This window comes from Notolabrus celidotus, chromosome 2 (assembly GCF_009762535.1).
Source record: "Notolabrus celidotus isolate fNotCel1 chromosome 2, fNotCel1.pri, whole genome shotgun sequence".
Taxonomy (NCBI): domain Eukaryota; kingdom Metazoa; phylum Chordata; class Actinopteri; order Labriformes; family Labridae; genus Notolabrus; species Notolabrus celidotus.
This window is the reverse complement of record NC_048273.1, coordinates 5,612,817-5,674,934: the sequence shown is the minus strand read 5'-3', so window position 1 is coordinate 5,674,934 and position 62,118 is coordinate 5,612,817. Positions and strand designations below refer to the sequence as shown.

General features: G+C 39.4%; 2 protein-coding genes across 2 annotated transcripts; both read right to left on the bottom strand.

Moving 5' to 3' along the window:
* Positions 1-11,084: 11,084 nt before the first annotated feature.
* Positions 11,085-19,363, bottom strand: acer1 (alkaline ceramidase 1). Its single transcript, XM_034711892.1, has 7 exons — positions 19,269-19,363; positions 17,421-17,533; positions 17,180-17,294; positions 15,666-15,804; positions 13,770-13,907; positions 13,542-13,679; positions 11,085-12,012 (listed from the first exon to the last, which is right to left on the bottom strand). The coding sequence occupies exons 1-7, from the start codon at positions 19,273-19,275 to the stop codon at positions 11,835-11,837; spliced, it is 828 nt and encodes a 275-aa protein (XP_034567783.1). The 5' UTR covers positions 19,276-19,363; the 3' UTR covers positions 11,085-11,834.
* Positions 19,364-22,104: 2,741 nt separating this feature from the next.
* Positions 22,105-56,117, bottom strand: myo1f (myosin IF). The gene is made up of 28 exons (XM_034677683.1): positions 55,729-56,117; positions 47,211-47,339; positions 45,118-45,207; positions 44,919-45,013; positions 44,665-44,752; positions 44,479-44,568; positions 40,724-40,855; positions 40,432-40,566; positions 39,461-39,593; positions 38,796-38,992; positions 38,524-38,604; positions 38,309-38,395; positions 37,985-38,071; positions 36,496-36,663; positions 36,125-36,210; positions 35,951-36,032; positions 33,516-33,622; positions 33,330-33,428; positions 33,101-33,245; positions 30,639-30,753; positions 30,382-30,551; positions 30,076-30,221; positions 28,487-28,633; positions 28,254-28,402; positions 28,104-28,166; positions 25,867-26,074; positions 24,549-24,709; positions 22,105-23,389 (listed from the first exon to the last, which is right to left on the bottom strand). The coding sequence occupies exons 1-28, from the start codon at positions 55,729-55,731 to the stop codon at positions 23,313-23,315; spliced, it is 3,270 nt and encodes a 1,089-aa protein (XP_034533574.1). The 5' UTR covers positions 55,732-56,117; the 3' UTR covers positions 22,105-23,312.
* Between the last annotated feature and the right edge of the window lie 6,001 nt (positions 56,118-62,118).

The following is a 62,118-nucleotide window of genomic DNA, read 5'->3' as shown; positions in this document are numbered from 1 at the left end:
ATGTTTATATGCAGAGCCGTGGGAAGTGGCTTTAAGTTGGGGGTGCTGTAGTAAGAGGTGCAATTTTTTTTTCTTTTTGCATTTAGGTTACTTATGCAACTGATAGGCTATAGCGCACATACATTTTATTTGTATTTATCTGGTTTGAATACAAGCTTTCAAGAGAACTTTTCATTATAAATTCACAAATTGCAACTTCCATACCCTGTTGTACAGCAAAGAGCATATAAGCCAAACCTGGCAAAACAGGCCCAAAGGGCAGTAAAGCGCATTGAACAGAACTTATCCATATACGTTTAGTCTTTAAGCAGGCACACACACACACACACACACACACACACACACACACACACACACACACACACACACACACACACACACACAGGGCCCATGCATCTGGTTATTTTAAAATGAATAATTATTTAAAATTGCTATAATTATTACTCAAATCTTCCTCAGGCATTACATTTTCAGAAAATAATACAATGAAAAAAAAACTGATTTATTGTGTTAATTAATGTATTTGTTTCGACTTATTTATGCATCCAGAAAAAAATGCGTGTTGCCTTTTCCAACAGTGGATGCTGCAGCACCCTCAGCACCCCTACTTCCCACGGCCATGTTTATATGTATGCATAATCAAAGATTAAGACTTTTTTATTTGCCACTGCCTTCCTATCTTATCTTATTTTAACTCACTTTAAATGCAAATTTTTAATTTATTTTTAATATATTTCTAATTTTCCTTTTCTTTTCTATGTTTTATTATATTTGTCATTTTAATTGTGCTCTTTTATGCTTCTCTGAATGTTTCCAATGCTTTTAACGTTTTAATGTAAAGTACAATGAGTTGCACTCATGTATGAAATGCACTATACAAATAAAGTTGCCTTGCCTTGCCTGGCATGAATGTACTTGTGTATGTATGCATGTGTATGTGTACGTATGCATGTACATATTGATATGAGTGTGTGTGTATATGTCTTTATATATTTTCTTGATGAATCCCTCAGTGATTGTTTTGTTTTTGCTTTTATTTGTGATTTTTACATGGCTCCTATGTTGTGGAGGGAAGTATTGGTTGTTGATGCAGACCAAAATAAACCTAATCTAAAAATCTCAAGTATCTTTGTGTTGAGCATGCATGCTAGATATACACTCAGGCCTAATTTATCATTTTGGTTACATTTTCTTTAATTTAAAGGTACAGTGTGTAGAATTTAGCAGTGTTTGATCACCTTATTTAAAAATGATTTCATATTTGTTCACATAGAATGAGCCTTTTATATCTACATAAGGAGAGGGACCCCTTCCATGGGGGGCGCCATCTTGCTCTGAAACATTTCTACAGTAGCACAGAATGAACAAACCATACACTTTTTTGTAAAGATTACTTGATAAAGGAAGGATCATACCTCTCATGCATCACAGGAGCTTCTTTTTCCGGGGGTTGAGCAATACCGTTATATATCCCCCTTTATTCTTTCTACACACTGTACCTTTAACAAGTGTAATCATACATCAAAACCAACAAGAATTATTAAGTATACCAGTATGGATGTTATATTGTATTATATCATAGAACAATAACAAGACAAATAAGAGCTAAAATAAATATATTAATGAATAAAATACAAATAGATGAGTAAATCAGTTAAAATGAAAATTAGATTAGATCAAAACAAAAAAAATATATAATGCTTCATGTAACAGGTGGCTAAAATTACTTTGCAGATTAGATTGTAAAAACAGTTGTTTATAAAAGAAAGTTGTTTCTTTATTCTAAGACAAAACTGCAACCCCAAAAGCCGAAAAGGCACTTGGTTGTACACGTCATGCATCATTCACATGTTAAAATAACATTATGATATGAAATAATATAGATTTTTATGACACATTCATGCAATACAATAAATTAGAATTTTTTTTAGATTAGCTGGACTGTTCTCTACCTTTACTCACGGAGGTTATCTAGTTGTGTCTTATTACTGGAAAAGGTAAAATACTATTTCAATAACAGTAAAACGAATAAAAGAGGCAAAACTTAATTCTTGCTCTTAATCAGCAACAAATGGCAGCTTGCATGGAGATCTTTTTTATCCATCAGAATAATCTGAACTCATTCAAAATTAATTTTCTGCATAATGAAGATTTTTTTTTTTTAATTCAACACTTGAACAAGTTTATTGTAATCTCTTCCACCACAGGTTGTTACACTGATCTTTCCCACTGTTCATCTCAAATATCCATCTCAAATGGAAAGTGAGCAGTGAGTCTTTGACTGAAGACATTTCTTTTATACAGAGTCAGTGAGTGAGGGCCCTTTGCAGTCAAGTCCTCACAGTGCCCAGACTTTGATGTGAGATTATCGGGCCTCAACTACGGGACAGAAGGTCACCACTCTCTCTCTCTCTTGGTTTGGTGCCTCTTCTCCCCCTGCTGCTCAGAAACTGATCCCGTCTGCCTCTTAAGTCAAGTCTGAGTGAAAGAAATCCAACCTGGCTGTCAGATGGGAGGTAGGTCCTTCTTTTATGAAGACATCAACCTTTAAATCCCACCATTCAACATGAATGGTGGTAGAATGAGAGTTGAAATGAAAATGTCCCACAGGTTTCAAACACAAGTTAGTAGTCTACTTTAAATCAACAGGAAATATGTTTTAAAAGATGTCATCAAATTCAACTTAGATGATGACACTACAAATAATAATAATCTTTTGGGGTTTCCTAGCTTCCTCTTTTGACTATTTTTGTTTCCACATGCATGACACAAACATTCAAAAGCATGCTGTACAATCCGGGGAGGTGCTTTGATTTTTGTCGTGCTCTGAGCAGTTTTCAATGATTGAAGACGAGGGCTATCATTATAATCTATTTATACACAAAGAATTTACCTTACTATAATAAACATAGTCAAAAAACATTCAAAGCAAACACTAAAAGCTAGTCAGGAAATTGCTCATTTATAAAAATGAATGTTCAAAGTTCAGCATGTCAAGTCAAACACGTGAAATTTAAATTCCTATAGGCGTGGAAAAGTGGGAGACAGTTAAAATAGTAAGCTATGCAAGATTCAGAGAAGATAGTAAAAAAGTGAATAATTGAATATGAGATTGTATGAAATAAAGTCTGTGTGCATATTGAAGCTTAAAGTGTAGTAATAAGCCACGAGAGGCCTCAAATGCAACAATATTGATAAAAATATAGTAGAAAAATTAAAGTTTTGAGCGATATTAAAAAAAAAAAAGGACGAGATGTAAACCATCCTCTTAAGAGCTGGTACCTACCAAGAGAGTAAGGATGAACTGGCTTGGGACACATCATCAGTAGTATACCTCAGGGTCATTGGGTGTTTACAACTCTACACCCTCGCCTGAGGAAGGCCCTACGGGGGTGATCAAGCCCTGCAGTGTGTCCCTGCATAATCAACACGTCACCCAGCAGGAGTCTTGCCTCTTTATCCACAACCACTGGTTGCTTCTCTCCACTACCTCTGACATAGTTCTGATGGTTTGGTGGATGCTCTGACCTCTGAATCCCAGGTTCTTTGGCAGTTTGGTGGTAGGTACTGCCACAAACCCTCTGCACCCCACTTCTACTGGGCAGACTTTGATGTTCCAGCCAGGATGTTGTGCCTCAGCAGCTATAGGTCAGCATAGTGTAGATGTTTTGCTCATATGCATCGTCCACTGAATCCTCCCAGGGTACAGTGAGTTCAATGATGAAGACCTTCTTCAGTGAAGGGGACCAGAGCACTATATCGGACCTGAGCGTAGTGACTGCGATCTCAGGTGAAACACAAGTTGTCGGCCAACATCCTCTAACATCTTCCAGTCGAAGGCTACTCAAAGTTGGTCATGCTCCAGTGGTGTAGGGCTGCTCCTGGATGCTTTCCCCCCCTCATGGACAAAGGTGGTTTGCAGGGTGTTGAGTACTGCTGGTGATAAGGAATTGTTAGTGGTTCGCTTTTTTTCCAGGATGGAGGTAAGGCTCTTGAGGACTCAGTTATGACGCCAGGTGTAACATCCCTGGGTAAGGCTGACCTTACACCCTGTCAGTATGTGTTTGAGAGAAGCTGGCCTGGAGCAGAGAGCACATCCTGGATCTTCACCCCACCACTGATGAAGGTCAAAGTCAAAGTCAGGGGGCACTAGCTTTCTTCAGCTTCCAGAGGAAATAGAGGCGCTGATGTGCTCTCTTGGTCAGTGATGGTGGTCCAGGTGAGATCTTCAATGATGTGCACACCCAGGAACTTAGTGCTGCCCACCCTCTCCACAGCAGCACTGTTGATGGTCAGAGGAGCATGCTAGGTGCGTGTTGGCCTGAACTCTACAAAAATCTCCTTTGTCTTTTCCACGTTCAGAGAGTGTGTCGCTGTGTCCGCACCACAAGGCCAGGCGGCTCACCTCTGTCCTATAGTTAGGCTCATCCCCGTTGCTGATGAGACCCACCACAGTCGTGTCGTCAGCAAACTTGGTGAAGAGGTTTGAGCTGTGCAGCGATGTGCAGTCGTGGATCAGCAAGGTGAAGAGTAGGGGGCTCAGCACACATCCTTGGGGGAGGGGCCCTGTGTTCAATGTGATGGTGCTGGAAGATTGCTAGGAGTTGGAAGGACATCATGCATTGTTTCCATGCTCCACAAGTCCTTCCAGCTGATCTTCCTCCTCTCCACACTGTCTCATCTTGTCCATTGTCCTTGTTGACCAAAGGAGACCACATTGGCCCACCTTGCTGCATCTTCCTGGCGGCGTGTTCCTCCACCACCCTCACCAGAAAGTGCAAAAAGTTCACAGTATGAGGTATAAATAATGTATGCACATCTCAGAAATGATAGTCCAATACTTGTGTGGAGGAGAGGTAAGAAATCTTAGAAACCCAAATACATTTAGAAGTCTTCTTCTGCCTCACAGCTTCAACTAAACACCATCATCAATAAAGTAAAGGAGCAGAGCGGGGTAATCACAGGTGTTATCAGATTTTAAGTATATCTCTCCCTGAAAACAATTCTCAGTAATGTGACAAACATGGAGAGAAAAGACAACAACATAGTCAGACTACTTTTATGTGCACACATGCTTGTCCAATAAAGCTTCTTCTGATTCCCATCTGCACACACGGCTGGTTTATGTCAGTCAGGGAAAGTCAGCCCCTCAGAGCAGTCAGCATCTGACGGTGCTGTTTCTCCACCCCGCTAAACAACAGTCAAACATGTTATTTGTAACAGCTCACGGATATTGAGTGTGCAACAGATCGCAGCTGAAGACAAGAGACACAGCTTTCTTTATGCACATGGAGAGAAGAGAGCAGAAGCCTGAAGGCACACATCATTTTTCAGAGATTTCAGTCTGACTGGCTGTCACTAGTTATTTTATTCTTCCCCACAAACAGTTCTGAATAATCTCTTCAGCAGACAGAAGGTAACTGCTCAGCATGGCTTGGCTTAAATGTGCACTTTCTAGAGAAAATCACATCAACTCTAACTGCTTCCACTGTCATTGAGTGTTTTTAAGGCTGTTTAAGGTCTTGATCAGTTCTTGCTGCCACCGCGTCCCTCTTTGCTGAGTTAACAGAAGAACATTTTAATGCTTCGGAGAACTGCCATTGTCGATTACAGGAACACAAAGAGACACTATCATCCCGCCCACACTTCCAAAACTTGCCTCTAGTACACTTGAATACTCGACACTATCATCTCTCTCTCTTCATCTCCCTCTATCCCTCTCTCCAACTCGGTCTCAGCAGATGTGTGTCTAACACTCACCCACTCCTGCTCCAGAGCCCACATAACACCCATCCTTTAGCACCTCCACTGGCTCTCCATACACCACCAAATCAACTTCAAGATCCTGCTCATCACCTACAAAGCCCTCAATAACCTCATCCCCTTATACCTGACCGACCTCTAACGTCACTCCCCATCTCGCCGCCTCAGATTATCAGATGCCAATCTCCTGTCCCCTATCACCAAGTCCAAGCACCGCACCTTGGGGGACAGAGTCTTTGCCATTGCTGCCCCAACTCTCTTTGAATACCATGAAAAGCGCTGTACAAATCCAATCAATTATTATTATCATTATTATTATTATTATTATTATTAACATGAGTCTGGTTCTGCTCAAGGTTTCTGCCTGTTTATCTGTTCAGACATGCCCTCCATCTTTGACTCCTTCAGGGTGAGTTGCGGCTCCTTGAAGGCGGCCTTGGGTAGGACCTGGACTTCATCTTTCACTTTGATCTCTGACGGATTTTTTGATGATGAGGATGAGGAAGAGGAAGGGTCGCGGCCGCTCTTGCTGCTTCTGCCTCTGTCGTTGTCTCCTTTCGATGTGGCTTTGCTCTGAGAGTCTTTTCGGGGACGCTCTCGGTGCTCCTTGGTCAGCTTGTGCGGTTTGGGTCCTTTGCTGCTGCCACCATTTCCTTCTTTACTAGGTTCCTGAAGAGAGAAATAAAAGCTCCATCATCATCATTAACAGCATACGAACACACATCAATCCTACAGATATAACATTCATTATGCTCACTGCTTATCACTGGCTAATTATCACTCAGTTTAAAGCAAAACAGACGAGGATAATCTAATCAGCTTTACAGGATACCATCTCCTCTCCTTCTGCTCCACTATTAGTCCACAAAATCACCTCTTCATTTCCCTTTATCCCTCTCTCCAACCCAAACACGGTCTCAGCAGATGCGTGTCTAACATGAGTCTGGTCCTGCTGGAGGTTTCTGCCTGTTAAAGGAAGCTGTAACTTGCTAAATGCTGCAAAGTGCTCTGCTCATGGTGGATTAAGATGAGATCAGACTGAGTCCTGTCTGTAAGATGGGACTGGATCCGATCCTGTCTTAATGTTGGGTCTTTGTTAATAATATAACAGAGTACGGTCTAGACCTGCTCTGTTTGGAAAGAGTCTTCAGTTAACATTTGTTGTGATTTGCGATTTATAAATAAAGATTCATTGATTGAATGTGCAGCTGTTCAATTGTTTGCTGTTGTCTTGGGCTAACGTGACCAAAAATTAACTGATTTCAGAGCCAAACTTATCAGTCCAGAAATATCTAGTGCAACAGATACAATCTTAAATTTAACATCTCTCCGTCCAGTTATAAAAGGAGAACAGTTTACCAAACAGGCCTTCGTAATGGATTGGGATGATAAAAATATGACAGTGTTTGGGTTTGAAGAAGCTAAAACTTGGACAGGTTAAATGTGCTGCTAGGGTTTAAACTATTGCATAATTTCTTCATGCACAGATCATGAGAGTTTGTGTCAGCATGCTGAGCGACCTCTGTCACATGAGAGGCCTTGATTTTCTTTGTTGTTGGCATTGGAGAGTGTACATACAATGTAAATTACAAGTTCACTGCTTCTGTTGATTACAACCAGGCCCATATGCCAGGAGGTCTCAGCCCTCCAGCTTGAATCTGCTCTCTTGAATTCTTTGGCAGACTTACCAAAGGTGAGCATCTCCCAGCGTAGGCGGCTGCCTCTGTGTCGAGGGATAGTTTGTAACTGGAACACACATTTTTTGGCATCACCTGAAAAACAACAACATGAACGACACAGTAATCTTTAATTTTTTCAAACCTAAAGGTTTGCATGACAACAAAATTAGAGCTTGTCTTCTGACAAACTTACAGTGGGCTCTCACAGCTCTCACATTTCACAACATATCTGAAGAGGAGAATGTATGAACTCTTATCCTTTAAGTCAATAAAACAAACAGAAACACTTGTGTTATCTCTTTTTGATAGCTGGAGCCAGCATTCCTGATGGGAGTTCGGTTGTTCAGTTCAAAGGGAGATAATAACAGTGAGGGATGAGGTATTTGGATGATAGAATGAAATTCAGCAGAAACGTCTTCTCTGTTTGCTTTATGGCTTTTCTTTTTTTATCTCCTTAGAAAATTTCACCTTGTTTCAGAAGTAAATCTCAATGTAGACATCAAAGCTGATTGAAGAGCAAGTTTTGTCGGCAGAGGAGATATAAGTCAAGTTCCTTTGGGAACCTTATTGTAAGTGGTTGTCCTACCTCTCTTTGGTTTGGTCTTCTATCATGCAGACTGAAGACACTGGGGAGTCTATCCCAGTTGTCACTGGGCAAAAGGTTCGGTAACACTCTAAACAGGTTGCCAGCCCATCACAGGCTTAACATGCTGAGATAAACCATTCACATTCACACCTACGACAATTCAGAGTGACAAATCCGCCTGAAGAGCATGTTTTTTGGACTGTGGGAGGAAGCTGGAGTACCCACACATGCAAGAGAGAACATGCAAACTCCACACGCCGTGCCTAATTAAGAGTTTGGCCATTTAGCAAAACAAACACCATCTCAAGAAGAATTTAAAGTGTTTCAAAAAAATAGTATCTGACACGTTTCTGTGGATGATGGTACATTTTTTGTTGCATATGTTACATCTGAACTCTTACAGACCTCAAATGTCCTCTTCATCTCAGAGAAAAAGCAGTGTGTTCAAATTCATCTGATTAAACACATCTCTGTTATACAGAGCGAGTGAGTGAGTGAGTGAGGGTCCGTTGCAGTCATGTCTCTGCAGTGCCCAGACTTTGATGTGAGATTATCGGGCCTCAGCTTCAGGACAGCAGGTCACCCCTCTCATTGGTGTGGTGCCTCCTCTTCTCCCCCTGCTGCTCAGACACTGACTCAAACTGCCTCTCTGTCAAATTGTAATGAAAGGTATCCCACATGGTTGTCAGACAGGAGGTAGGTCCTTCTTTTATGAAGACATCAAGTATTAAACCCTGACATAAGGAGAGAAAGACAATATGGCCTCTTCCTGAGAGATTACACACTTTAAGCAGATCTTTCTGTGTATTTCTGTGAATATTCTCAAAGACTTGTTAGTATTTTTAATTTAAAAGATGTTTCCCTCTTAACTTCACCTGTCTATTTAAGGTAAAAAATGCCCCCAAAAATGTAACTTTTAAAAATAAATGATTAAATAAAACATGAGTCCAGGAACACAAGGGTAAATAAAATATGACACAAGAAATAATCACTGGTAAACAACACCAGGAAGACAAAGCAAAGACAACTCATGACTTAAAAAGGATATAAAACACAAGGTAAGAAATCTAAAATAAAACATAAGGAGGTTACAGAAAAACAAAACAAGCTTTATATAAAAACTGAACCATGACAGGCTGCTTTTAAAGATCTCATCCCTGCCACAGGGGGGCACTGTAGAGATCACAAGTCCTGAAAACACCTGTCAGATTTAAAAAGAATTTTTTGCTGAAGATCTATTGTTGCTTTTCTTAAATTGTTCTAACTTCTTTTAATTTATCATTTTAATGTCACTTATTATTTATTTTTAACTCTTCATTTTTTTTGCTTTTATTTACCTTTGTATTGTCTTAACTATTTATATTTTATTTTTTATTTAATTATTTCTTAAATATTTATCTTTTTTTATTTCTTTAATTTTAATTGCAATTGATGTGCATTAGTCTCTACTTCTAAATCCACTTCTGTTTTATATAAAGTCATTATATATTTGATTTTTATGTTTTTCAATCTCTGTAAAACACTTTGAATTGCATTTCTTTTTAAGAAATGTGCTCTAAAATATAGCTTGACTAATTGATTGATTGATTAATTGATTCAAGAAAGATCATACATGAATGTTCTTTAACATCACAAACAGGAGCTTTTGGAACAAATAGACCATAACAACTCAATGATGCGTCAGTTTTTGGCACTTTCTTTTAAAATAAATACACAAGACTCAAAAATAAACATGTGCTGAGTCATGATTGTTGATGCTCAACATGTCAACCATTAGTGCTGTGAGATAATGTTCACTGTATTTGATGTGGTGGCTGACAGTCTGTAGACAGTGAACAAATACTACCACACATATAAAGATATAAGGAACATTTTAATCATATGTATCCTATAAGTTTTTTCAGTAATGAAAAAAGCTAGCACTCTCCAGTGTTAGCTTCTCTACACTGGCTCCCAATAAATGTAGAATAGAATTTAAAATCCTTCTTTTAACCTACAAAGCCCTTAAAAATCAGGCACCCTCGTATCTTAAAGAGCTCATAGTGCCCTATTACCCCTCTAGAACTCTATGCTCCCAACATGCAGGCTTGCTAGTTGTACCTAAAATCTCTAAAAGTAGTATGGGAGGTAGAACCTTCAGTTATCAGGCCCCTCTCCTTTAGAATCATCTACCAGTCAGGGTCCGGGAGGCAGACACCCTCTCCACTTTTAAGAGTAGGCTTAAAACTTTCCTTTTTGACAAAGCTTATAGTTAGAGCTGGATCAGGCTTGGACCAGCTGCTATAGGCCTAGACTGCCGGGGGAACTGGCACACTGACACACTGGGATCCTTGCTCACCCCCTTCCCCCCAACCCCCTCATCACTTACTTTAACTCTGCCTGTCCCATTAAAGTTACTAACCATAGACCTTTCTGGAGTCCCTGAGCTCCCTTGTCTCGTAGATTCCTCTGAGCTGCCGTAGACGTCCTCCTGCTGCGGACGATCTGGACTCCAGCTGATACGGGCGTGCTGGACTCCAGTGGCAACAGCTTCTACGACTCGTCTCATCACTATCACTTCTCTCTCTTACTCCCCTCTATCTGTCTTTCCAGACCCAACTCGGTCGAGGCATGATGTGTGTCTAACATGAGTCTGGTCCTGCTCGAGGTTTCTGCCTGTTAAAAGGAAGTTTTTCCTCACCACTGTAACTACCTAAATACTGTGATGTGCAATGCTCATGATGGATTAAGGTGGGGTCAGACTGAGTCTTACCCTGTCTTGAAGTTGGGTCTCTGTTCATAATTTGACATAGAGTGGTCTAGACCTCCTATGTTTGTAAAAGCATCTTGAGATAACGTTTGTTGTGATTTGGCGCTATACAAATAAAGATTGATTGATTGATTGATTGAGTAATGTGCATCTTCTTATAATGTCTATGACTGGTATTAGTTCAAAAGTTGCCAAAACTCAAAATATAAAGCTCTAAGTAGCATAGACTGCTAAACTATAATATGCTGAGGTGTTTTAGAACTAAAACTATTAAAATTAAGTGCTTTAATAAAAGTAAACAAAGGAAGGCTGTTTTTATTGTTTATTAAAAAACAGGCTCATCGTAAGAAACAGTTTATCAACATAAACTTAATAAAACATGCATCCATCCTTATGTACAAAAACATAACTCTTAAAAACACACACTCTGCTTTTCTCAGTCATTGATTATTATTGTGTTGATGGTGAAATTTGGTGAAAAGGCTGGGACAGAAACCTAAAGGACTTATCACGTTTATGATAAGGGGTGTGATATTTTACAGTCAGTTTGATTCCCTCACTGTAAAGGTGTTTTCTTGAGGACACCTTTTTGTCTTAAAATGAGCACCATAACCTGATATTTAACAACTTCCTGTCTCTTTTTGCTTTGCCTTTCAAAATAAAGATTCAAAACAAGAAATAAACACATTGATGTTCTGATGTGCAATGACAACAGGTCTTATGAGCAACTTGTGTGAAAGCATGAGCTGACCTTTAGGCTCAGAGGACCATTTAGTAACACACTCATACCTTTGAACAAGATCAGAATACAACAGGAAGTTAACTTTAGTAGTTTAGTGTTGAATGTATAAAAAGACTTGAAACTAATTTGAGAGTTGAAGCACATCATTTTGCGGTGAGGCCACTCTTTCAGGTCATGATCGTGTCTCTGAGGTAAGAAGATGGAGGTGAGTAAAACGTCACCAGATGAACTCCTCTTGGTGATTTGCTCTCTCTGAACTACAGTACTAATGAAGTGTAATGAAATAAATGTTCTGTCACGGTTAGTAATGACTTGTTAACACCGTTTCTGTGTTTTGGGCGTGCCCCTCAGGACGATGTGAGGTAGTCCAACAGCCCATGTATCACAGGGCCAGTACTGGAGTCCAGGCAGAGAGTACGGGATCTCATAGTTGGCATCCAGGTATGCTATCAAGGTGCTGCCGTAGGCCACAGCCATCACAATCAGGATGTGCCTGGAGGATACAGACAGAGATCAATACACATGAAGAAGAAAGAAACCTCAATCTAAGACATTACACAAAATTATCACCCGGCTTTCTTACTGATCTTCCGGCTGTGTAAGATGCTTGATTCTGATTGGTCAGAACCTCTTGACAATGGTTATTAACTTTCACTAACATGAGCAACACCGGAGGCAAACTGATCACACATCATGTTAAATCAATCTAAGGGAAGGTGCTCTGGCACATTTAGCTTCTGCTTGTTGACACCAAGCGTCAACCTCCGGTCTAAAAATATGAGTCCAATGCGGAAGTGCTAAAAACTGCAGTTCATGGAGGATCCGCTTGAGGCTGGCTCCGGAAGTACCGGAAACCACATACACACCAATTCAAAAAAGCCAATCTTTACAGCAGAAATAAACATGTTCACATCCTGGTACAAAAGACGAGTGTAGTCTGGATAGCTCATTTCTCGATCAGCTCACACTGTAGGGGGGGGGAATTATTTTCTAAGGCGGCAATTTTGAAGATATTTAGAATATGAGTCTTCCAATGAGAGGAACAGCTGACTTGATTGGCTAGGAGGCTCAAAGCCCGCCTCTTTACGTCACAATCACTCGACAGCAGCAATATGGCTGCCACCGACGATTGGCCTCAAAACAGTGCTTCAGAGAAACTTTAGGTTAGCGATCACTACAAAGAAACTTAAACCCTGAGCGGTGGTGATGATAGCAGCAGGGTTCAAAGTTGTGACATTTGTTTATTTTTAAAGGTGTGTGAACCTCAGAGCTCAGAGAAGAAGGAGAGCTGAACGAGGACAGTTTCATGTTAAATCCACCGCAACAGGCAGATAAGAATCCATCGCCATGGAATGAAAACTGACGTGGAATAACTGGGACTATTTTCTTTAAAAACTGTATACATAAATAATTTTAAATCAATAAAATCATCTTTTAATCAAGTTTTTTGCCAACATGTTTGTACTTTAAATTAGTAGCCGGGCTAAAGCGTCTTGTCTCACCCTGTCAGGATTCTATTTCCCATAACAACCTGCTCACCATACATTATCCCTACATAAACACTTTGTTTATCATGAAACCGTTTGCTGAGTGGATTATTTGCATACAGATTTTTTCCAGTAAATGAATAACTGGGTACTCCAACCTCTCCCTGATTTCAAACTGATAACATGGCTGACCAAAGAGTTTCTGACTGATCTGTATTGGTTATACAAATACAATAGGCACACCCAATTCTCTGTTTTACTTCAGCCATGCGATTGTTTTAAGGTAACAAAAAAATATGATAAACTTTGTTATCACTGAATAGAAAATTCATATTTTTCAATCAGTTGGAAAATAGAAAGAAAAGAAATGTAAGGGAAAAGAAAGTAAAGGTAACAGGAAGGAATAAAGGTAAAGACAGGAATGGAAATCAGAAAAAGGCCTTTGGTGAGGAGAAAAGACAGAAAGAAAAGAAAAGAAAAGGTAAGCATAGGATAGAAATGCTGAGGAAAAGAAGAGAGGAAAACCAGGACTTACCAGAACCCGTGCAGGTAGCAGAAGTTCAGCCTCTGCCAGAAGCTGCAGCCAAAGCGGTCACTAATCCAGCAGGTGATGGCGAGCACCCACAGAGCCACCGACAGCTTTGCCAATCGCAGAACCTTCTGGTCATTGCAGCTGTGATTTAATAAAACAACGTTAATCATAACTAATTAAACCTCCGACAAGAACAGTGAGCTGAAACACTAAATATACACGTTTTCATACCTTTTCATCTCGATAGCCAGGACGTACAGCAGGTGGAGGCCGAAGCAGTTCAGAGCGTAGGCGTTGGCTGTAGGTTTGACAAACGATGAGAGTGTAGTGATCACCGTAATCACCACCACAAGGCTCGCAAATGTGGACCTGTGGAAGAAAACAGCAGCTGTAAGGAAAATATTCAGGCTGATTCAAAGATTCTGTGAGGTTTGTCATCAACCAGAGATCTTTGGGATTACTTATTCAAAAACTGGAGCATTAATGAAGTCGTCTGAATCCTGCACAAAGCTCTCTATCACAGCAGATTCATCATGAAGCTTATCTGGACTGGTATTAGTGGCAGAAACCATTTTAAAAACCCTGATGTATAGGTTTTGTTTTACTTTACCACGTTTTTAGACCACTAGGGGGCAGCAGAAACAACTTGTGAGCACAACACTGACATATTACTTCATATTTAGTTGCTATATTTAACTTGTCAGGCAATTTACTGCAGATGTTTCACCGTCCAGCAGTGAATGGACTTCCTTACAGTTCATATTAATCAACTGTTTATCCAGTTTTCACTCTGAGATCAAAAACTGACCCACTCGCCCTTTTTACAATGCCTGTTCAAGGCGGCACATCTATGTGGACGTACTCTCAGTGATGTCATACGGTTGTTTCTGAAAAGGAGTTTTAAAGCCAAACAATGGCGGACACCATATTGGAAATACTGGAAATCTATCTAATGGTCAGTCAACCTAGAAACAGGCGAAGAGGTGGAGCCGAGGTGGACCTTGAGCGTCCTGGCAAACAGATACAACACACTCACTTCTCAATTGAGCCCAGTCATAACTTGCAAACCTATGCATGGTCTTTATATCTTTGAAATAGATGAGTTATAAAATAAAAGTTCAGGCCAAAGCGGTTTTTATACCACACTGTAAACACATTTATGTCTGTTGTTAGCATGGGTGCAAAAGAGGATCCTTGCCTTTTGGAGTGGACAATCAAGGAACCACCATTTTTTGCACTTCCACATTGATTTAATTTTTAACACCAGAGGTTGCCGCTTGGTTAAGCCTCGTCTGCAGCATAAATATCATGGAGGGGCAACATTGAGGAAAAGTTGTTGAGCATTGGTCACTATCTCAATGTAAAAAGGACATAGGGAACGGCAAGAGAGCTGTAAGGACATATAACTCGCTATAAGCTCTGACATTGGTTTGAAGTTTCACCACTCCAATTTAAAGCAAGTTGCAGCCCCCCTTTAAATAACCACTGTGGATTTTGGATGCATTAAAGTGGCAACATACAGATCTTGTTTTTTCTGTTCTAACTAACTCATTTTTTGTGCATTTTTCTGAATGCATTTGTTGCCAAAGTCAGCTGTTCAGATGTGATGTAACAGAAAAGCCAAAACGATTACTCAAAGAAATAAACCATGCCAAACTGAGACTGTGATCTGAACCCCCTGACTGCTTTGCTTTGACGGCTCCTGTGCAGTTGAAATTCCTTCCATTATTAAAGAGGACCAACCCAGGTGGGAAAATCCACCTGAGGGTACAGAGTCAGGACTGTGGGATTCCTTACAGGTGCTCATCAAAATTTAACCAATCATCTTCCCACCTTGTGGTTAAATATTTACACGCGTGAGGTGAAGCTCCAATTTTTCACAATAGTAGGAGCCCCTCTCTGACACATTCAGATAAAGACAGCAGCACCGCAACGTGTCTCTGTGACAAAGACTCCGGTCGGAGCTGTCAGACTGGCTCCACGGCCAGTACAGGTTAGGTTTCACAGCTACAGCCTTGAAAACTTTCTGTCATTGTTTTGTTTTTCGCTTATTAAAGGATTGTTGAGTTATGTCCATAGTGACACACTGACAGCTGAGTTGACATTGAGTAGGAATGAACACTTTACCTGTCTTTTATGAAAGAAGGGAAGAGCCTGCGGGGGAACCAGACAGAATATCCCATTGCCAACACCCACAGGATGGACAGCTCGTCCAGCATCTGACCGACAAAACTCAGAGTCATGTGGAAGTATGCAGAGAAGAGTCCTGCAAGAAGAAAAACACATTTTAAACATTTTCAACAGACAAAATAAAAAGGATGTTAGGATGTGTGCAGTCTGTAACAACACAAGGGTTATTCTTCCACCTCCCCTCTGATACTGTGCACCTAAAGTTCCTTACCTGGGAGTCAGAGCCCTTTGAGGGGTATGAGGGTAAATCTGCAGTAGCTGAAAATTGATTTAAATGTAAAACTATTCTGATGACATAAACAATTATACGCTCATTCTTACAAACTGTCATCTAAACTCTTCTTTTCATCTTAGAGTGTTGTTTTTAATGAGTATTTATGAAGTACCTCATTAAACCCCCAAAATAAAAAAGACATATCCTTAGCGGAAATATCCTTTCACTCCCCCCTTTCTTCTATTTCATTTATTTGTCAATTTTTATTTTATCTATTGGTTTATTTAATTTTTATTTCATTCATTTTTTTATTTAATTTTTTTATTTATTTCAAATATATGCATGAATGTGTGACTTTGTATCAGCTCTCTTTAATTTACTTATTCGTTCTGTCATTATATTTAACTCATATTATTTTATAACACTGCCATGATGATATGTAAACAGTTTGTGTTTGATGGCGATGACATCTACCTTGGTAAAAATGCAATAAAAAATTTTGATCACAAAAAAAGGACTATCCCTTTAAAAGAAACTGGACTAGTCAGTTATCATTATTAAGCTTTCTGGAAGAATAATTAATCTGCTATCAAAATAGCTACTATTGTTTTAAGTGGCTCTAAAGGGGTTGCAAGTATAAAGCTGCAGCTAACAATGTTTGGTCCATATAACTAAAAATGTTCAGCGACAAATGCCCGAATCCGAAGAGACATCTCCTGTTTTTATGCAAAAACACAATCCAGAATCAGTTTAATAAAATTGCACAGAGCAGCATTTGCATCCCTGAATGTAACCACAGTGATTTGTTTATTTTCACTAAATGAGAAATTGTTTGGGGAAAGGTCAAAACACCCTCCTACTGCTGTGAACTATGCATAAAAGAGGTTGATAAGTTTGTATCATGGCTTGTATCTTTTACAAATTACATTTGATGGAATCCAAATTAACAGTAGCACATTAGTAGGTCTGTTTGTGCTTTAAACAACGATACTGGCGTGCCTCAGGGATCCACTTTGGGACCACTTGTACTGCAGGTTTAAAACTATGTTTATTGTGTGTTCAGGGTATAACCTGACAACACAGTGATTAATGCACAAATCATAACTGAGCCAACAGCTCGCAGGAACAATGCATTCATGATTGACTGCTATGACTCTATGACTCATGCACATACCAAAGAAAGGAAAACATACTTTACTGTGATTGAAATAGAGAAAAAAACAAGGGAGTCACTGACCTACAAACATCATCATGATCCAGACCAGGTGAATAGCCAGGTTCCTCTCTTTGGCATATGGGTGCAGGAGGTAGAGCATGATGGGAGATATGATGAAGAAAAAAAAGCTGCTCATCTGCAGAGAAAACATCAATCAATCAACTTTTCCATCACAAATAAACCAGCCAAAACATCCCCCCTTTTTATTTGGGGTTTCAGATGGTACAACATGAATGCTGCAGCATCAAGATCCAGAACTTACAGTGTTGAAGTACTCGACCACGTGCTCTGAGTGTCTGTAGTTGTCTTCACACCAGTCGATTTCTGAACTCTCGTATGAGAACGCTCCTGCCATCTTTTCATTGGAGTACATACCTGTCAGAGAAAAGAAAACATTTTAAGACTAGTTTCTAATCAGCCAATAACTCTCAGCACACAAGCTGTTTAATTGTTTGATTTTCCCCCAGCTGATACAAAGGGTGGATGTGTAATAAGCCAGGCAGACTGTTTACAAAGTGGTTTATGGAAATGAAGCATCAACTCGCCCTGAGCTTATTTTTGTATCCAAATGTTGGTTTGCACTGTTCCTCCAAAGCTTCATGATTGTTGTTAAAACTGCAGTTTGAGGACACACGCTCAAACTGACACAGATTTGTATCTCGTGCACCAATAAGAACTTTTGCAAAGAACTACAAGTAAGGAAGTAGAATACAGTATTTCTGTGATTCAAATGAAACAGTTTGGAGACTTGTCACATTAAAAACTGAGCAGACAACATAAAGGAGTTCACTGAGAGTTTCAGGTTTTGTTCAGACTGCAGGCAAATATAATTTGTCTTTCAAATGAGAGCTCTAAGAGCGACTGTCCACACTGTTATTTGCAAGTGGTCGGAACAGACTTGTGACTTATCTGCATGAGCTGCTGTGGTAACTATTGGCACCATTAACTAAACACAATGATGCTGCAGTTTACAACATGCAAGCTTCAGAAACACTTGTTGTAGTTGTGTGATTGCATTCTAATATCTGGTTAAACCAACTCCCATTTTGGCTTGGATCCATTTTGTAATAAAAGCAAGCAGTTTGAAATCTGGGAATACCAAATAAGAGCAACAATCGATGGTTAGTTGCATGCATTTCCCATAATGCAACTGGACTGCTGATGTTCAAAAATATAGATCATCATAACAGTTAAGACCCAAGATATACAACATATAGTAGGCTTATTCTTTATATCAGGGGTTCCTAAACCTTTCAGCCCACGGCCCCCAAAATATAGGTGCCAAAAACCTGCGACCCCCACTGTCCCTCAAAGTGATTTAAAGTGGCTTTGTTTAGCTGGTCTGCAGAAAATTAGCCTACCTATATGAGCATGTCTGTGTTTCCTGTGCCGTTATGAATGAATTAACCTGCTGCTACTTTTCACTACCCCTAAACTTAGGAGTGATCTGGCAAAAAGAAAGGCAGAAAACTCATTACATTTTCTATTTTCATGGTTTTATTTCAAGTTTAGCATCTATTTTTGTCTGTATTTTTACTATAATGGGTAAAATGTACTATTGTTAGATAACTTAAAAAAAAAGATTCTGGAAGACAAATCTTGACCCCTCATTTATGTCTCCTGTCCCCCCAGGGGGTCCTGACCCACAGTTTGGGAACCCCTGTTCTATACCATACATTTAGTTTCACTACAGTGTTGTTCACATTAATACCAAGTTAAACTTTAACCTCAGTTATAAACATATAAATATAGACATATGACACTGTGAGCAAAAACATGCACATTATGAACCTAACCTGTAATAATATCAAACAGGTGCACTTCGTATAGTGGCTCCACGTGTTAACAGTAAATCAAAGACCCCTTATAATATGATTATTACTGCTGTCTTCATTCAAAATGTTTTAAAATGACATAAACTCAGTATTGATCACCACATGCTCTCTCAGTGTAATACAACAATAACAACAACAGGATTAATTCTGTGGTTTCGTGTTAAAACGTGACAGTTCCACGCCTTTTTTAGCCACAAAAATCTTAAACTCTTAAAATTGTATTTTCTTAATAAGTTTTAAGGAGCAATCATTTAAAATAAGGGACTGGATCTTACCTCCCATGTTGCTGTAGTGATCCCAGCCTCAGGTCTCAGGTCCGTCGGGGTTTCTCTGGTGTAGGTGGTACAACAGGTGGATTTAACGGGTAGGGGCGGGGCTATGAAATCCTCCCGATCCTGTTGCACGGGGCCGTGACGTCACTAACTATCATGCTGAGCGGTTTCGCGTCTCAGCGCCAATACACATGTCACCCAGGGAATATGTCTGGAATGAGCTCCCATTCAATGCTGGATTTATAACTATGACTAATTTTAGCTGAAACTGAAAGAAAGTCAATGAGTTCTTAAATTTAAACAAAGAGGAGAATTAATTGATTTTATTCTAACACACAAAATAGAGCAAAAGGGAAACAGGTGTTAGAGGGAGCTGCTGAACTATTCTGTGAAATCTCAGGTCCTCTCTAAAAGAGGATCAACCGGTCCATCTGCCTCCACTGAGACAGGCCAACATAAGCCAAGCCAGTTTCAAAATAAAAGCATGAGCCTTTGGATACAGAGAGTACATGTGTTCGTTTCATTCATTCACAGTTACAGTTTTCACATTTTATACCAAGATCCATCATGATTTATTTAATGTGATTTCAGTAAAAATTCGCTTTAACTTCTATTTTATTATTAATTTTAATTTGTATCCAAATAATTAATTGTTTTTAATTGTATTTGATTATTCAGTGTTTTAATCTTTTTTTTTCATTTATTATTTTAATGCTCCTAATTTATCCTGAACTCTTTTTCTAATTTTCTCGAAGTGATGTCGACCTCTTATTCTGAAAACCTCTTTTATTGTCTTTTTAATGATTTTATTTAATTATCCATTTGTATGTATTTTTTTATTTATTTGTATTTATTCATTTAACTTATTTATTCTTGAAAAACCTCTCAACAACGATTTACTGGTCTATTTCCAAACACTTCATTCTGTTTAATTGACGTGTATTCCTTTTAACCTCTTGCACTGCATTGTGTTTTGCATTGTTAAAATTCCTCCTCCCTGTTCGAAATGTTTGCCATGTTATTGAACTATACTTTGTTTGTCAAAGCACTTTGTAAACATTTGTTTTTAAAGGTGCTGTATAAATAAAGTTATTATTATAGTTATTATTATTATTATTATTATTATAATTCTCATCGTTAATCTGCATGTTTGTTGTGACTAAAAATGACAGTTTTCAAATAATAGCCTCACCAGTAAACTCATCTACAGCTTAAACCATCACTCTTAATGGAAGTGAAGTTCTCAATAAAACACTTGTTATGTAAACTGCCTCATTACTCAGTCATAATAAAAACATTTTGGCAGTGTTATGATGGAGCATCACAAATTGAAGTAGGCTCTTCTGCAACATTTCTATATTGGAATTTAATCTGTGCAACAATAAGCTTGAATTTTGGTGCTCAATCAACTTCCTGAATTCCTGAATAACAAGAAATAAACATGTTCCTGCTGTGTATGATCACGATAGTGTGTTAATGTTTGTTTACATTTATCACAGCCAGTGTTTTTATTTTCATTTATTTATCCTTTATTTATGTATTCTTTATTTTAACAGGGAGGACCCATTGGGACCGAGGTCTGTTTTCCAGGGGTGCCCTGCACCAATACAACTAATAGAATCAGCAAAAAACACAAAAAATAGTCACAGATACACCAGCAACTTCATCCATTCAATACTTGCAAACCCAAACCTTTCTAAATGCTCTCATGTTTTAAAACCACTGCAACTACTTTCTTTCAGCAGCTCAGACACTACCTCTTTAAAAACGTCATATGATATCAGAGAGGGAAGTTTAGCTGTCATCTGAAAGTTATTCCACATCATGGGAGCAGAAATAACAAAAGCAGTCTTTCCCCATTCAGTTCTGAACCTTGATGTTTTTAAAGTAATCCAGTTCTGAGATCTGGTTTCTACGGTTTGAAATGTTTGGAGACAAAAAACTAGACAAGTGAAGAGGGGAATACTGTGCTTCTTTCTGCAAAGACCCACGAGGACCAGCCCACGGTGCGATATAGGTGGCAAAGGTGAGTTAAAAAACTGTGACCTGTGATGAAGCGAAGAGTGTATGATATAATACATCCAATGCTTTTAATGCAGAAGCAGGTGCATGCATATAAAGTGTCTAAATCTGGCAGTATGGTAGCCTGCACAATACCTTTTCTATTCTTCTCTGATGAGCAGGACTCATTCATCTACATCAGGGGTTCCCAAACATTTCAGCCTGTGACCCCCCAAATATAGGTGCCCAAGACTCGCGACCCCCACTGTCCCTCAAAGTGATTTAATGTGGCTTCATTTAGCTGGTCTGCAGAAAATCAGCCAACCTATATGAGCATGTGTCTGTGTTTCCTGTGCCGTTATGAATTAACCTGCTGCTACTGATGCTTCTGATAATTAACTATTCACTAACTCTAAACTTAGGAGTCATTTTGAAAAAGAAAGGCAGAAAATTCATTACATTTTCTATTTCATGGTTTTATTTCAAGTTTAGCGTCTATTTTTGTCTGTATTTTTTACTATAATGGGTAAAATGTACTATTTTCAGATAACTAAAAAAAAAAAGATCCTGGAAGACAAATCTTGACCCGTCATTTGTGTCCCGCGACTGCTCAGGGGGTCCCAACCCACACTTTGGGAACCATTGCTCTAGAGAAAACCCAGTTGAGGCCTTAGCTTTCCATCTAGATTTAAAATGTGGGACCTAAAAGAGAGATCCTGCTCCAGCCAGATGCCCAAGTACTTAGAAAAAACATATATTTGTTCTTGAGGGTTTCAGGGGTTGTCAGTTTCTTGTGTGATTTTAAAACATCCAGCTTCATGAATCCAGGCAGTTTGTTGTGATATGAATTTATTATGAAAAGTAAGTTGATTGTTTGAACTTTTTTTCTTATTTTATATGAACAAAACAGACATGTATCGACACCGACGCAATTACACTATGTTACAAAATCAACTGGAAATGTAAAAACAAAAGAGAAATTGGCAATTGAACACTTTCTAAAAATGTAAAAGTTTTAAGTCACCTCTTTCTGTTTTCATGCAGAAATCATTCATAACTTACAGATCATGTAATCTCAACCAGTGCAGAATCCTTGAGGTAAAAAAAAATTAAAAATATATGTTTTTATTTTCCTAAAACTTGAGAAACTTATCCTTACAACAAAATCCGTAAAAAAAAATCCATGAATATAAAATCTAAGTTTTTATCCAGACTAGAAAAATCTTCTTTTTTTGCTGATGAGCAGAAGCAGGTTTGTTTCAGTGCATAAGTCACAATCAAGGTCACGTATTCAACAGATACAAACACATTTTAACTTGATTGTTTGCTTAAGTTTCAATCATGAATACTGAGCAGGATTAGATTTCTAAGAAGAAAGCTCCGGGCGAACCTCAGGAGGCGATGCAGTCATTGTAGGTCGTTTCTGCTGCTAAGGCTGGAACTTTGTCTTTGAGTCATTTAAGGCACTTTAAAAGGTTCTTAAAACATGCATTCACTGACTCCTGCAGCCTTCATCACAACAGCTAAAAATGGATTTGCAAAAACTAAGTTTATTGAATATCATTAAACCCACAGGAATCACTCAGAGTTGCTACTATTCCTTCACAGCTGTTCAAATACAGTATGATTAAATGTCTTGACCGCTGTGATTTAACTTCCTCATCATTAAATCTAGCCAAGATGCTTCTTTTAAAGATGTGATTACAAACATAAGACTTCACATCCCTGATAAAGGTGTTACTGTAGACTGGATTAAAAGTGAAGGCCTCATTGTGGTGTCATCCAAAAACACAACAGAGAGATGAAACCTGAGCAGCTGTTTGCTGTGGATTTGTGTTTTAAGGAGCGATGTCTGTCACCATGCAGAACAAGTTATCTGTGTTTTAAATGTCAGCGAAGGTCCAACCTTTAACAGCCCTGTTTTCTTTACAGATGAGGATCTATCGTGCGATACTAGATCAGTTATCAGGCAGTTTCTTTAGCATGTGCTGCTTTCAACAAAATACTTCTTTTCTCCTCGGTGATTCTCCTCCTGTCCTGTCCCGTTCAGATCTTCTCCACGTAGTTGCCAGGAAAGAGACCTTCCTTTCCTCTAACCCTGCCTGTCCACCAGCCTGTTGGATCTACACAGAGAGGAAGCAAAGAGAGATATCATTAACCTGGACTATTCAGATCTGCATTTTATTTAGATTTATGTAAAAATGTAATGGATGCAAAGTTTCATTTTTATGCGGATGACACCGTTTTGTACTCCTCAGCGTCGTCCCTATCAAGTGCAATTAGCAAACTGCAAGCTGCATTCAACACAGTACAAATGAATCTTTGGAAACTAAGGCTGGTTTTAAATGCCAACAAGGCTGAGGTGATGTATTTCTCCAAGTCCAAGGGGACGGTGAAAAATGACTCTGAGATTTTCACCAACACAAATGAGGAAATCGAATGTGTCCCAACATTTAAATACTTGGGTTTCCTCTTAGATGAAAATCTTTCTTTTAATCGTCATATTGAGAGTCTTACTATAAAACTGAGAGTGAAGTTGGGTTTCTATTATAGAAACAGACGCTGTTTTTCCTTTGCTGCTCGTAAAAAGCTCATTCTAGCAACCTTTGTATCTGTAATTGATGTTCTTTATATGCATGCTTCCTCAGCCTCTCTGAAAATGTTGGACTTGGTGTCCCATGCTGCATTGCGGTTTGTTTCTGGTTTAGGTTTCCACACACATCACTGTATCTTGTATGAGAAGGTCAGCTTGTCTTCCTTATACAACAGAAGAATGGAGCATTGGTATGTCTTTCTTTATAAGGCCATACTCCAGGAGCTGCCGTCTTATTTATGCTCCTTATTGACTCCTAAAGTTGTCAGTGGCTGTCATCTTCGGTCCCATGGACAAATTCTTTTTGTCATTCCTCGGACTCACTCTGTCTTTGGTAAAAGTGCTTTTAATGTCTTTGCTCCCTCTTCTTGGTTTGAGCTTCAGGGTCGCCTGAAACTGGATCGTTTAATTCGATTGGAGGATTTTAAAACTAGGATAAAGGATGATCTGATCAGCTTGTGCACATGTTTTAGAGCTTAACACTGCTAATTTATAAATCAATGTAATACTTGTCACTGTATGTTTTGTCCTGTTCTATTTGTGAAACTTCTTATGCTGCTGTCTTGGCCAGGACTCCTTTGAAAAAGAGGCTTTGTATCTCAATGGGACTATTCCTGGTAAAATAAAGGTAAAATGGAAATAAAATACAGCCTATCACTCTCCATCCTGCTTCTCGTTCATTCACGCACCTTCTTTGACGAGGTCGAACACATCGTCGACATCGAAGCTGATCTCGTCCGTGTCCTGGCCGACGTACTGATATAACGCCCGGCAGCGAGGCCCCTGAGGTCGAGCTTGTGGTTTAGGAGCAGGAGGAGGTCTGGTATTGATGCTCCTTCTCCTCTGTTTCCTGTTACATAGATAGAGATGGAAGAAGCTGATGACAACAAGGACTAATGAAGTTGAAATGAGGCCAAATCGTCTCATAAAAGCTGGAGAGGACCCAAATTCAGTGCTCAAACGAAGACACAAAACTCAGTATGGATGCTGCTTTGAACATTGATTGATGATCTCTGCACATAAATCTACATTCTGCATTATAGAGAAACAGTTTTGTGTCATAAGTGTTCTGTTTTTTGTTGTTGTCGTTGTCTGAGTTAATTATTTGATGGTGTTTCTGTTTGGTTGTATGCAGGGCAACTGTCCGTGTGGTAATAGAGGTAGAACAAGATAGCTGTAGCGCAATCCAGTAACCTGCTGCAGTCATCTTAAGACAATTCTGCTTTTGTTAATCCCTCTAAACTGACATCTGCATTCAAGTGCAGCAAACTATTTGCTCTCAAACTGTGCTTCTCAACACCATCCCTATTCTTTCTTCTCAAGTCGCTAGGCGGATTGTAAACAAACCCACGCCATCCCTTGGCCAGATGCCCATTCGAGCTAACTGCTGACTGCTGCAGAATCTGGGAGCAGTTTGCATCTATGTTAAGGTGCAGTCCTTCAACCTCAATGCTAACTTTAATGTGATAGGGGAATTGTTTTCTGCAGTCAGGTTAAGCTGTAACACATTCAGCTCAGGGACATAAAACATAAACATGTATGAAGACAAGAATCAAATGAAAACCATCAATAATCTCCAGAATGCTTCATTTACCCACAAGAGGAAGCATCTGAATACACACCTGGAGTTATCACCACAGAAGCTGCACAAATAAAAAAACCATGATCCTCTAAATTTATGTTTGATGGAAATGTTTGTAACCTTCCCTCGAAACACACACCCAGAATTTACATCCACATCTTAGACTCCATGAAGCCCGAGGATCACACCTTTAAACCCTCAAGTATCAAACAAAGCCAGACCGTGACAGAAACTAGTCCAGCATCTGAACGTTAGCTTTCTAAGAACAGGTTTCTCCCTCTCGCTGTCAGATTCATTCACTTGCTGAGTGTTGAGCCTCACCTTGACATGCCTTAACAATTCAGTAAGGCAGCATGCACTGATATTTAGTGACTAATCATCCCCGCCCATACATGATGAGTGATTGCTCCCTTTGTGGCTCTTACCCAGACATGCCCTGGTCAGGCACGTTGAGGAAGTCCAGGTTCCCCTGGTTGTGCTGGTTGTGGGCTGGGACCCGGGGGGCCCTCTGGGAGCCCAGTTTGGGCGGGGCTGTGCTGGGTGGCCGGGCCTGTTTGTGCGGGGAGGAGTATGTGATGTCTGATGGTGGGTTGTGAGGCGCTCGGGAAAACTTGGCTGCTCCGTTCTGATGAGCTGAGAGGAGAGGAAGTGGAATACAAGTTAAGGTGAAACCAAAACCACCTCCTGACTTCAGTTCAGCTGCTTCTGGATACAAATTCTTACAGTATCAGTTACTTAAATGTTTAAGTCTACATCTAAACTTGCTTATACCTGGGTTTTCTGCAAATATTATGCACTGTAAAAAGTGATTTTAGGTTGTAGTTACCTCAGCTCACTTTCTTAAGTATTTTACTTGAAATATCAAGTAAAATAGTTTCCAACTAATCAGTCCAACCAGAGTAGTTCAGGTAACATAGATTTCCTTGTTGATACAACTAGATGTAAGTATGGCCCCTTCACAAATGCACAGGAAACCCCTTATAGTCACTTGAGTGACCAACCTTTACAATGCCATGTGTTGCAAAAGACACTCGGTTTGGATCAATGTTTTCATATCTGCATGCAGTGCAACAGCTAAGTGTTTACTAAAAGAGAAACAATCAATGTGTGATATTTGTAGACTTAGTTTCTGTTTTTATACCTACATAGTTCTTATATAGTGAGAGCACTCTTCTGTTATTCTGCTTACAGTGGTGTAAGCTAAGTGTTTACTTCTAGATCAATATTGAACATATGGCTGTTGCCATATTAATCCATTCTTCATGATAGCATTCTGATGCCAAGTCAAATTCATACAAAAAAAATATGGTCAGTTTGGACATTGAATAAAGTATTTTGAATGTTGTCCCATGTTGAGAAATCATTTTAATGTAGTATTTTTTGAAAATTGAGGCTTAGGTTGTTTTAAGAAATGACAAGTACTTATTATTTTTTTAAGTTATATTTTTGGGGCTTTTACACCTTTATTGATAGAGGGAGAGGACAGTGGATAATGTAGGAAACTGGGAGAGAGTGAGGGAATGACATGCAGGAAGGGAGCCACAGGCTGGATTTGAGCCGGGGTCGCCCGCTACATGGGCGCGCAACTTAACCAGTAGGCCAAGTCTGCACCCAAGTACTTGTTTTTTTAATGAATGTAATGTTACAAGTAAGATGAACAAGTCAGGCAAAAGGTTACCTGGCTGCCTTAAAAAGAGAAGTTGATTCAACAAAACACTTTGTTGAGCTAACATTTTATGATCTAATTTGTTTTTTCATGTTGTTTCTACTCAGATTTAGGTTTGTAAAACTTAGAATTGCTTGTTGGTCTCACTAAAAAGGCTTGTTGATTAAACTTAAAGTATGAAGTTGATATAACTAATTCATCAGCACTGTCTTTGTCACCCCAACTAATAAAACTAAGTTTAAGGAACTAAGACAAAAGAGGAAACAACTTACATTTCTTGGCTTGCTGAACTTAACATTATAACGCAGCCAGGTTACAAATTATCTTAAATTGAATTAACTTGTGTTTTCTTACAGTGTGGCTTTACCTGCAAAAACAACGTCCCCTCAGAGACAATAAAACAAGCTGAGGTTAAAATACTCAGATATCAGACTAGAACTATAGATCTGAAGTATAACGTGAGTTTGGAAATGTTCAGCAGAGGAGGATGGGTTCAGATGTTTCACTGAAGTAAGTACGTACCTCGAGAAAAATACCTTGAATACCTCAGCTCAAGAACAACAACCCTACCTTCAAATTGTGCAAGTAGAGAGGTATGAGCTCCAAAATGTAAGCATGTATAACAGGCTGGGTAATAACTGCGTATTCATACATGTGCGTCAAATCTCCACTATTTCACATACTTTACTGACGTTTTAAAGACAACCTGTTTGCAAAGATTGTTATCTAAAAGTAACACATTCTACATTTTCAGTGTTCTTTAAAGTCACGAGTAACCATTGTTGTCAAATGAATTCAAAGTAAAGAAAATGAGTGATTGTTCTAATATTTAAGGGGATTTTTAGAGCAAAGAATGATAAAAGAAGAAGTGAGATATCAGTGTTTGAGCGATAACTTTCAGACGTTGAGGTCATAAACTGAAGCTTATCAATAAAAGTAAACTGAACCAAACAATAGAGAGGAAGGCTTTGCAGGCAGTGTGGAGAGTGAGTCTACCTCTGCTGGCGACAGGTTGTCTCCCTCCACCATGGGACTGTGGAGCAGTCTTCCTGGTAGGCTCTGTGGAGAACACGTTTAATGTTGTTATAATGACACTCATATAAAGAAAACTTTATTTCTTCTTTACTCGAGGAGCATGAAACTTACTGGAGGACTTTGGTAGACCATCCCCAACTGTGATGGTGAGGGTCTTCCCTCCAGGTTTGAGCTGGGCCAGGTCCCCTTGTCCCCTCTGAAACACCACCACCCTGGAGCCTCCTCCGCCCCAGCCCTCTTTCTTCACTCTGAACTCCAGCCTGAGCGATATAAAGGGTCAATAGGCTGGTGTTTGTGGTTTCCTGTGTTAACACACTCAGAGTTTGCAGAGTCTGCATACCGACCTGTCAGTGAAGGTGATTGTCAGTTTTCTTTTGGTCACTTCCTCGAAGCGTTTGGTGAGCAAGCTGAGGAACTCTGTCTTAAAGTTGGACTCCAGCAGGCTGTCATACTGCGACTCATGGATGATGAAGAAGTCGTCCTGTCTTGTGCTGAGAAAGAAACAAACCATTAAGACCATGAGATACCCTTTCATTGTACTCTTTAATGATGTCATCTAACGTCATTATTTGTGAATGCATGCTCGTCTCAGGGTTTGCTTTGATTAAGCTCGACAGCTGTGATATAAAAATGTACAGCTGTAAATGTGTTGATGAAATTGCCAAACAGTATCTTCTGCTGTGTCAGGTTGGTAACAGATTCTGATTGGTTGTTGAAGAAATTCTTATTTTGTATTTCTAACAGCAGAGGAGTAAAGTGGCTTTGAACGCCACCCTGGATCAGGTGAACTTAACTCCACAGTGTGACATCATGGAGAGAAGCTCTCACCGCTTAGACAATCAAAAAACTAATAATTAAGATGAAACATACACTACCAGTCAAAAGTTTGGACACACCTTCTCATTCAATGGTTTTTATTTATTCTAATTATTTTCAACATTGTAGATTAACACAGAAGACATCAAAACTATGAAATAATCTGGTTTTACCATAATCTGGATTACAACAGTAGTCAAATAGGACTATCCATTGTGTGCTAACCCTACCTCTGAACAACACAACTGATGGTCTCAAACACATTAAGAAGGCAAGTCATTCTACAAATGAACTCTTGACAAGACTCATGTTCATTAGAAACCATTCCAGGAGACCACTTCATGAAGCAGACTGAGAGAATACCAAGAGTGTGCAAAGCTGTCATGAAGGAAAAAGGGGGCTACTTTACAGAATCTAAAATATAAAACATATTCTGCTTTGTTTAACACTTTTTGGTTCATTAAATAATTCCAAATATGTTCTTTCATAGTTTTGATGTCTTTGGTATTAATCTACAGTGTTTACAATAATTAAAATAAATAAAAACCCTTGAATGAGAAGGTGTTTCCAAACTTTTGACTGGTAGTGTATATTTTTTTAGTTCTGAGAAAAAAGTAAAAATGATGACTTTAATCTCAGAATAAAAATAAAAATATATTGCACCTTTAATTTTTTTTTCACTTGTGGCCCTAATCCTCCTCTATAGTTACTAAAGAACAGCATTTTTTCTTTAAATTCATTTTCAAACATTTTTTTTTTTAGATTTAAGTCACATTTTTTCGGAAATACAGGGAGCAGAGAGAGGGAGAAGTCATGCAGCAAATGGTTGAGACTGGGAGTTGAACCCATGACTGCTGAATCAAGGACTATAGCCTCTATATATGGGGGGCGCACTTAAACTGCTAGACTAACAGCGCCCCTAAAATCAGGTTTCTCCCTGATAAGATAGTAACAACAAGTTTTAGTTTGAATCATGAGTTTGCTTAAACAGTCACTTCTCATAAAGATGTTGGTTACCAAAAGCAGCATGCGACTTCTTGAATTCTTACACCCAAACATCAACCACAACTATCACCTGCTAAGTGCAGCGGTGATGTCTCAGAAACCAGAGGCCTACCTGAGAGAGACCCCACTGATGCTGGCAAACTCCATTTTTCTTTTCAGCACCTCCTTTATCTCTCCTTTCTCAGGTCCTTTCTTCACCTTCTCTCGACCAATCAGGTAGATGCCCTTTGGGGTCAAGATCAGATCTCTCTTGATGGACTGTAAAAAAAAAAAAAGAAGTGAGAAGTGTGAGCAATGCCAGAAAGGAGAAGAAGAGAGGGTTGATTTGGGGAAGAGGTTAGACTTGTGATGCGTTTTGATTACACATCTCTGTTTTTGTTCAGTAAATGCATCATAACAAAACTCCTCAGAGCGTCACCTTGAACCTGCGATCAAACTTGTTGACAGAATCAGCGAAGTCGATGCGCTCCCTCTTGGCCATGAACTGTCGCAGCTCGGGCTTCTGCTCCAGACCGAGGTAGTCCCCGACAAAGTTTCTGTTGATGCTGTTCCTCCTCCGCTCCTTGGAGTTGTAAAGGATGTCGGAGGCTGAGGAGCAAGGATGCACAAACATTAATAATCACATCCTCTAAATATGTACACCAGTGAGAAGGATATTCCTGCTTTGGGACTCACCCTCCTCTCTCATCTGTTCATACTTCTTCCTGGCGATGAATCTTCTCCAGGCCTTCTGGATGATCCTGGAATAGGTGTCAAACTTCCTTTCCCTCATTTCCTCAAGAAGGAACAGCTATGAGCATAAAACATGAGTTTATAGAAAACAGACTGAAAAGTTACAGCAATCATTATAGAGTAAAAAAATGAAGGAAAGAAAGATGATGAACAAATCATTAAAACAAAATGAAATTGAGACAGCCGGAACATAAAATGAAAGGAGATCTGTAATGCGTCAAGAACTTTAAAAACAAGTAAAGAACATTGAACCAATTCTGATAGAAACAGACGTGGAGTCATGTGATCACTTTTCTTTTTAAGCATTAAAGGTGACATATCATGCTTTTTTCATCAATATATATTGGTCTAAGAGGTCCCCAAAACATGTCTTTAAAGTTTATGCTCAAAAAAACACTTTGAAATCAGATTTTGGCATGCCTGAAAAACCCTCGTCTTCAGCCCTACTCAGAACACTCTGTTTTCTCTCTGACCACGCCCCCTCAGGAAGTGGATGTGCCTCGGCTCTCTAGCACGTTGATCTAATGTTTACATGTTGGCTGAATATACACGGCTGCTCAGAGATCGCGTTACTTCAACCCTTTGAATCTGATCCAGAATCTGATCCTGATGGAGAGGCGCCTGCAGCAGGACCTTTCTGAACCATTGGTCACAGATTTAGTGTTTCTTGTTGTTTTATTTATCAGTATGTCGACGTGTGTCTTGGTACACAGCTACAGCTACGACATGTAGCTATGTAGCTATGCTAACTAACGCTAGCACTTATCCATGATAAATAAAAATCATCCACTAGATCTTCAAATCTGCAGACGTGGGAGTAAAACCGACCTTTATGTTTATTAAGACAGCCTGCAACTAGCATGCCTCCCTCCTAAGCTCCTTGTTAGCACACATGTGTGCAGGTAATGAAAAACGGAGGGGGGATTCAGTATTATTTTATACAGTCTATGGGCTGAACAAGCTCCGAGCTCTGACTCCGTGACAGATCGGATATTGTTGTTACGTAACAAAAACACTGAAGTCTGAAACAGCTCGTTTCACACACATTTACAGAAAGGTGTAGAAATCAGAACAGGGGCAAAATGGATTTTTTTCATTCTTGGGGGGTTTGTAGACATGCCAGGGAAACATATTTCAGGTACAGAACCATTAAAAAGTCAATTTTGCATGATATGTCACCTTTAAAACTCCAGCCGCAGCATTTTGGACTAGCTGTATTACAATAGCTGAATTTCAATAGTCTCTGCGGCTGGTGATAAAAGCATGAATTAAAATGTCAGCTCCCATATTTGATACATCAGTTTTTGAGACCTCTACATCATCAGTGTGATATATTGTTTCAGAAAAACCCTGATGTATACAATCAGATACATGCAGTGCACGGATAATCCACCAGGTGTGAGTAATTCATGAACCAGAAGGACGTCACTTGAGACATCCAAAATGTCAGCTGTGGATCAGAGACCCACTCGAGGTTTTTCAGGGATATTTTTACCAATTTTAAAAAAGTTTGGATGAAAAAAAACTTTCAAATTGTTCCTGAAACTTTCAAGAGGAATAGTTACTGGATTGATGCAATGTAAAACTAATTAATATTTCATAACTTAACTTATAGTCAAACTGTGTTGAAAATGTTTGTATGTAAATTGATACAGCAGGTATTTATTTGCAGACCTGTCAATCATAACTGTATTAAATTTCATACATTATTCCTTAAAGCAACATACAGTCTTATTTATTATTTAAGAACATGTTTACATGACACGATTAGGTCAATTTAGAGTAGAAATTGAGATATTTATAACGTATATAATATTTTTATGTGTGCAACCTGCTGTATCATGATGATTAATGACTGGTTGAATGTTGCCATGGCTCCCTAGTAAATAATTGTCTTGTGCTCATTGATTTTCAAAAAAAATTGAACAATTCAGAGAAGAAATATACAACAGATTAGTTTTTTTTTGCTACAAAATAGGTATGATGTTGTCGTGCAATATGGAAAAATATAATTTTCAGGTTTTAAATAACTTTGGGAAAAATTTGAAGGAAACTTTAAGTTTGACAGGCTAAAAATGTTGTTTTATATGTTTCAGTTTGCTTAAAAAAATAAGAAACTTTGAGCAAAAAATATGCACCAAAATTCCTGATGTATCAAATATGATACAAATTAAAACTCATATATGAAAATTGCTGTTTAATTTCCTTTTTTTCCCATCTGTCAGAAGGTCCAATAAAGACTCCGTTTTCAAAGAATCAGAATTTTCTGGCAGTTATTTGATGGTTCAGGCTTTACAGGGTTAAAAAAGTTCAGACTTTTAAGATATTTCTAACATTAAGTTAGATTTAATCACAATGAATGACGTGAAACACGACCAGGACTGAAATCTCTAAAATGTTCTTACAGACTCAGGGTTCTTCACAAAGACTTTGGTGCGTCCCATCTGGTACTGATCAGTCTCCATGTTGACGGAGCGGAGGAGGTGGAGGACCCCCTGCTGCTCTGGACCCCTCCAACATGGCCACGTCTCAGGGGTCAGAATAGCATACCTGGAGACAACAAGTCCATGCACATCATTAAATGTACCAGTGATTGAACAGAGTGTTTGAGGAGTTTCTTCTCTCTAAACTCACCTCATCAGAAACTTAGTGAAGACTCTACGATACGCAAAGCCAGCTCTTCTCACACGGATGTTTTCCCGCAGTCCGAGGTATTCGACCTGATGCTTGGCTCTAGAATCAGACAGAACATCACCAATCATTAGGAGCATTCACTACATGTCTTCATGGGTTCATGTTTGCTGAAGTGTGGATGCTGACCTGCTCTCCTCCCAGTCTCTTGGCCTTTTGGTCTCATTGGGTTTGATACAGCGGATATAATGCGGAGTGCATTTCATCAGCGTGTTCACCAGATCATTCGCTTGTTTCTGTCGGGCACACCAATACACGATCAAAGCATTGTTCCTGTTGTTGTATTTTAATCACATTTTAAGAGTACATCGATTTAAAGCTCCAGTGAGGGAGTTTTGGCTTGCTTTGATTTGGCGCCCCATGTAGACAAATACAGTGGCTGGGAAGTATACTTTTATCACATCACTCCAGTTCTTAGATCTTTACACTGGCTTCCTGTCTGTCAGAGAATAGACTTTAAAATCCTTCTGATGGTTTATAAAGCACTGAATGGTTTAGGCCCAAAATACATTGTTGATCTGCTGCTGTATGAACCACCTTGACCTCTGAGGTCATCAGGTACTGGTCTGCTTCAATCCCAAGAGTCAGAACGAAACATGGTGAAGCAGCGTTTAGTCATTATGCTCCACATATCTGGAACACACTCCCTGAAAGCTGCAGGTCTGCTCCAACTCTCACCTCTTTTAAATCAAAGACTAAGACCTTTTTATATCTGTTACTGCCTTTCTATCTTAGATTATTTTAACTCACTTTAAATTTAATTTTAATGTATTTTAAATTTTCCTTTTCTGTTTTATTATATTTGTCATTTTAATTGTGTTCTTTTATGCTTGTCTGAATGTTTCCAATGATTTTAATGTTTTAATGTAAAGCACATTGAGTTGCCCTCGTGTATGAAATGCGCTATACAAATAAAGTTGCCTTGCCTTGCCTTGTACCAACAGCAGACTCTACTGGAAAAGGAATGTACCAATGATTTTCAAAATAAAAGAGGTCTGTACTATAAAAATGTGCGTAGATATTCAATACTGTCAGCTATATACATTGTGTCGTGAAGGAAAATTTGATTCAGGGGAAAAAATGCATTTGGCATCGTTTTTGTCATGGTGATTAATCAATAATTGATCATTAACATTTCCAAAGATCGATCACAGAAAATACTTGAAATTTACATCCCTTATTCAAACTGATAAGAGAACTCCTCATAATGTGTTCCTGCCAATCACAGCTATATCTGATTTGGAATTTCAAACTAAAAACCATTGAAAATGTAGCCATCTTTTATTTTGAAACTCATTGGTACATTCCTTTCAGAATCTGCCGTTTGTAAATTTGTTTCGGGACTGTTAAAATGGGAATTTATAAAAGTGTTTTATCCTTTGTAAAATTTGTATTGCACTTCACAGCCAACGTAGATGAAGCAAGAAATCTAATCTGTTTCCTGATCTTATCCAGCACATGTTGAAGTGATGCTTTCTGACTAACAATCTCTACTGGCAGGCCTCCCTGCATTCACAGTTAAACCTCTGCAAATGATCCAGAACGCAGCAGCACGTCTGGTCTTCAACCAGCCTAAGACAGCTCATGTCACTCCCCTGCTCATTTCGCTACACTGGCTTCCAGTTGCAGCTCGCATCAGATACAAAACTCTAATCATGACTTACAAAGCAGGAACCAAAACCGCTCCAGTTTACCTGGAACCCCTCATCCAGGTCTACTGCCCTTCTCGTCCGCACACAAGGCCTCAAAATCACTAGCTGGACTCTTCTCTTCTGTTGTCCCTAAATGGTGGAATGAATTGGCCAACTCCATTCGATCTGCAGAGTCCATCTCTACTTTCAAAAGACAGCTAAAGACCCAGCTCTTTAGGAAACACTATGCACTTAGCTAGACTGTTCTCCACTGTTGTCCCCAGTGGCAGATCATGTCTTCCAGCTACAGTTGACTCACACTGTCCTGCTCTACTCTGGGAATCTGTGTTCAGGTCTGGAGTGACCCAGCACTTGGTACTTTGGTCATTATTGTGGTGATGTTAATTGTTGATGATGATAATGGAAGGTCTTAAATTGTTTGGTTGCTTCATTGTAGATGTTCCTTATTTACTTTTGTGCATTGCCTTTACACTGCTTGGCAGTACCTGCACCCAAATGGACTTGAAGCACTTTGTTACTCTTACTGATCTTGTTTCCTCTTGTCTAGATCTTTGCTTGTGTTGTTCTTGTTCTCGTATGTACATCGCTTTGGATAAAAGCGTCTGCTAAATGACATTATAACATTGTAACATTGTAACATTGTAATCTCATCCTGCCATCTTGTATCAGTCATATTTATCACTCACTGAGAATCTGTGTTGTTGAAAATGTAAACAAAGGCTCTTTTGATATACTCCTACTCTGCAGCAGTGCTAAAATCACGATATAGCAATGATGAATCTTTCTGCTCATGGTCTTTTTGCTTCAGTGGGTCATAAAGAGGCATCAGTATTTATTTCACTGTGTTTCATAACCTGCTAAACTCTCCTCACAGGAGCTCTGAGGAACATTACATTCATGTTTACTGCTCACCTTGATCTTTGAGCTGGCTGTGGTGGGTCTGCTTTTCTTATCTGTGTTCAGGTTTTCAGGGAACAAGCTACGGATGAAGTTACTGCAGAGACACATTCAGGAGAATTTTTAATTTTACTGCATTTTTTTCTTAATACACAAGTGAGAAAACAAAATTGGGCATGAGAGGCTTACTATTCACTGCTTTGCATGAGCTCAATGAGGTCAGGGAACAGCACATCCCGGTTTCTCTCACAGAAGCCGTTGATATCATATGATACCTGAGACGACAATGGGCGTTATAACAGCAGTGTTGACTTTAACAACCAGGCAAACATAGTTTATTAGTAAAGAACAATGTTGGGTTATTTCCTTACAGTATTGAGCATTTGTTCTGGTGCTAATCAATCATGTTTTACCAACAACAGATCATGTCTCAAAAAACATCTGCCACCAAGCCTCTCTCTCAGCAGCTCTCCAGTTTAAAATGAATAAAACACATGTTCTTGTCAAAGGGCTGAATCGCTGCTAAAGGAGAGTACGTTTGACTGATGTCAGGTTCCTACCTTTCCAGCGTAGTGATGTATGACAAAGCCAGAGTTCCAGCTGTTGAAATGTTCGTGCGTTCCCACAGCCGCCTGCAGTTTCTGCAGCAGAGTGCCATCTGCGCCCTCTCCTTTGGCGTGCATGGTGGCGCACACATCATCCAGCACACTCATTACACCAGGAGGATTCTGTTGGATCATTACAGCAAACACTCTCAGTTTGTGACAGGTTTCATACATTTGAAAGATCACACTTCCAAGAATTTGTTTCTTTCTGAGGTGGAATAATTATCTCTTCTTTCCTCTCATCTCTAAATAGTGTGGGGGTGTAGATGGAGGCAGAGCGTAAAGCCTGACCTGGCAGACTTCTCAGCATTTCCTGTCCCCCTTTTTTTTTTTACATTTTTATTAGAATCAGCCAACACAACACAAAATAATGTAGCCATTAGACTCAGAGGCAGATCTCATGCACACATATTTCATAAAAAAAAAACAAGCCCATAGTCTGGCAGGGAAAAGCAAAAAATACAAAATTGAAAACGAATAAATGAATAAAAAGTAAACAAACAAATAAGTCAAAATTAATCAAAAGTTCAATAAATAAATACTACATACTAATAAAAAAAAATAGAATATTAGAGAAGTAAAAGAAACACCTTTAAAGAAATATAATTAAATCAATACAATTTTAAATTAAAAAATAAATAAATAAATCAAAGGTAAATACACAAATAAATCGAAATAATTAAAAGTTAAATAAATAAATAAAATAATATTATAGAATTTGAATAAAAGAGAAGTAATAGAAATAAATCTAAAGAAAAATAATTAAACCAATACAATTGTATATTTAAAAATGAATAAATAAATCAAAAGTAAATAAAGAAATAAATAAAAATAAATAAAAAGTTAAATTAATAAAGACAAATGATAATAAAACTATTGAATAATAGAGAAATAATAGAAATGCCTTTAAAGAAAAATAATAAAATAAATAAAACAAAATAATAATAAAGTATCTTTCTTGTACTCTGAATAAAATCTTAGACACTTCTCTTTTCTGTGTTTTGGGTTTTTTGGGGCCGTGTGGTAGGGCAGGTAGTATCAGTGTTGTCACTACCAGGAGCCTGGGTCTGTTGAATGCAGCAATGCTGTGTTCATTGTGTTGTAATATGAAGAGGTTCTGCTTGTGGATCTGATGGGTGGCGGGTACTGGCATGTAGCTGGGTGGTTCTTGGATGCTGGAGCTAACTGCTAAGCCTCCCTGATGTGTTGTGGGCTGAACTAAGCAAAGCACCAGTGATGAAGTGTCTTTCGCTGCACATCTATCTTTGGTTGTCGGGGACATTGTGAACTTACTCATAGAGAATATCGGTACGAGGGCATTATGGGATGGGTTTCTTTACTGAGCACTATAAAACCATAAGTACCTTAAGTTTATTTCAAATTTTCCTTTTTCCTTTTGAGGCGGAACAATCAAATAGTTGAGTGCATGCTGTTCTGAGCTCACCAATTTATTTTCAATAAGGTCGCACACAATCTTGTTGTTGAAATACTCGATGGGAGTCCACTTGATTCCCTCCTGAACATACTCTTCCTGAAAGAAAACAAGAACGCAGACAAAGAAATCTGGTTGAAATGTGTTTGGAGACATCCATCCCAAATCTTCTCCAATTCAGGGTTGCAGGTGTTTATAACATAAATTATTGTACATATTCAAAGAGAAGCTCACTCTAAATCAAAAAGAGGCTCACACTGAATATTGCAGAGGTTTAGGAGAGACGGTATACAAATAAAGAGAATTTAAAAGAGCACTAAATGTCCCTGTTACTACCTGCTCAGCCTTCAGAGTCAGCTCAATAAAGATCTGCTGAAGTTTCTCGTTGACAAAGTTGATGCAGAACTGCTCGAAGCCGTTCCTCTGTCGGGGGAGAACACAATCAAACATCATCATTAAAGAGCACTACATCAAAACCTTCTGAGGATACTGACATATTGTTTTAAGACTGCTTAAAATGTTATGGGAGTGTAGGTAGTTATAGGACAAACCTGGAATATCTCAAAGCCGTAAATATCAAGTACTCCGATACTGAATTCTTCATGTGGTTTTTGAATTGCTTTGTTTATGGCCTGAAGACGACAGAGGGCAGAAGATGAGAGGAAATCAGAAACACATGAAATATAAATTAATTGGTGCCAACATGTTGAGGTTTCTCATTTGGGAAAAACAAAACAAAACAAAACCAAAACCAAAAAAAAAGCCCCAGACAGTATATTTCCTCATTCTGTGTGTGTTGCCACTGTGAGAAAAGTTTCACTACCTCCACCAGGTAGTCAAAGAGTCGAGCATAGAGCGCTTTGGCCAGGGCGTCTCGTGTGTAGGTGGCCTGCTCCTGGTTCAGGGTCACATTAATGGACTCCGACTTCCCTCCCCACTTTGAATCCATCTTCCGGCTCGTCAGCTTGTCCTGCAGGCGGTTTGGGTCGATGCCCAGCAGATACGCAGGAAAGGCAAGCACTGGAACAGAATATTTTAAATCAACACCAACATGTCTGCCGTCAAAAGGAGTCACTGGAACAACAATTTGTTTTTGTTCATTTTCAAGTCTAGAAGTGTGCGGACTGCCAGATAACATATCTCTGTGTAACTAAATGTAACTGCACCTAATACAGACTGCTGTAGCTTTTATTGTGCAGTTCTAGACAGCATCTGTGTGATGGTGATATATATCCACCCTGAATGTAAACACCAATTATCTAGTGTGCAGTGAATCCCTAGACAGCAGACAAAGGAGGAGACAAACAGGGCCGTACTGAGGTACACAGACTCTTTCAATTAGCAGGGTGTTTGTCATGGGACTGCTTTGTCATAGTACGCTTTAATTAACTCACACCCCTCGAGGGAAACACAGCAATTTAAACACCAGGTGGGAATTATGTGTGCATGCATGGATGAGTGACTCGTATGTGCATGCTCCTCACTCACAGTCAGTGCTCTCCACCTTTCCATAGTTTCCTGCCTCTACGAAACTGATGTTCCCCAGGTGGAGGATGCCTGCTATGATCTGCAGCACCTGAGTCTGGATGTCACTTGGGATCCCAATAACCTGCATGGCTTCCTGGAGACAGCAACAGAGAAGAGAAGCAGAGTGAGGGCTGCAGCTTGTAGCATGTGCACCAACAAATGTTAAAGTGTTAATGGAAATATGTTATTGTCAAAAGCAAAGCAGTGGTTTCTATTTGATAGAAATAGTGTCTCAGAATAAGCCATGAATGATAACAATTAGTATTTTTTCACTCAAAAAAAGATTTTTGCACTAAACTTCTTCATTTGAGATATATTCACCTTAATTTGAGTTGTATTAAAGCAGCACTTCTCTAGGTTTAAGACCATCTTGTACTTGAAATAAGATTACAAAGTTTAATTTGAGCATTTTGAGATATAATGTCTTCTCATAGTGAGCTGGATATACTAATATTCAGTCATGTTGTTTTTTAGGATAAGCCAGCTATGCTCTAAAGTAGGTGTTTCATTGTGTGCATGTAGTTTGAGGATGGATATTTTTATCAGATTTAGAAGAAACAGTGCCTGAAAACTGAAACCCACCCTTAAAAACAACAACTTTCTTTCTTTCTTTCTTTCTTTCTTTCTTTCTTTCTTTCTTTCTTTCTTTCTTTCATCAATGGAGCTGTTTTCTGATAGATTCTTCAATAAAATGCATTTACTTAAATCAAGTAAAGGGTTTGTATTAAATCAAGATTATCTGTCTTCTACAAATAAGATCTCAGCTTGAAAAACTAACTTAACAAGATATTTAAGATGTCTTAAAACAAGTCCCTCTATCTTGCTCAAATGTTACTTGTTAAGTAAATTTATCTTAAATCAAGTGGGAGAAGACATTTTGACTAAAAATGAGACAATTTCACTTGGTAAGATTTTGAGTTTTTGCAGTGTACCATAGTCTCTTGGAAGTCTTTGCTGTCGTTGGTGCCATCCACCTTGTAGGTCCCAGACTGGTTGAGGTAGTAGTAGTAGTCTGGTGTCATGATGCCCAAACCCTCCTTCTGCTGTGCGTTGGCGCCCTCTATCAGCTGGAAGACAGCAGTGCAAGTAGAAGATACATTATTTATGTATTTAATATTTCAATTTCTTCTACATGTCTTCAACTTGATTGATGTGAATATAAGAAATGAACACTTCATTTTTAAAAACTGTTTTGAGGAAGTTGTGACTGTGCATCTCTCTCACCTGATAGTAAACATGGAAGTTCCTCTCGTTCTCATTCTGGCTCACAACCCTCGACTTCTCCAACAAGAAGTTTGAGATTTTGCCACCGTCTGGCTCTCCTCCTCTACTGAACTGAATCTCAAAGTATTTCCCCTGGTAGGTGCAAAAATCAATGTCAGCAATCAGAGATGTCAAAATGTCTGCAGATAAATCATGTTTCAAACTATTAACAAACAAATTAAAGCTACACACAGTAAAGTTAAATGAATCTGAGTTACAGCTGCTTTAATGTGAGCACTCATTTTTGTTTTCAGATAAGGAAGGTGATCCCCATGTTTCCCACAGAGCTCACAAACACTCTGCAACACCTCAGTGCACACAGACTCTTATCGTGCTGCATCAGTGGTGACGGAAAACAAATTGATCTGTTGAACTGAAGCTGCATGCAGGCCTCTTTATGTGGTCTAGAGGTGTGAAATTTTAGCATCAGGACCCTACTGATGAGAAGTGATGGGGGTTAAAATGAAATTACTTTCTGTGAGAATGAAACCAGGGGAAACAATGCTTCGGTGTCTGCATTGTAAGACCACAGTTTAAGTCAAGAATGGGTCTGTGGAAATATATTGGACTCCTGTTTTTTCCCTTCCTATGCTGGACAAGATGTCATCCATCAACTAGTTCACAGTGTTGATGAAAAGTTAATTTTCTGACATGAAAACATTGAAACTAACTGACAATTCTCACCATGAGGTCTATAAAGCTGCTGTTCTCAAGCTGTAAATGCTATAACATATTCAATCTCATGGGATGCAATAGCATAAGATTGATTTCTGTGTCATCTGTTGCTTCAAAGTAGAAAGAGTTGCTTTCTATCCCAGTTTTTAAGCTAACATGTGCGATAAGGCCGTAAAGGGAGAGTTAAGTTTAGGTGGGTTTGCATTGGGGAGTTGTCGATTGTAAGTAGAGGAGATCCCAGTCAGCCCGGTCCCCTATATTCAAAGAGCGTCTGCAGAACAGGAAGAGAAGAGAAGCTATCAACCGGTACAGATGGGGTCAGCTCTACCATGTCATTTAGCTACAGTTACACCTGTATACCCTGGTACTATACCATCAGGAATCCTAGTTAGCATAGAAGTTTCTCCTTCTCTTTCTCAGTCTGCAGAGTCTCAATCTTTTTCTGTATACTCAAAAAGGTGTTCTTCTTGTGTCTCTGGTTGTATTTTTGTCTCTTTGAAGCTCACAGACCCAAAACAGCTGATCAGTGCGATACAAGTAGAAGAAGAATCATGTGCAGCTTCTACAAATATAGTCCGAAAGGTTATTGGGTTTTCTGGCGGCCAAATAAAGCACTGAAAAGTCACCAAATAGAACGTACACTTAAACCAAGAATAGAGCTTTGGTTGGACTTTGTGTTAAAGAGCTAAATCACACAGTAAGGCCTTTATTATAAAGTCTATAGGTCGGGCATACTCTGTAGGTTGATAGCCTAGCTTTTTATTTTAATATCTGGAATTTATTTATTTTTATTTTATTTTATTTTATTTTAATTTAATTTAATTTAATTTAATTTAATTTAATTTAATTTAATTTAATTTAATTTTATTTAATTTTATTTTATTTTCTGGTATTTATCTCATTTCATTTTTATGTATTTTATTATAATGATTTCATTTTTAAGTATTTCATTTCACTTCTCTTTATCTTGTTTTGGCCTTTTATAATTTGATCTATTTCAGTTGTTTTCTGTCTCTCTGTTCTTTTGTGGAGCACTTTGTGCGGCATGCTTGAGTGTAAGAAAAATGTGATATAAATATTAATGAGTTAAAAGAGTTGAGATGTTCATACATATTAAACCAATTTGGCTTATTAAAAGTAGTTCTAGTATCTTAAAAATCAATAAGAAAAGTATAAAGTAGAATGAAAGGGAAGTATTTAAGTCTAAAATGTAATAGAGAACTAATCCAATCAAATCCAGCTTTATTTGTGTCGCACATTTCATGCATACATTGATGATCATTAAATAGTAAAAGACTAAGGAAAGAAAGATGATAACCCAAATGTTCTAAAACAAAATAAAAGTAAGACAGTAAGGACAATAAAGAAATAAAGGAATAAACTAAAGTCAGTGAAAAGTTAAAAAATAATTCAGAAATACCTTCAATAAGGCATTGTTGAAAAGAATAATTAAAATGTGGACCGTTTTGAATCAAAATTAAAAGCTATATTAGAAAGTTAAGTCTTTAATTTAGTTTTAGAAACACAGAGAGAGCTTGCTGTTTTGTTGTCAGGAGGTAGTGAGCATTAAAACAGAAAGCTGTAACTATGGTACGTGTGAGGGACACAAGAGGAACATTTAAAAGGGAAGCATTCGAGGACCCCGGTGATCGAGCCGGATCATAAAGTGGAAGGAGATCTGTGATGCATGGATGAGCGAGGCTTTTACGAACTTTAAAAATGAGTAAAATGACTTTGAAACCGATTCTAAAAGAGACAGGGAGCCAGTGCAGAGTGGAGTCATGCGATCACTTTTCTTTTTACGTATTAAAACTTCAGCCACAGCATTTTGGACAAGCTGTATTAAAATAGTCTGGTGATAAAAGCATGAATTAAAAAGGTCTGGTTCTTTGGGTAAGCTGACTGGGATCAAACACACAAGAGGCTAATACACTTTAACTACAAGTGCCTCATAAAGCCCCCCCCCTTAAAAAAACAACTATTCCTTTAAGTCACTCAGAAAATAGATGATGAGCTCTTACTGCTTCATGAGCTTTTCCCACATCAAAAGGAGGAATAGGGCGTTTGTACTGTAGTTTGCATATGTGGTGTTGTTGTTTGTGGTTGTGGTTTATTTTTACAGAAATTGAGACAATTGATTGAAAAAGCACTTCAGACTGCTTCCAAAAAAACAAGGAGATCCCATTAGAGCCAGTGTTAAAATGCACATTTATACAGCAGAAAGAAACATGTTATATGCCTGACTGAAAAAGTAGTTTCAGCGTGATTTGCTAATTTCTTTATTTGTTTTAACTGAGCGAATTAGCTTTTTGTCTTATAACCAATGCGTTTTGATAACAGCAGGGCTGAGAGGTATGCAGAATAAGGCATACATAGGGGAGTGGTTGCTTTGACTGACAGTTTGACACATTGTAGGCAGTAGCTGAGTTTCATTTGACCCACCTCCGCCCTTCCTCAGTACTTGTTTCTAGATTGATTGAGAGTAGTCAGCATTTCCCATGAGTCACCGCCATGTTTGGGTTTTCGAAAGTGTCTACTACATACTGTGTTTGAATTTAGTCTGTAGTATGACTGTTCTGTTGGATCTGTTCTGCAGCATGCTGGGCCAGACCTCACTGGATTTCTGGTTTCAGAAAGTGGAAGTAAACAATGTCCAAGCTGATAGAGAAACTGCTTCTTTAGCATCACTTGGGATTTAAAAAGTTAGGGAGTGGTTTATATGTAATTTAATAGTTTTCACAGCACCTAAAAACTGAGTTCCCCCCTCCCAAATAAGAAGAGAAAAGAAAAAGCAGAATGAGCGCTGTGCATTGTGGGAAACAGTACGCGAGGCAGACTGGTCTGATGCATGCTGTGAAATTTTCCTGAATCAGTAGACATCCGGGGAGTTTTAGCTTACTGCAGATTTTGCTCTTGTTCACATACTACATACTGAATTTTGGCCAAATCAGTACGTACTGCTAGTATAGTAGGCGGTTTCAAAAACAGCCTATGTCTGTGTTTTATACAGTCTGTGGTGCTGAAGCAAAAGTCTTACTCACAAAGCGGCTGGAGTTGTTGTTTCGTACGGTCTTGGCGTTACCAAAAGCTTCCAGCAGAGGATTAGACTGTAGGATGATGTCTTTCACATGCTGCAACAAACACACACAGTGACACAGTGTGAGACACCACATAAATATCTACACCCAAGTTTTAAAGGTGAATTAAGTCATTCTGGCTGTCTCTACCTGAACTTTGGATCCTCCTCCGGATACTTTAGAAATGTAACCCATGATGTATTTGGCAGCCACTGTCTTTCCAGCACCACTCTCACCGCTACCACAACACCGTGAAAAACAGGACACAGCACACCACAAAGCAACATTATATCACTCAAATTACACAAGCACACGATGAAACACACTGTGTTACAACATAACAAAGTCAGGGAAGAGTATGGCACAGAATGAGAGTTAGAAGAGAGCTGTGAGTCTGTAATCACCTGATGATAACACACTGATTCTCTACATCAATCATCATGTTTCTGTACATGAAATCAGTCAGAGCGTAGATGTGCGGTGGGTTCTCATATTGAGCCTGAAGGAAGCAGATGCAGAGAAATGTTTATGGTTCATAAAGTGTGAAAACATTTAATCAAAAAACTAATAATTACTGATAAAAGGCTGAGGGGTTTTACTCACAGCTCCTTGGTAAAGTTCGATCTCTCTGTCAGTGAAATACGGCATCAGTTTGAACGGGTTGACTGAGATCAGCACAGGGCCGATATATGTCTGAGCAGAGAAGTCAAGGAGGGTGAGGAACCAACATGCAACCAACTAGTGTACATTTTCATAAGGCCTTACCAACTTCAGCCTTAAAAAGTCAATAAACTCTTTGTTTCCCCACAAGAATCCATTTAAAACAAAAAATGGGACATGTATACTTAAAGGATGTTTTTGAATTGAGGCAGTGGTTCCCAATGTAGGGGTCAGGACCATTTAGGGGGTTTGGAAACACTGATGAGGGGTCAGGAAATGCCTTCCAAAAACATTTCTGTATTTATATTGAAGAAATCAGTCCTCCATTAGTAAGACATCACCTTGGTACTAGAGCCTTGACTGAAGACGTGAAGGTTGTTATGGACCTTTTAGGTGATACCGGGAAAAACTATTAAACTCTCACAAAGGTCTTAAAGTGTGACCATCTTTAATCCAAATAGAATCAAGTTTACCCTCTATGTTATGAAAGGGAGGTGAGGTGAGACGAGACCCAACTGAAGGGCTCTGCGGCTGATACTAATATTGTTGGACAGGATCCAATATGATAATGTCCGTAGCCTGCCGATTTAGCATGCTAAACGAAGCTAACATTTTAGCCACATTGTTTTGATGCTAACAGAAGCTAACAATTTTACCTCACCTTAAGATCTATAGTGTCAACAAGCAGAAGCTAAATGTGCCGGAACTCTTTACTGCGGATTGATCTGACATGACGTGTGACTCTGGTGTTGCTCATGTTACTGAAAGTTAATAACCGTTGTCAAGGGGTTCTCCAGTGATTTTAACCAATCAGAATCAAGCACCTCACAGAACCAGAAGATCAGTAAGGAAGCTGAATAACAAACGTAATAAAGTGTGAACAATTGCTGAATTATCACCAACATCAAGCATAGCTGAGATCATCGGTAATGTCAATAATTTACTGATATTAATCCTGATGGTGACATTAATGTGTCAATCAAAATTTACAAGAAGTATCAACCTCATGGTGGCGCTGCATGAAGGAAAGGTCAGAGGATCACTAAAGTTGGCATGATCCCTTATTAAGGAACCACAACAGTCTGTACCAAATTTCATTTCAATCCACTCAATATTTCTAGAGATATCTCACTCTGTGACCGTGGAAGTGTACCGTCCAATAGGCTGAAAGCACCATTTAAATGATGATAACCAAATTAGGTAATTATGGGCTGCCGCTGGTGCAATTTAAAAATGATCAGGGGTTGGGGAATGATATCACCTCACACCTCAGTAACTCAGTGTTTCTAAAAACCTGTCATCTCATCGTATGCAGTTAATAATACTCGGTGATATCTCAGATAAAAAAAGACACCAAGAGTCCCAACATGCTGCAGAAGTCGACTTGACTAAAAAGCTGCTTCACTAACGCAGGATAAGACCTTATTGGAAGTAAATCATCTATAACAGTCCAAAGAAGGGTTAACTTGTATTAAATGTTCAGATTATCTCTCAACAGGAACTGTTATATATATATACATATATAAATGTGACTTGTTGCTTCAGTAAGCTTGAGGTGATTTCAGCTGCTTCCCTGACTCTAAATATGGTCTGAAGTTCAGCTGTGCTCACAGAAAACGGAAGTGAGATGTTGAGTCACAAAGTGAACGTAGACGAGGAAGAGTGAAGTTGTTCTAGTTCTTCTCTTGTATGTTTGATTCACTGACTATATGTGTGATTTAGTCTGCGTGTTTATGTGAGATATTCTGTCTTTCAAATGTCTTTTCCATTGATTGAAGGTTTGAGTTAGTAATGAAGCAGACAAGTGATTGATGTATAAACTTCCTGCTTTCATTATGACTTCCTTCACTTCAATAAAGAAAGAGTGAATCTGTTTGGATGCAAATTAGCTTTACTTGTAGCCATTTGTCCTTTAAGTCTGAGAGTTGATGCAGTCAATTAAAAACATTAATGACAGCTACATATAAAATCATTCATAAGACAGTGAGAATGAAGCTAAATGAAACAAGTAGTGTTAGTATCAGTGTGAAGGATACAAAGATGTAGTCGTCCATGTATCTCTTCTTCAGGTTTTCCACGATGGCCTCTTCGGTGATCTTGGACAACAGGACCATGTCGTCCACGCCGCTCTGCTTCACATTTTGACTCTGCCAGTGATACTTGGCCTGAATAACACACCACAGACACACACACACACACACACACACACAGAAGAGAGCGTCCAGTGGAAACGTGAGTAAGATGCAGCTTGTTTGACAAGAGGTAGTCTTTGATTTATAAATCTTTCATCTTCAATTAAATAATGTAAATAAAAACACAGATTTATGAGGTTCAGTTTACCCGTCACACAAAAACCTACTCAGCCTCTGAAGCGGCTAATATCCTCAGCAGAATGAAAAGGCATTTTGCTGTTTGTTTTATATATAAATATACTTCTCCTTTTATTTCCTCTTACTGAGTCTGTATTCTTAAATTATTTTATTATATAGCGGAACTATGTCTGTAGCATGTAAAATGTTTTATGTTCAAAAATGTAAAGAAAATAATAATTAAAATTAATTAAAAGCACTATGAGGAGTTTTTCACCAGCTGAGAAACAGACTGAAACCAACACTGATGCCTCTTTATGACCTTCAAAAGCAAACAAAACCATAAACAACAACACTGATACCTTCTCTGTTGTCATTTTTAAAGTCTTAAACCACTCAGAAAGGGTAGGTGTCAGACCACATGATTGACATTTGGCTTGAGAAACATCCTTTTCCGGCTGTTTTCTTGGCAAATAATCACATTGAGTGATACTTGTGGCTGTTAAAAGACAGTAGGGTGAGGTTTTTGTTGAAAACACAAATTTTGCATGTACAGAACAAGAGATAAGAGGTAACACTTTGTCCACAATGGGGTGCCAAAATTGATATAAATCAAAAGTTCCTCAACAGCTTTAATCTCAAAGGATTAAAAAAATGTTTACATTTATTTTTCAGTGAACAAATTTGTCTCGTAAATTTAGAAGACAGAAATTTAAGACTGTTGAAATAAAATTTAAAAATTCCTGTGAATCCAGATTTTTGTGTCTTTGCTGAATTTGACATCTCAGGCTCCTCTAGTAAATACAAATCAAGAAAGAGCTGTTAATGAGACTGAAATGAAAAAAAACAATCAAGAGAGAAATAATTAAATTAAAATTGTGAAGAGTGAAGAGCCAGGAAGACAACTGGGTATTCAGAAGTGTCTTGCAAAGTAGGTAAATGATGTCTGGCATCAGTCTGCATGTACATTTTAAAAATGTCACCCACTGTGGGTGCCACTAAAGGAAGCTGTGGCTGTTTGCTTAGCAACAGGTCACAGATGAGGTGAGCTAATATTCTATGAAAAGATATTTTAGAGAAGCACCACAGTGCTTCTGTGAAACTACAAAACCACCTAACAGCAGAGCTGACTTGAGCTTTAATGACTGTTGTGTTGTGAAAAGATATAATTAAAGGGTGTCACGCAGACCAGGACAATCCAGGTGAGGTAGATGTTGACACCTTGTTTCAGCACCCTGAGCTGAGTCTGGGGTTTTTCTCCTGGGTGTGTTTGATGTGGGGAGTCGTGTCAGTGCCATGTTGGTTGAAGTTGGTTGAAGTTGGTTGAAGTTGGTGGAAGTTGGTTGAAGTTATCAGAAGTCTTGTGTCAAAGTTTAGTGGTTGAGACACTTTAGTTCATTGATTGGAAACATTTACCCACTATGAGACTGAGCCAATGAGAAAGAGAAGAATATTTGTGGTTTAGGCGTCAGCTGAGAAATTTATTTCAACGCTACTAGAGAGCTTAAAATTTCCCACCTCGCTAGAAATGTCAGCGTCCAGTTTAAACATCAAAAACATAATAATAGGAATTAGGTCAAGCTCCATTAATTCTAGGCTCCAACTAATTCAGCTCACCGTCATTTATCGATTGCACTACTCCAAAACTCAGTTCAACAGGATCTTTCCCTCCATCTCTGCAACATGTGACAGGTGTAAATCTGGGTATGAGACCCTGGGTCATCTCTTTTGGTCATTTCCTAAACTCAAAAACTTTTGGGTTAATATTTTCCAGCTGTAAAGCAACAGATATAACAATCATTTGTCCCCTGATGGCCTCTCTGTAATATTGGGTTGCTCTATGTCTTGACTCTCCCCTCTGCGACGCAGCAGGCCCTGAGGTTTGTCTTGGTGGTAGCGAAAAGAGTTATTTTAAGAGAGTGTAAATCAGCCTCTCCTCCCTGCTATAAAAAGTATCTGAATTATATGATTTCCTGTTTGTATCTTGAAGAAATCCAATATACAATGTCAAATACCCATTCTAAATTTCTTAAGATTTGGGGACCCTTTGTGGAGTTGATCAGGAAGGAGAGAAGTCAGTCTGAGAACTAACTATGACAGTATACTGAACAGCATTACAATAAGGTTACAATGATATTGTGTTGTGATATTCTCTGATCCCTGCTCTTTTGGCCTCACCATGGACCCCTCATAACTTTACAAGGACTTAGCCTGTTAGCATGGAAGAGACGCAGCTCACGCTGTTTTAGATCATGCTATATTTCATCACAGATGGATTCACTGAATCAACACGTGAGAGGAGATAAGCTCAACAAGCCGTGGCAGAGATCGCCGGTGTTTTGGTTTAAACCGTGACCCTGTTTACTGCCGACTTTCAGCCGGATGCGTCCCTCATAAACGTCTTTAGACGATCATTAAATATCTGATGAGGATATTGAATCTTAAAACTCCCTCTGTGTTTCAACAGCTGTGTAAACTCCACAAACACTGACACGTTCAGCTGAAGGTCTCCAGTTTACAGGGTCACTTCTAAAACCGTAACACCGGGAGAGACACATTCACGGTGCGCTGAGAGAAGACTACTGTTACAAGCTGCTAAATCAAGAGAATCACAGCTTCTTCTTTTGAAAAGTACACACACATACAAAAAAGATAGAACAAATAAAAACTAATGAAAGAAAGAGAAATCAAGTGAATCACAGATGTGTGTGATGTTATTGTGGACGGCGGGCAGAATAAAAACACTGCGGTTAATCTACCAATCAGACACGTTCAGCATCGCAGACCCTGCCCCCTAAAAGCCCCGGGGGCTTTGAAAAGTACTACCCCCCAAGCAGGGGCTTTTTAGGGGGGAGATTATCTACCCCTGAACTAAATTTAGACCCTGGTTCCTCCGGTCGAAACGCATGTAGTTCCGGGGTAATGTTCCTCCGGTCGAAATGCCCCTTTTCTGTGGACTCTACTTCTAGCCATTCATTTATTGGTGGACCATCCATCAATGTGTGGACTGACACGGTTGCACATCTTATCTCTTTTTCTGTCAGTGTTTTCTTTTGTTGTGTTTATCTTTTTTTTGTGCGTGTATGTCCTTATATGTATGTTGTTATAAATATAACAAATCTTTATAAATAAAGTCTTTAAAAAAACAAAACATAATAATATTTAAAGCCTTTTGTTTGGTTCAATTATTTGGGGGGCATTCTACTGTGGCCCTGAAGGTTAATAGTAATAAATATTTCAAAAGTGCAAAATAAAGTTCAGAATCACAATATACATTTCAGAGACAGAGACATATGTCTCCTCTCTCTTTCTGTCCTTTTTTTGTTGTACCAGATCTCACATCAGGGATAAAACTAGAAGGAAAATAAGTGATAAGAAAAAATAATAAATAATAATAAAAAAGAGGGGTAAAATAAATCTGTGATTCTGAAATTTATTTTGTGATTCTGAAATGTATTTTGCGCTTTTGAAGTATATATTACTATTGGCCTTCTGCCTTTAATTGATAGGACAGCTGAGGACGGACAGGAAATGCGGGGAGCAGAGAGCGGGGGGGATGACATGCAGCAAATGGTCAAGGCCGGGAGTCAAGGCTTGGAGTCAAGCCTGCCGGGAGTCAAGGCCGGGAGTCAAGCCTGCCGGGAGTCAAGCCTGCCGGGAGTCAAGCCTGCCGGGAGTCAAGCCTGCCGGGAGTCAAGCCTGCCGGGAGTCAAGCCTGCCGGGAGTCAAGCCTGCCGGGAGTCAAGCCTGCCGGGAGTCAAGGCCGGGAGTCAAGGCCGGGAGTCAAGGCCGGGAGTCAAGGCCGGGAGTCAAGGCCGGGAGTCAAGGCCGGGAGTCAAGGCCGGGAGTCAAGGCCGGGAGTCAAGCCTGCGTCCGCTGCAAAAGGACTATCCTCTGTACATGGGATGCAAGCTTCGACCGCTAGGCCAACGGCGCCCCAATGCCTTCTGTTTAAGTGGTTGCATAATAAATGTGAACATGACATATGTTGTGTATTATCAGTGTTTTACATCTAAATTCAAATTCCCCAGATGAAGCAGTGATCTAATTAAAACACATAAGCGAAATCAAAAGCGGTGTTGAGGTCTCTACGATATTAATAATCTCTTTCATCCATGTGTCTGTTTTCTCTCTTTAACTTATCATCACAGACTTCCGGGAAGAGTTTGGCTTCATGTTATATTCTTCAAATTAAGGACAAGTTCTTTAAAATGCACTAAAAGAAGAGTGTTACTTCACTTCTCTGTACTTTCCAACTTCTCTTCAGTGCATGCGTCACTTAATCCCAAGCCTACTGCTTCACTCTGAAGTTAAACTATAAAGAAGTGGATGACGATCATAAAGTTAAATGTTCAAAATGTTAAAGGGTAAAGGATTATTTGACACTGTTGTTTCTAAGAGATGTCACTCAGAGAGAAGTAACTCACTGTTTATTGCAGGTTATTCTCTGCAGTGGTTTAAATCATATTTAGGCCGTAGTGTTTATAGAAGCAGGACTCTGAGTTGAGTGAACAAACAAACAGTAATGCCCACGCTCATGGTCATGAGGGAACATGTCACCCAGTGTAACTCTGTCAGTTGTTTTTAATGGCTTCTAATCTAAGATGGAAAGAATACACTAAATACAGGTAATTGTCTCAGTGCTGAAACCCTCAGACATGTTAAATCCACAAGACTCACACTCACACTGAACAGCTGTTGAATATCTCTTCTCAAGATCACAGGTTTGAGTGTGAGATGGTGATTTCAAGAAGCTCTGCTGCTTCTTGCCAAACTGCATCCTTCCTCTTTTATAGTACATCAGGGCACACACTGAATCAGCTACTGACTTCTGGGTCATGACAGGGTAAGACGATTGGACGGTCTGAGAGTAACAGTGGTCAGGTGTGCTGGACGAACATCTGGGGCGTGTAGTCAAACGGTCAGCATGCTTTAATTCAGGCGGACGTCTACTTAGTTTGTCTTGGGAAAAGATCAAAGTTGCTGGAGATCAGTAGATTAGTTAAACATAACACCTCCAATATATGATGATTTTTGTGTATGATAATCTAAAATGAGTCATCGTGACTTTGGCTTACACAAGAGACACCAAGACGCATCTCCAGAGTGACAGTCTTGTGTTTGAACCGATGTTGTGTTCAGTCCCCAGTCTCCATCCTGATGTAACTTCAGGTGCATTTTGACCAAGAGTTCCGGGGTCTTTTAGCCCCCAGAACTACTTTCCCCGGAACCAAAAGGTTCCTGTGCCCCCATTGTTGTCTGCGTTTCGACCGGGAGCTGAAGTCCTGGGTACATTGTGCAAATCAGGCCAGTTATGTATGGAGAAAAAATTATGACATTAAATAAGATTTTGAAATCTTAATAAAAAACTTAACTAGTTTGCATTCCCAGGAACTCCCTCTGTGTTTCAGCAAACTCCACAAACACTGTTACATTCAACCAAAAGCCCCGGGACCTTTGAGATTATCTACCCCTGAACTAAATTTAGACCCTGGTTCCTCTGGTCAAAACGCATGTAGTTCAGGGGTAAAGTCCCTAGTTCTTGGGTAAAGTTCTTGCGGTTGAAAAACGCCTTCTGACCTTTGCTTCTGTCATGATTATTACGACCACTAGAGGCCGCCTTTTGGAAAACCTTCTTGAAGCACAATCAATGCTCTGCTCTCGTGTATTATTTTGACAGCTGGGATGTTTTTGTTTACTATAAACAGCAATCGCACAGACTGTGCAGATGTTAGCTGTAGCATGGTAAAAACTTCATGCATGTATGAGAGCTTGTCTGAGTGTTCATCATCTCAGGGGCTGAAACATGAAGACAACTCATTTACTTCAGGCTTTAAAAAAACTGCATTGCAAAGACCAAAACTCAAGGCTTTAAAGCAGGAAGTGGTGATGCCAAATTAGCCGTGTCAAATGTTTATAGGGTCTGTTTTTCTCTCATGTCTACAAATTCACAACACCTGGGATTTTAAAAATGTAGCTCTAGTGAAAGTTCAGTTCAGAGAGGAAGACTATAAAAGCAATCACAGCAGTTGTTTAACTCTCCTCTCCCTCATCCAATGGCTCACCTGCTTCCAGCTGCACGCTCCAGAGCTGTCATTGGTTAATTAGCGGCGGCTGTCATCCAGTAGCTCAGTGGCACGCCCTTATCGTCAGCCTATCAACTTTCTGCTGACTTTTTAAATGTGTCTCTCTCTCCAGCTAGTTCATCTTGCATTGATGGTGTGCACCCCTCCACCCCTCCACCTCCCCATCTCCACCTCCCCATCTCCACCTGGTCTCTGCAAAGTCTTCAATTCCTAGGATCCATCAACCACCACCACCAGAGTCTGGACTCTAGGGGGATTTCTTCTGCTGCCAAATTCACACATCCTACGCTCACAAAAGTATCCCCATAGAGTCCTTACGCCAAAGATTTCTGTCAAGTTTCATTATTCATTAAGTTGTAATAAATAACATTTAATATTCAAAGTGTGTCTCCTGATTGAAATGGCCACCAGCATGAACCTGACCTTCCATGACTTGGTATGCAATCACGCCACATCTGCTCCTGTGGGAACACACAGTCAGACCTGGAGTTTACTTCTCGTTCATTTGTCCAAAGACTAATGTGCTTTAATCAATCCTCTCAGATTGCAGCATCAATAGTCTCCTTTATGATTTAGACGTCTGAACTGTTAGCAACTGTCATGGCTCCCAAACTCTCAACAGCTACCAGTTTTTACTAGCAATCATTTTTGGTATGTGGTATGTCAAGTCTTCTACAGATTTATACCAAACATCCAACACCGAGCTACTTCACCATGATGGAGGATGTGTGGTATCCAAAGTGAAGTTTTGGTTCTGGTACACAAAGGCAGATGAAACTGCAAATGAAAACTAGCCTGTTCCGCTAAATGTGGCTCATTAACATAATGGACAAAGTGCTCGTTATAAGAAGAATAATTCAGAATATGATTCTTTAAAAACCTCTAAACCTCAACAAAATAAGGTATCTTTAAAATCAGCTGACCTCAGTGTGATCAGCTGTTATTGAGAAAAACTTTTCTGCTCTTCAGATGTGAAAAATCACAAGTCACACATTCATGTTCGGTTAGAAATGCTAATTTCTGAAGCTTGCAGAGCCAAAAACGAAATGTCAGTCATCAATGTCGTGTTGTGGTTTATTGCAGCTGTGATCTGAAAACATGTCCGCATTAAGCTGGGACTTTTGGCACAGTTACAAAAAAAAAATAGAGCAAACCACTCAGCTGTTATCTCTGCGTGTGTTGCTGCAAGTCACTTCAGTGTTTGCAGTTCAGTCATTTTTGCTCCACATCTCTCACTTCTGACTCTTATTTTGAAAGGATGCAAGCTGCAGTATCAAGACAATCAATTTAAAACCTCTCAAATGTATCTGAACAGGTGGCTTTCAAAGTCTGCTGGCTGTATGATATGGCTTTCACAAAGAACCTGAGGTTTGGATGTGTGAGGACCGTGCAGAGGGTGAGGAGGAAGTGTTGTGACAGAAACTACAGGCCTCTCCTGTCGTCCACTTCCCCCTCACACACACACACACACCTCGTTGCCATCTCTTGTGAAACTCAAACTCTGTACATGCTACAGCTTCTCTTCCTGCAACTGCCTGCAGCTTGCTTTACTGCCCCCCCACCAACCCCACCAACAGGGCACAAACATCCTAAAGAGATAAATCTTAGAAACTGAGATTACAGTACAGCCACTTGAAACCAACATCTCTTCCAGATGATGTCCCTTTCTGCTTATTTAAATATGAATGACACATCTAATGCTGATTTCTTGTCTTAGCACTCCTACATTTACATTTTAGGAGTCCAAACTTATGTTTTGAAAGTTAAATATGAGAATAAATCAAGCACAGCAGCAGAAATTTGCTTCCTTGAGTGTGTCTCATTGAAAGGGTTTGTCATGAAAAAGAGGAAATTCGTTTGTTGCTGCTGCTGGAGTTGAATTTCCCTGCAGAGATGGCCTCTTTGAAGAAACAAATCCCACCCATCATCTTTTAAAAACTACATTTTAGGCCTTCTTACACTGAAACTACAGACATGAAACACAAATTACAACGAGCTGTCGTCACTTTCAGAAACTTCTATCTTGTAGAGAAAGCTTCAAAAGCCAGGATGAACATTTTTGTGAACAGGAAACATGAGAGACAGCCTTTTTAGGAGTGAACACACAAACCAAGTGAGTGAAGGTGTGTGGAAGAAGGAATAGAGGTGTGGTACTGTACCATTGTTCCTATGGGCCTCTCCTCCTCAGGTGTCCACTGTCAAGAGAGTGTGTGCGTGTTGTTAAAATCCACAGGTGGAAGTCCTCAGGCTGCAGCCATCTCTCTCACACATACACAGCAGGACAGTCAGCCAACAGCAGCCAGCTAAAATCTACAAGACATCCACTGCGACAATTCAAACACCTACTTCCTCATCCTCCCACAGATGCACTGTGTGAAACAAGAACTGTGCTAAGACAACACACACACACACACACACACACCACGCAGAGTTTAGCCGCTACTTCTGTATTTCTGTCGTCAGAGGGAGGACGAAATAATGACCAAACAAGCAGCGTGATACGATTCAACAACAATGATGCAGAGTGATAATAATGAGCTGCTTCAATCTGTTGCCCAATGATGGTGTTTCAGTTGTGAGCTGCCAGCTCCACCCAGCCTGTGGTTACTTCTCTGTATGTTTGTGTCAGAGGATCTGCTGCTTCCAACGCCCAGGGTTACTGATACAGGGTCACACTGAGTGCACACTCACACACACACATCTGTCAGCGGTGTGTGTGTGTGTGTGTTTTTGGAGGAGACACATTTTTTTGTTTTTGCTGTTAAATCTGATTTGGGTGAGAGCAGCGCGGTGAATCAAGATGAATGTGGATCCAGTGGTAACTTTCAGGAAGTGGTCTGGAAACCTGTGAATGGGAGCAGGAGGTAGAAGAGGACACACACTCAAAATATGTAAATTAAATCATGAATGTAGTATCTAGTTCTGCATCATTCTACATCCGTTTAGTAACTTTCTGTCTTTGCAGAAACTCTGCCCCTTTCTGTGAACTCTTTTCAATTCTCTTGTTGACATTTTGCATCTTTTAGGGCTCTTGTATCTCTGTAGTGACTTTTTTTTTTACATCTCTCTAGTCATGTTGTATCTTTTATGGTCTTTCTGCATGTTTTTTTTCCTCCATCCAGTTTCTTCCACTCATCTCCAGCAGGTTGGCTCAGAAGTCCATCTCCGAATCAACATTTTCAAGCTTTTCCTGGGATCTCAAGGTCTTCCCAGGCCAGGTGAGCTGTGTGTGTCTCCTCCCAGTTGGACGTGTCTGGAAATCCTCTAAAAGCAGACAGACATGAGGCATCTTCATCAGACGCCTGGACCACCTAAACTTGCTCCTGTTAATCACTCAATCTTTATTTATAAAGCGCCAAATCACAACAAATGTTATCCTCAGACTCTTTCCAAATAGAGCAGGTCTAGACCGTACTCTATATTCTATTATTAACAAAGACCCAACATCAAGACAGGCTAAGATCCAGTCCCCTCTTACAAAGAGGACTCAGTCTGATCTCATCTTAATCCACCATGAGCAGAGCACTTAACAAAGACCTAACATCAAGACATCATCTGCAGTCAGGCTAAGCAGGTTGGCTTGGATGTCGCTCTCCTAAGCAACATCTTCCAGCTTCTCCTGGAGACCCCAAAATGTTCCCAGGGCAGATGAGATACCAATGTGTAGTCCCGCTGTGTGCTCTGGGTCTGCCCTCAGGTCTCCTACCAGTTGGACGTGCCTGGAAATCCTCCAAAAGCAGACCCCCTGGGAGGCATCCTCTTTATTTACATATCGCCAAATCACAACAAATGTTATCTGAAGACTCTTTCCAAACAGAGCAGGTCTAGATCGTACTCTATGTTCTATTATTAACAAAGATCCAACATCAAGACCGGATCAGATCCAGTCCCATCTTACAAACAGGACTCAGTCTGATCTCATCTTAATCCATCATGAGCAGAGCACTTTGCAGCATTTAGCAAGTTACAGTGGCAAGGACAAACTTCCTTTAACAGGCAGAAACCTCCAGCAGGACCAGACTCATGTTAGACACACATCTGCTGAGACCTACCGTGTTGGAGAGAGGGATAGAGGGAGATGAAGAGAGAGAGAGATGATAGTGGTGAGACGGATAGTAGTAGTTGTAGCAGCAGCTGGAGTCTGGCACGTCCACAGCAGCAGAGATCCAGAGGAACCTACGAGACAAGGGAGCTCAGGGACTCCAGGAAGGTCTATGGTTAGTGACTCTAATGGGACAGGAAGGGGTTAAGTTAAGTGACAGGCAGAGAGAAAGGGAAGAGAGGATCCCAGTGTGTTGGTCTAAGCCTATAGTAGCATAACTAAGAGCTGGTCCAAGCCTGATCCAGCTCAAAATATAAGCTCTATCAAAAAGGAAAGTTTGAAGCCTACTCTTTAAAGTAGAGAGGGTGTCTGCCTCCTGGACCCTGACCAGTAAATGATTCCAAAGGAGAGGTGCCTGATAACTGAAGGCTCGACCTCCCACACTACTAGTACAGTAACAGTTTATTGAATGAACCCTGTCTTGTTTGCTGCTGTGAGGAATGTCTCAGCCTCAGACAACAGTAGGAAACGGTTGCTTCATCTTTTCCATGAAGGCGGTCGGATCCAGAAATAGACGACCATCACTGATGATCTCAGCCTCTGTCTGGAGGCTATTTTAACTCACCCACTGCCAAACCTGTAATGCTGATACAAATAACAGAAAGATGAATGGAAAAAAGAGAAGTCAAAAGTTCTTAGAATCATCAATGCACCTTGTTTAATCACTTTAATATTTCCTTTTAAAAAAGATGTACAAAGGGGACGTATGGATTCATCTTCTATAGAATGAGACAACATACAGTACATGTCACGTTATAATTATCACGTGTAAAACAAAAACAAACATTAGCGATACCGTCCCTCTTATTTACTCGGATAAAACGGGCTCACTCCTCAACGTGAACCTTGAATATAGGCACAGGTGGATACAGAGAAACAAACACGTACATTTGGACACGGAAACAGGATATAATCTGGCAGAGAATGTGCAACTGAAAATGTTTCAGTTCATTTTTCCATAAACTCAGTCTCTGATAAACGTAAGGTGATTAGTAAGTTTTGAGAAATACAACCAAAATGAACCTTTAATTCAACATTACCATTGTTGCTGTTCTCCATGTGGGAGGTTTGGAATACTTTGTGATATTTGAAACCTTTTGCATAAGCTGTAGACCAAAAAAACTGATTCTAGCCCCCCTTAACCTTTGATAAGAATACAATTTTTGTTGTCTTGAGGGTCAAAAATGAACCGCCACCATGTTAACAAAAAGATAAAACACAGAAAATTATCTTTTTTTAAACTTAGAATTTCCTAACTTTAACACACTACTATGAGAAGACAAATGAAGCATTATCTTTGTTTAAATTTAAACTACAGACCACTGAGGGACAGAAACTGTAAGTAGGGATGCACCGATCCGATCCTGGAATTCGATATCGGCCAGATCGGACTCAAGAAGCTAGATTGAATATCGGTGACAAGGGGCCGATATATTGTGCCGATCCATATGGCAGATCTATTCATCTCAGTTCTATGCTTTTCTGTGTTTACAACACCCATGTGCGTCTCCTACGTCATCAGCACCGGCTGGTCTGTGCATTTTTGCCTGGTGGAGCATGATGGAGGATAACTACAGAGGCTCTGCAGTTTAGCTGCATGTCACGCTTCTTTTGCTAACAACTCCACTGGAAACTTGCAACATGTGCAGCGCTGAAAAATATAATGGAAGCCCAAAGGAAGAAGTTTACGTCAGCTGTAGCCGACTGCAAAATGAAGATTAACTCACCAAACTGCTGGTACACATTTATAATGTCTTGATTAATGATACTGTCAGTTTAAAAATGTTCAATTTATTCTGGTTTACAAAGTCAGAATAGCCTGAAGTTGCCAAAACATGATTATATCCTCTCATTAAGGAATAAAGATTGTTAAATTAATACTGTGATCAGATCGTCTAGTGTCGATATCAGCAAATACCAAAGCCTAGGTATCGGTATCAGGACCTAAAAAGTAGGATCGGTGCATCCCTAACTGTAAGGGGCTGTTTTTTTAAACCCAGCAGTCATCATTAGATACCAAAAATACAATCATACACTCAGACATTTTTCTAACTTGTAAAAGGGAAACCCCAAGTGTTCACAACATGTAAGATAAATGGCATGTCTGTTCTTATTTTAATGTTAAATTTGATTTAAGTTGTTTTGTTTCAGGGTTTTGTAAAAGGTGGTCGATTTTGAGAAGTCTCAGAAAACAACCTCTTCATTTTTTAATCCCAAAAATGTTGGAATAACATATTTTGTGTTGGTTCTTTCAGAAATGTTTACAGTATCTGACATACTCCTGTTACTTGCACAATAAACTGCATTTGTGGATTTTAAGAGGTAATGTTAACCCAAGATCTGAACCCAATGAGGACCCCTGCTGGTGAGTGAAGGGTCAGTTACTGCACTTAAAAGACTGCTATGATAACAAAAGGCTCAAACTGAATACTACAAACTTAAAAGGAACAGATGTTAAAATAATAAATCAGAAACAAAGACAACAACACTGAACTATTAGCACCAATCCAAACCAAAGCACCACAAGAAAAGAAAAAAAAAGGAACAACACTGCAGCTAATCCCTAATAAAGACATAAAGACGTACTGTAGCTTCCTGTCTTTACATGAAAGGGTATGACATGTGGTGATACACAGAGCTACTGTCAGCAGAGATCAGTGTGAACATGTGTGATGCAGTCCGGTCAGAGAAGAGTTCAGAGCACAGCGGACGTCACAGCGATGACTGAGCTGTGAGACTCTGAGGCAGCTTTTCTAAAAGTGTCTCTGCAGGACGGAGGACGGCTGAGACAGCGTTTCATTGAAGCTGTCAGAATATGTATTTGATGAGATTGAAGTGATGACTAATCTGAGTCAAGTGACACTTAAATCACATCCTTAAAAGGGGAAACACATACAACAGCATATTCTGTGTCTGACGTGTGATTACGTCTGTCATCTTAAGTAAGACTGCTGAGGGGATTTTATTTTGAGGAGTGTTGACTCGGCACTGACCGCAATAAAAGATAAAGACTGAACAGACATTTTAGAAGCCAAATATCCTCAGGACACAATTCATAAGTTGATGATGAGTCAGTGTTTTTGTTTACAGCCTGTTTTTGTCTTCGCTCCAGGTCGAGGATCACACGGGATGAGTTTAAATTACTTGGAGACATTTAGGGCAGCAATCTTTGCACAGCAGATCATTTCTGACAGCCATAAACACATCAGATCTGTGCCACAAAGATATCAAATATTTTATGGGTGTGTAAATCCATCCTCAGATTATCACTCCTGCTATAAAAAGCAGTGCGGTCAGAGGTCTTCCACTCCTCCTCCTCCTCCTCCTCCTCCTCCTCACTGGGCCTGTTCCTGCTGGCAGAGCTCACTGTGCCTCGCTGTGCTCAGAATTTATACTCACAGTAAAAGTTACCAGTATTGTCAAATGAGTGGAAACATATGGTGAAAACAAACTCCACAAAAAAAAAAAGACAGAAAGAAATCTACAGCACAGCTCGGGGTGCTGAGGGGTTCTCAGATACTGACACTCAAGGCTTTTGGACGGGAGAGTTTGCATAGTTTGGAGGACAGCTGAAGGACTCTGCAGGTTGTGTTCACCTCCATCTTTAAAAACCTGCATTGTAATGGTGGACTTGAAATTAGACCACAATGGACGGATTGTCTGAATTAGAAAAACGGTGTTCTAACCTGTGATGCAGATCAAGAAGTGTCCATGGTGTTTGTTTGTTTTCATTGCTGGATTACATCACTTCAGTGTCTCTGTTTGTGGTACGAATGCAAATGAATAAAAACCCCTCAGGAGGTCCAAAGTTGGCAGCTCCTCAGATCAACTTCTAAAACTGTTTATTCTAAAAAACTTGAGCTAAGCCGAGTCTTTTAGGTTCTTTTAAAAGCTGCAACACTAAATCTGCCGTGTCCACTAACGCCATTTTTTGTGCTGGCAGCGCCTGTTTTATATTCAAATCCAATGTGATCCAGCATTTTCCATTTCCAGCGCAAAACCTCCCTCATCGTCTGATGATTTTTGGAACATATCAATGTCACTTCTTGATCACTGACCAATCAGAATCAAGAAGGGGCAGGACTTCTGATATAAGCTTTGTCAACAAAAATGGCGGATGCTATGGTATGTTGGGCTGTGTTCGAAACTGCCTGCTATACTATCAGTACGTACTGATTTGGGCAAAATTCAGTATGTAGTATGTGAACAAGAGCAAAATCTGCAGTATGCCAAAACTCCCTGGATGTCTACTGATTCAGGAAAATTTCACAGCATGCATCTGACCAGTCTGCCTCGTGTACTGTTTCCCACAATGCACAGCACTCGTTACGCTTTTTCTTTCTTCTTCTTTTTTTGAGGGGGGGAACTCAGTTTTTAGGTGATGTGAAAATTATTAAATTCCATATAAACCACTTCTTTACTTTTTAAATCATAAGTGATGCTAAAG

Coding starts and splice junctions, on each gene's coding strand:
- acer1 (XM_034711892.1), bottom strand. Junction 17,295..17,420: donor TGGTCGAGTACTTCAACACT/GTAAGTTCTGGA, acceptor TTTTCTCTGCAG/ATGAGCAGCTTTTTTTTCTT. Junction 15,805..17,179: donor GATCATGATGATGTTTGTAG/GTCAGTGACTCC, acceptor TTCTTCTTGCAG/GACTCTTCTCTGCATACTTC.
- myo1f (XM_034677683.1), bottom strand. Junction 39,594..40,431: donor AAGACTTCCAAGAGACTATG/GTACACTGCAAA, acceptor TGCTGTCTCCAG/GAAGCCATGCAGGTTATTGG. Junction 23,390..24,548: donor GTTCGACCTCGTCAAAGAAG/GTGCGTGAATGA, acceptor CTCTCTGTGTAG/ATCCAACAGGCTGGTGGACA.